The sequence below is a fragment of the Periophthalmus magnuspinnatus genome, chromosome 11, assembly GCF_009829125.3.
Source record: "Periophthalmus magnuspinnatus isolate fPerMag1 chromosome 11, fPerMag1.2.pri, whole genome shotgun sequence".
In the NCBI taxonomy this organism is placed as follows: Eukaryota; Metazoa; Chordata; class Actinopteri; order Gobiiformes; family Gobiidae; genus Periophthalmus; species Periophthalmus magnuspinnatus.
The window spans coordinates 4,336,570-4,408,658 of record NC_047136.2 but is presented as its reverse complement, the minus strand read 5'-3'; the positions used below and the strand labels follow the sequence as shown (position 1 = coordinate 4,408,658).

The 72,089-nt window shown below is 40.1% G+C and overlaps 4 protein-coding genes across 4 annotated transcripts; 3 read left to right on the top strand and 1 right to left on the bottom strand.

Moving 5' to 3' along the window:
- The first annotated feature begins 17,441 nt into the window (after positions 1-17,441).
- On the top strand, positions 17,442-30,322 carry gjb9b (gap junction protein beta 9b). Its single transcript, XM_033975160.2, has 3 exons — positions 17,442-17,540; positions 26,399-26,854; positions 29,457-30,322. Exons 2-3 carry the CDS (start codon positions 26,465-26,467, stop codon positions 29,880-29,882), a joined length of 816 nt encoding a protein of 271 aa, XP_033831051.1. The 5' UTR covers positions 17,442-17,540; positions 26,399-26,464; the 3' UTR covers positions 29,883-30,322.
- Positions 30,323-31,025: 703 nt separating this feature from the next.
- pef1 (penta-EF-hand domain containing 1) lies at positions 31,026-41,257 on the top strand. The gene is made up of 5 exons (XM_055225293.1): positions 31,026-31,149; positions 31,428-31,749; positions 32,672-32,827; positions 35,447-35,590; positions 39,142-41,257. The coding sequence occupies exons 1-5, from the start codon at positions 31,129-31,131 to the stop codon at positions 39,369-39,371; spliced, it is 873 nt and encodes a 290-aa protein (XP_055081268.1). The 5' UTR covers positions 31,026-31,128; the 3' UTR covers positions 39,372-41,257.
- A 4,180-nt stretch (positions 41,258-45,437) lies between these two features.
- Positions 45,438-48,116, top strand: smim12 (small integral membrane protein 12). Its single transcript, XM_033975162.2, has 2 exons — positions 45,438-45,486; positions 46,669-48,116. The coding sequence occupies exon 2, from the start codon at positions 46,725-46,727 to the stop codon at positions 46,995-46,997; it is 273 nt and encodes a 90-aa protein (XP_033831053.1). The 5' UTR covers positions 45,438-45,486; positions 46,669-46,724; the 3' UTR covers positions 46,998-48,116.
- Positions 48,117-57,772: 9,656 nt separating this feature from the next.
- On the bottom strand, positions 57,773-66,402 carry gja4 (gap junction protein alpha 4). The gene is made up of 2 exons (XM_033975758.2): positions 66,298-66,402; positions 57,773-61,989 (listed from the first exon to the last, which is right to left on the bottom strand). Exon 2 carries the CDS (start codon positions 61,978-61,980, stop codon positions 60,886-60,888), a length of 1,095 nt encoding a protein of 364 aa, XP_033831649.1. The 5' UTR covers positions 61,981-61,989; positions 66,298-66,402; the 3' UTR covers positions 57,773-60,885.
- Positions 66,403-72,089: the final 5,687 nt, after the last annotated feature.

Here is a 72,089-nt window from a genome sequence, read left to right as displayed (position 1 = left end):
CTGGGTGAAGGCTGCACCTGACACTGACACAGAACTGCAGAAACACAAATCTGCTGCAAAATAGATTTTAACTGATTCAGGCCTGATTCTTTTCATCTTTTCCTGTTAAAAAAACCACATCTTTAGCTTGATTTCCAGGTATATCATGGGCAAAACTAACAGAAAGTGGCATGGACAGAGTTCAATCCATACAGGAGTTTTAAAACATACAAAACGACTGAAATGGAGTGGGACGTAAGACTTATTTTAACCCACTCCAGTGCTGAGAAATTAAATAAACAACAGGTCTATTTATTTGCATAGCGTCTTATTCCAGACCAAGGTTTAGTTTGTTTTGATCTCTGACAGTTTGGACTGCTCACTAGCGCATGATGTTGCTGTGACGTGTCCGTTTAGCTGATTTAAACAGGTCTTCCGAGGGGTGGAGGCAGGACGACAGCGCCATCCGCAGTCCGACTTCTTCATGACAGTATCCCAGGCGTGTGAGAGTAAAAAAGCCCCCTTGTCCCGGTTTAAAGTCTTGTCTAAAATTATCGTAAGACCAGATAAACCTCATTGGACTGAACAATGGAAGCTTAATGTTGTGGTCAAAATGCACCTCCAGCCTCTAGGTGTCGCTGGCTCCATGTTCTGACTCACCTGTGCGTCCCCTGTGTCTATTAAAGGGGAGGGCATTAGTGCAGCAGGTGTTTTTGAACATGTTACCGGGATGCATGGAAATAAAGGGCGTTTTAAGTGCGTCTGTTTGAATATTGGGCTCATTTTTTTAGATTTTGAAACATCACCAAAAGCATCTGCAACCTAGTGACGTTTATACCGCTTTATTCGAGTTTTTAGTTCAGTTTTGAAGTATACAGATGCAACTTGAAGACTATAACTACTGAGTGAGAGGAGGGTAAAAGATTTTCTGCCTGGTCCAAGGACACACCAGCGTTAGGCATTAGGATTGATGCAGTCAGCTGACCAAGTAGTGCCAATCCCACTCAAGCAAAATTAAGGATTTTTTATGTATTTAATTAAATTTTTTATGGGAATGAAAGATAGAAAACTCCTACAAGCAAGATGACAGTGGTGGAATAAGTACTCAAATTTATTTCTTAAGTAAAAGTACAGATACAGCGCAAAAAAATACTCAGGTAAAAGTTAAAGTGTCACATGAAAAATCTACTCTAGTAAAAGTATTAAAACTGTACTAAATGAGTCAAAAGTAAAAGTATTCTGTGCAGATTTTCAGATGTGATTAAGCTTAAAATGCATTTGTGTGAATTTTGTTCAACAGAAACAATCAAATCAATATTTTTTTCATAGCTGTTTTTTTTTTTTTTTAGCTGTTTTTATTTGTATATTTTTGTCTTGCTCGAATTCACCTCAGACTTTTCAGGTCTGAGACAATAAAACAAAATGCGTTTACTTTTTAGACTTGTTCAAACATGTAGTGGAGTAGAAAGTACACATACTGCTCTCAAATGTAGTGAAGTAAAAGTTTAAAAAAATATCCACTTGAGATTTTACTTAACTACAGTACTTTAATACTTCGTTACACTCCACCACTGCAGGTTGGTGATGGCGTGGCAGATGGGCTAACCACTCTGCCACTGTATATTTCCATACAAACATCAGTCTTCCACATCATCTTGGTTTATAGCTTTATATTGCATTAGGTGTAATCTTGTCTAATTTATAGCACCGTGAAATAATTTCCGTTCAGCAGAAACCACATTAACAAGGTCAATGATTTTATTGTGAACATCCAATTATTAGTCTTCCAATAATTGCTATTCAGAGGACGCCATCGACCCGTTCTCCGTTTAATCACTAAAAAACACATTTTCTTTCCCCCCGGTCGACAGAAAACAACAATATAGAGTTTGATTTCACATGCGGCTCAGTAGTCCTCAAACACCGGCGTCATTGTCGGACACACAAACAAGAGAAGAATAACTGTGGAATAACAAATCCTGACCCTTCGAAACAAGCGAAAACGAGCGAATGTGCCCGAGTGCCAAAGACAGATCTTCACTGCGCTAAGACCGTGACCCTTGTTTCGAGAATCGCACTTTGGGCCGTCACAAAACGTAATGCAAAGATATTAGTTCCCGCATCAGACGCCTACAGCCGTCCAGCGGGTCCACGGGGTCATGTGGACAAGCCGAGGCAAAAAAAAAAACTGTAGCATAAACAACACGATATTGGGTACGAATTTGAAACGAAGTTAAAAAGTAAAGTTTGAAGTTTGTAGGAGAAGGGTTAGGGGAAAAGGTACAGCGATGGAAGCAAAAAATGTGACAGTGTTTGCGTTTTCTGCCAGCGCGGCTCTGATTGCGTGATTTTCCACCTTCAAGGGACTCTGTTTACATTCACATAACAGTTTACACAGACACGGGGGGCAAGCTGGGTTAAGTGCCTTGCTCAAGGACACAACGATTCATCATCATTCATCTGTGGGAGCTGGAATCGCACCACCAACCTTCAGATCAGTGGACGAACGCTCTACCATCTGAGCTGTACGATCTGTCAGGAGCTCCATCATCATCTATATTGCCCAAAGATTTGACCAGTAACTCAGGCTGATGGCTTTAATTGCTTGTCTCCATGGAAACAGATGGATATAATGCTATACTGTGGAACTTCTCCATCAAGAAAAGGCAAGGCAAGTTTATTTGTACAGCACAATTCGTACACAAAGTGATTCAAAGTGCTTTACAGAATAAGAAAGACATTAAAATCACAATACAATACAATATTTTTTACAATTATTCTCTGTTTTTGTCTGTAAAACCCCTCACCACACACTTTATACACTTTTCTCACACAGGCGTTGACATTTTCTCACATTTCTCTCTCGTTTAAACTCTCTCAAAGTTCAAACCTTCGTAGGCGTCTTTGTCGGTGCAGAACGTTTCATCGACATTGTGGGTTTTGTCGGGGAGAAAACAAATTGCAAACGTACAGCACTTCAGAGTCACACTGCGATCCAACGTTTATGTAAATTTGTCTGAACACATTCTGTACTGTACAGGAGACACGGCACGGAGGAGACTGATGGACAATGGTCTACAGTCCAACAGCCAATCAGGACGCAGAACACAATGCACGATCAATCACTGTAAAAAAAAAACAAACGTAAAATTGCACTGAAAATAATCCGCGAAACAGCGAGGACGCGAAAGGTGGAACCGCATCACAAAACATAATCCAAAGATATTAGCTCCTGAATCACCCGCCGAGCTTGTTCACCAGCAGAAAACAGCACAATATTGACTCTGAAATTTGAAACGAAGTTAAAAAGTTAAGTTTCAAGTTTGTAGGAGAAGGGTTAGGGGACGAGGTACAGCTACGGTAACAAAATGTGAAACAGTTTGCGTCACCTGCCAGCGCAGCACTGTTCCAGCACTGATTGCATGCATAAACCCTCCATATTTGGGTGACTCCAGCTCTGCAGTCGAGAAAGTCTGGCGACGCAAACACTGGACAAATCCGCTATAGATTGTTGTCATTTGCAGCGGAAAGAGAAGCAGATACATCGACAAATATGACAAAAAGCATGAAGGGTCGTCGATTGTTCAGTTGAAGGAAAAAACTGAGGGTTTAAGATAATTTTTTGGGGCCGGGTGAATGATGAGGGACGTGGCAGCCGTGAAGTCAGATTTTGCAGAGTGGATACAAAGAACGGCTCAGATCAGTGAATCCGACTGTCAAAATGTCAACGTGTTCGACTTGTGCCATCCAAAAGCAGACTGTAGAACCTTGAAGAGTTAAGCCTGGCCAGTCTTTAGCTACACTTTTTTTAGTTTTGGTGCAGATAAGTTGGTTTTGGTTTAATCTTCGTGAGTTATGTGTTACAATCCTCGATAGAGCAGTCATTTCAATTGGACATGTGATGGAGACAAATGAAATACAAAATACAGAGCAAACAGAAATGAATAACTGCATAAGTCGATTTAAAACATTAAAAACAGGAGCAGGTGTGAGTGTAAATGTTTATCCACATTATTAAAGTGCATCAGTGGTTCCAGTCTGTCCAGTTTTAGATGTCCTTGAAATGTGTGGCATTTTTGGGAAGTAAAATAACCAAAAGATTTTTTGCTCCATTTCAGTTCTAGTGCAGCCATGTTTTAGATTCAGACAACCACGAGATCTTGGATTCAAAGTTCTTCTTCTCTCCCTCTCTCCTCCTTTCCCTCTCTCTTCCCTCTCATCCCCTCCTCCATTCTCTCCTCCCTCTCCCTCTCATCCTCTCCCTCCCATCCTCTCCTCCCTCTCTTCTCCTCTCCTCCCTCTGGCTTCCTCTTTTCTCCTCTCCTCCCTCTCATCTTCTCCTCTCTTTCGCTCCTCTTCTCCTGTCCTCCCTCTCTTCTCCTTCACCCTCATCCTCTCTCCTCCTTCACCCTCATCCTCTCTCCTCCCTCTCTACTCCTCTCCTCCCTCTCTCCTCCTCTCTTCTCCCTTTCTCCTCTCCCTCTCGTCCTCTCCTCCACCCCCTCTCTCTCTTCTCTCCTCTCTCTCTCCTTCCTGTCTTCCTCTCCCTCTCTTTTCTCATCTCCCTCTCATCCCCTCCTCCACGTTCATCCTCTCTCTCTCCTCTTCCTCTCTTCTCCTCTCCTCCCTCTCATCCTCTCCTCCATCTGGCTTCCTCTTTTCGCCTCTCCTCCCTCTCTCCTCTCCCTCTCTTCTCTTCTCCTGTCCTTCCTCTCTACTCCTCTCCTCCCTCTCTTCTCCATTTCTTCTTCTCTCCCTCTCATCCTCTCCTCCCTCTCCCTCTCCTTCTCTTCTCCTCTCCTCCCTCTCTCATCCTCTCTTCTCCCTTTCTCCTTCTCTCCCTCTCGTCCTCTCCTCCACCCCCTCTCCCTCTTCTCTCTTCTCTCTCTGTCTCCTTCCTGTCTTCCTCTCCCTCTCTTCTTCTCTCCTCCCTCCTCTTCCTCTCTTCTCTCCCTCTCTTTTCTCATCTCCCTCATTCCCTCCTCCGCCTTCATCCTTCCTCTCTCTCCTCCCCCCCTTCCTCTCTTTTCTCCTCTCTGTCTCATCCCCTCCTCCACCCTCATCCTCTCCCCTCTCTCTCCTCCCTTTCTCCTCTTCCTCTCTTCTCCCCCCCCTCCTCCTCTCTCCTCCTCTCTATTGTTCACTTTTTATCCATAGACACTCATGATCTCTTGTATGTTCCTGTATCAGTTCTTCAAACAGGTGGTGTATTGACTCTTCTCTCATAAACACGTCTTATACAGTGTTATTCTCTTCGATGGTTAACCTACTTTTTCACAGAAGAGCCGAGTGAAAGAATCTGAAGGTTTCAAAGCAGAAGCTGAAGTCTGCGTGGACATTATATCTTCATAAACCAGTACAAAAAGAAACAGATCGAGCGAGGAAGGTCATATCGACACGGTTTCTATACAAATATAAATGAGCTTGAACTGCATCCTTCAATACACTCACTAGACCTTTGTACTTATACCAAATCATCTCAACTTCGCCTCTTTTATTTAGTAAAAGTACGATATTACGTGAAATTGACTCTTATGAGCTTTAAGTCTTGTTATAATGCTGTTATCTCATCAAAAACAGACCTGGAGTTGTGTTTTGTTTCATTCGCACATGTTTGTCTACATCTCCAAAGCTCGAAATGCTCTGTTCCACCTTGTGATGTCATGAAGTGGTAGTTTTCAAGTCAATTTTTACCTTTAGTTCAGTAGAAATTGGCAGTTCCAAGGCTGAAATGATCCAAATGATTCTCGCGAAGATGTACAGAGTCTGAAAACACAGTGGAGCACTTCCTGTACAGTGGTCCCTCGTTTATCGCGGGGGTTACATTCTAAAAATAACCCGTAATAAGCGAAATCCGCAAAGTATCGGCTTTATTTTTTACAATTATTCTATATGTTTTGCGTCTGTAAAACCCCTCACCACACACTTTATACACTTTTCTCACACAGGCGTTAACATTTTCTCACATTTCTCTCTCGTTTAAACTCTCTCAAAGTTCAAACCTTCGTAGATTTTTAAAAATAAGTGCAGTATTATAGAACAAAAACAAAGATCAAGACCTGTTTTCAGTCGGCTGCATTGGAAAGTCGTTTACGTCACTTCTGGCGCAACAAGGACTGTCCCATTTCACGCTCCCCACGAACACGGACGACAACTGTGCCCTGCGTTTCCATGGAGATCGGTCATGAACGAAGGGTACGTCCGAGCAGACTTTACGCTCTTCTACATCCCATCATGCAACGCTCGTCACTTCTTCTACGGGAGAAAATGGAGAACGCAGCTCTGGTTTATCGCGGGGGTTACGTTCTAAAAATAACCGCGAAGTATCAGCTTTATTTTTCACAATTATTCTCTCTGTTTTTGTCTGTAAAACCCCTCACCACACACTTTATACACTTTTCTCACACAGGCGTTAACATTTTCTCACATTTCTCTCTCGTTTAAACTCTCTCAAAGTTCAAACCTTCGTAGGCGTCTTTGTCGGTGCAGAACGTTTCATCGACATTGTGGGTTTTGTCGGAGGAGAAAACAAATTGCAAACGTACAGCACTTCAGAGTCACACCGCGATCCAACGTTTATGTAAATTTGTCTGAACACATTCTGTACGGGACAAAACACAACTCCAGGTCTGTTTGTGACGAGGAAACGACATTATAACATCAGAAAATAGCGCAATTCGTTCCCTTTTAATCTCCAAAAATCCTCCCGTTTCCATAGCGCTACCTTCCTCCATCCTCCATCTTGTTTCACGCTCTTAAAAGTCTTAAAACCGTCTCTTAGCTCACGCGCTAAAGACGTTGACCTCGGAGGATCGGGGTGACATGACGCACCCAGGCAGCACCCGTACACTTCTGTCACAACAGCAGACTCTGGGGGGGCTGGGAACATATCACCCTTACTTGTCACTACAGGACGTGACCCGTGCGAATACAAGCCCCCTGACAGTAATGGGACAGATCCGAGCGGGAGGGAGGGGCGGGCGCTCGAGGCACAGGGACCGGCTTAAATGCGTCACCGTGGATAAAAACAGCGCCATTTAGACAACGTGAGAGCTAAACGCAGGATTTCAGGGTGAGGAAAGATGAGCTTGTTTTGGCGTTGGGTTTATCCGGCGCTGAATTGCATTGTCGTGGAGTTTTGTTGAGCTCGTTTTGGACATAAGCAGATGTTTTTGAGGGAATGAAGAGAAGCGTCAAGTTTGTGAATACGTTTCTTTCATGTCACGTTCTGTAGTGTTAAAAGAAGGACTATGGACTATGTAAAAGGTCTATAATGAACCAGAATACACACACAGCTTAACGTATTTTCTGGAGTGTAAGTCGCACTTTTTCATAGTTTGGTCAGAGGTGCGACTTATATGTGAAATTATTTAAAATATATATATATTCCAGAGTGGTGCTTCATTTACCTCTGGAGTTGGTGGAGTTGTCCAGAAGCGACACCAAGGATGAAGAATAAAGTGGATTTAGTAATTTGTATTGAGACCCAGAGTAAACTTGTTGCTTGTTTTTTATACTTAATTTATCTGATGAACTGTTAATATCTTACGTTAACAAACCAGACACGTGTTTAGTTCTGTCTGTGCTTCATGTAGCTGAATATATGCGTTATGTAACGGTTGATTATACATGTTACAGTTCGCTTGTTTGACCAATAGATGGCGCTTTTGTGTTTGTAATACCTGTACGAACATTTACTTGACTTAATTTCCCCAAAAATGCGACTTATAATCCAGTGCAACTTATGTGTTTTTTTTTCTTTATTATTGCATTAGTGTGACTTATAGTCCAGAAAATACAGTATAATTAATCATAACACACACACGCACTTTACTTCTTTTTTGGTTAAAGCTGCACTGTGCAATCTTTTCTCGTGGAGGGTCCGCTACCTGCTCATCTCCATGGAGAGGTCATTGCTTTGCTTACAATGTTCCACAGAATGGCGTTAAACTTGTCCATCTTTGATTTATTTGGCAAACCACTCACACACACATTCATACACTGGTGCACACAGACCCTGGGGGTGAGGTGGGTGAAGTGTCTTGCCCAAGGACACAACGACGGCCTTCATCTGTGGACGCTCCACCACCTGAGCTAGTGTCCATCATTTCTACTCCACTAAAGTTTTGACCAGTAACTCTAGTCAGACTGGTGGTTTTCAGTTGATGAAAATGTTTATTTAACTTGTCTGTTAATTAATCTAAATTATTTTAGATCTGAGGCACAGTGACATTTTGATAGAAGCTGCGTGTCCTGGACAGAAACACGGACAAATTTAAAGTTTACAGCTAATAATTAAATTGGACATGTGCAATATTAGTGCAATACTTGTTTAAGAATGTTTTTAAGTGTTTGCGTGTTGTGTAATTTGTAGTGTTTTTAGTGAATAGTGTTAAGAATGTTTAACTTCCCTCCTGTGTCCTTGTGTCCAGGTGTCAAAGATGTCCCCGGGGAAACGAGCTCCTTAAAAAGGTTCCAGGGCAGGACCGAGGTGAGGCATGATGGGTATTTTAAAGGGTTTTAAGTATATTTGGTGTTTGTTTTTAGGGTTTACGTGTGTAATATATGTGTAAAGTTAATTTGATTTATGGGTTTATTTGGTTTTATGGAGGTTTAAGAGTTTTAAAGAGCAAATGTTATTTTTAAACACCCCTTTTAAGTAACAACAGTTTTATCCAGTTGGTGGGACAGTATAAAAGACGCCTGAAACAACACACCAGGTTCTGCTGCTGGACGAGACGCTGCTCCTCAAACCTCCATCACAAAATGCACTTGCACTTTGGTGATTGGTTGAAAAAGAAATAAAATTATGGACCACACCCGCGCTTCCGCCTTCTGTCCCACATCGTACCGCTAAAGTCCAGCCTACGTTACACCAGACACCTACAGAGCTCCATTACTTTGACTTGGCTTTGCGTCACATCTTCAACGCGGCGTTTTCATTCACATTTTCTCAGCTCGTTTTTACTTCCTATAACTGTTCCTCCTAAGCCGGTTGAGCCCTTGTTGTTCAGCGAGCGTTGTCCATCTGTCTGTGCTTAAAGTCCTTCCACGATGGAGGATTGATGTGTCGTTCTCTTTGGATGTTTGCTCACCTCTCCTTTTACACCTGTTCGGCCGTAACGATCACGCTGCTCGGGTCTTGAGAACTTTAATGACTCCAGATGTTATTAAAAAAATGTAGAAAAGCTCATAAACTTCTGACCCTCTCCTTGTTTTTCTGCGTTCGTCTCATGAATAATATGAATAGTTGATAGATTCTCACTGATATTGCTTTACCGAGGCCTTAAACCTTCACAGACAAATGAGCGTTTTCATCTTGCGTACTTTAGACTTCTCATTTCAACAACGTGCTGAAGTGTCTGTCCCATTATGATTTCCATTTTTGCCATTTGAGTATTTTATTTCAAACTGGAGTACTGTGGAACATCTCCATCAAGACACGGAGGTAGCAGAAAGTTCAATAGTGATACACGAGTTCAGCTTAAGAGCACATGTTAATAAAGTATAGATTATCCAAAAGCATGAGTGACGGGACGCCAACCAAGAGGCGCTAACGGCAAAACCATGGCTCCAAGTGTTGTTTATATCCGTGTGTAGCGCGTTCACTTCTCTCTGTCAGCTTTAAGGTATACCTCAGCGACTGCCGCAGCTTAAGGTCACGGACTAAACCCTCCCAATCTCTGCCAACCTCACATTCTCAGTCCCTTTAAAAGCTTGGTACTATTGAGTACAAAAGTGGGTAGTCGATATCAGTCACTTTAGCCCGTGGTGTTGTCAAAACGCTCTCGGTTTGGAGTTCATTCAGGGTTAGACACGACTCAGACAGACGCCAGTGCCACACAGAGGGGCCGGTTGAGGAGATCGTGTTGGATGTATGGTTCAGTGGGCGCGTGGTAACTGTGGAAATGTCAGCGCTTCTTATCCTCCGCAAAAACGAAAAAAGATGTCAAGTGTCTGTGAAGGTTAATCCAGGTGACGGCGTCCTTGTTTCTCGTGCCCCCGATAGACTTGTGTTGCAAAGGGCCACGTCCTGCTCCGCGTTCGTTGTAGAGGTTGGTAACCAGGTGTCTCCGTGGAGCTCCACAGTGGAATTTTAAGCGTCTGTGAAAGATCGGACGACCCATTTGACTAAAACACGTAGACGTTATATTCTTTAAAACAAATCTATTCTGCAAAATTGACTTTTCAGAGCTTCTAAATCTGTTATAATTGTTTTCTCTCACCATTTACTCACCCAAAGTTATTTTTTGGAGTTATTCGTGCATGTTTGAGCAAGCTTTAGTCACTTACTTTCAAGACACCATATTGCCAATCAATCCCTGTTTTCACCGCCTCCAGCGTACGCCAACTTCTCTGTACTTACTTCTTTGTACTTCTATAATTTTATATTTTTGATGATGTTTATGGTGACGTCAGCTCCCACTGGGCACCGCAGTTTTCACGGATGGAACACTGCAAAATTACAAAGAAGGATTTGTTTATTTTATGTCATTTTAAGTCGTTGAATGATCAATATTGCGATTTAAAATGGCCAAATTACAACATAATGATCCATGATTGTCATAGATTGTAACTATAGAGCACACACCAGCACAGTCGGTCTACTTTGTTATTTTTTTTAAGCAAAATCTTACATTTTTTTCCCAGTTTTGCCATTTTTTAGGTTGAAAATTTTACTTTCTGGTTGAAAATGATGACATCAGGTAATTCTACAACTGTTACCTAGCGACCGTGTTATACAGTGGACTAACTTCTCTAATGTTCACAAGTAAAAATATTAGAAAACACCTTTATGTTGTTTTAATAATGTTTAAAGAATAGGAAAAACGTGTTTCTTGGAAGTTGTGCCAAACATCACTATAGAACGCTGCATTTCCTATAATTCTCAACACATTTGCTAACTTTTCCTCACAAATTGATTCTTGACTGGTGTAAAACTATAATTTATACTTGCAACAGGTTTTATCTCACTAAATTAAATCGTAATTAGAAAATCATGAAAAACTGTCATACGCATTTTAACTTCATCTCAGTCTTACTTTTATTCAATTAGCTTTTTGTTGCTAAAAATATATTGAAAAACATCATTCTTACTGAGAGCGAGGTCGTCTTTTCGTAGATCTGTCCTTGGCCTGGTGGAGTCGCCTGCTTAATTCCAAACAAAAGCCGAGGTTTTGCTGTTACTTTTCCTCCTGTGAATACTTTATATTGTCAGTATTATTACATTTGAACTGTAGATTTTGTATTGTTTTCAAATATTTACCTTGTATTTGATTATAGAGGTTATGCAGTAATTACCGTACTTTCCAGATTATAAGTCGCACTTTTTTCATAGTTTATCCGGGGTGCGACTTATACTCAGACGCGACTTATATGTGAAATTATTAAAATATATGATTTGGAGTAAGATCCAGAGTAAACTTTTTGCTTGTTTTTTATGTTTTAGTTTTCTGATTAACTGTTAATATCTTACGTCGCTGTCTAAGATATTAACAGTTAATCAGATATGAAATGTCTGTTCTTGGTCTCAGATTTTGCAAAATAAATTTCCCAAAAAATGCGACTTATAGTCCAGTGCGACTTATATATGTTTTGTTTTTGTTGTTTTTTCATTATTATGCATTTTTTTGCTGGTGCGACTTATACTCCAGAGCGACTTACTTATAGTCCGGAAAATACGGTAATTTCATCGTTTTATTTTGAAAATGCCCCTCAAAATTCCGACTCTGAGCTCTGAGGCAGAACTACAGGCAAAATGTGTTTCTTTGGTTTTTGTAGGCTTCATTTTGTCCAACGGCAAAATGGAAACTGAAAGTAGTTTCCCTGTTGTTGCTGCGCAGAACTTAGCAAACTTTTTAACTAAAGACAGAGGGAGATAAAGACTCAGAAACATGTTTTTTAAGGAGAGAAACGTTCATTTGTCGTATCCGTGATTGTGCGAGTGTGTGCGGTGTCCCTGTGGTTTCACTCTCCACTGGTTTTCTGCTTTTGACCTGATTTTCTTGTTTTAGAGTCAGGTACAAACTAAATATTTAGCAGAGTTGTAGACTTTTATATTTGTTATTAGACTGTAGCAGCTCTGTCACATTTTAGACGTGTTTTGAGCTTTTACACAAGAAAATATCGTTGCTGTACTCGCCTTTCACAGTCTTCAATGTCACTCTTATCTTAAAATTAAAAATGTTGTGACGTCATCTACATAAACTCTGTGGAGCTCAACAGTGACGCCCACACAGCAGATCCGCAATACAATTTTATGTATATTTTTCTCATAGACTTTACAATAAATAAATAAATACATAAATAAATAAATAAAAGTTCAAAAGCTTACTAAGGGCTAGGTGTTAACGTCTTAACCACCTATAATTTTATTTAAAATCTGTTTCTGAAACTTTATAAACCACAAAATTATTAAAATATTTCACAGAATCTTGCCTTTTAAACAGCCTTTTTGGACTTAAAACAACCACTTTATGGATATTAGTTAGGACGTAGCTGGTTGGCTCGTAGCTAGTTAGCACGTAGCTGACTGGCACGTAGCTAGTTAGCACGTAGCTGACTGGCACGTAGCTGACTGGCACGTAGCTGACTGGCGCGTAGCTAGTTAGCACGTAGCTGGTTAGCGCGTAGTCGGTTAGCACGTAGCTCGTTTGCACATAGCCGGTTAGCATGTAGCAGGTTAGCCTTCACAATGCCTTTAAACTCTTAATATTTGAATTTTTTGAAAAGTCTATGATAAAATGAATGGACATTTTAGAGTCACATCTGGATTACAACATCTTTAAATCCTCAGATACAGTTACTCATTATTTTTTTTATTTTTTTTGTCTTTTGGCTTTTACTTTATGACTATCTCAGTAACTATTTGCACTTCTACTTGAGATGTTTCAGAATAAAATATACAGAATAGCTGCTCTGGTTAGAAGCTGATGTTTGCAGGTCAAATCTTCTATGTAAAATAAACAAAAACACTCGCACTGCAGTTGTTTTTATGCTGTACATGAATATCATTACTTCCACCACTTCAACACACAGAGCTGCCAATCTTTTTCTGAATAAACAGTTACAGTGTGAACCAAGGATGTGAAAAAAATGAGTCAGCGCACGTTTTCAGAGGAATATACTTTCTACACATTGAACTGCACTTTAAATTAACAGTTTTAAACCTGCAAAATTTGAACTTTAGCTGGAGTCTGATCATTAGACCAAACAGAATTACGAGTTTCTGAAGTTTGAATAGTCGCTGCCAAGGCTTTTTGAAGTTCGTCTTGAATACACCATTGTTGTGTCTTTTAAAATGTTTCGTAAATGCAGTTTGTCCTTGTCTTAATGCGAGCGACGAGATCCTTTTTTTTTTTTCAGTCTGTTTAATGTCCCCCCCTCTGTAATTCCACCTCTGCCCGACACCTCGACGCAACGATGGAGCATTAGCACCCCCTGGAGGCGACACGAGGCCACGTCGCCCTCTCTGTTCATGTGTTCTTTTATGTCTCGCTCCTTTGATTGTGGGCGCATGAATATTGATGTGGGTTGTGTATGTTTAATTGTCTGAAAGGAAACGAGCCAAAGGGTAAACCTGTCTGTCCTCCTTCCACGACACGCCCCAACTGACATATACTTCCAACACTCCTTCTTTCTGAAAGTGTTCAAATGTTAATAATATGTTGCGGACATTAAAGGCGCAGCAGCCATGTTGAAACTGGGACAGAAGTGTAAAAATGAAGTGGGATTTTTAGTCGTTCTGTTGCTCAAATGAGGCTGACAGCGACGGATGAAGTACTCAGTTTTGTTAAGTAAAAGTACAGATACAGATGTAAAAAGTTACTCAAGTAAAAGTAAAATTCTTGCATTTAAGTACCCGTTTAACAAATGAACAAAACTTGTGTGAAATACTTTTGCTTTTCACTCTTAAAGTTAATTTTTAAAGTGTAAATGTAGTGATTTGTATTAAAATGATGCATATTTTGGTCACAGTAACAATACGAATCAGTTTCATAGTTTTTCTGATGAATTTTGTGTCTTTATTTTTTATTTTTTTGCTCAAAGCCGAAGCTTGAACTCGAAAACTTTCGTCAAACGTGGTAAAAATAACCCCTCAAATCATATGAAAAGTACTTTTTACTTTTCCGTCCTGTTCAAAAATGTACTGTAGGAGTAAAAAGTAAAAGTATTTCACTCGAGTGTTGTTCGTTAAGCTGTAAAAGTAGTGATTTTGATTTAAAAATGATACATATTTTGGTCAGTAGTAACAATACGAATATATTTTTTTTGTTTTTCTGATGAATTTTGTGTCTTTATTTTTATTTTTTTTGCTCGAAGCCGAAGCTTGAACTCGAAAACTTGAGTCAAACGTGGTAAAAATAACCCCTCAATTCACATGAAAAGTACTTTTTGCTTTTCCATCCAGTTCAAAAATGTAGTGGAGTAGAAAGTACAGATACTGCTCTCCAATGTAGTGAAGTAAAAGTAAACAGTACCTAATGTTAAATCTACTTAAGTAATGTCAGACACTTAAAAATTGAACTTAAGTACAGCACGTTACTACTTGTACTTTATTACCTTCACTGCTCACGACTTTGGTTTTAATTAATTACATTTAGGTGCATTTTATTTCCTCGCCCAAACACTTTCCACGGTGGCTCTAAAAGTAGCATGGTATTTGAAGTCTATATATTGTTATCCACAGTAAAATGTACTTAATTCTACTTAAGCACAGTACTTTACTACTTTTACTTCGCTACCTTCCACCACTAGAGGCAGACTTGGACAAAAAGGCAGATGGAATTTAATGTAAAAAATGCAAAATAACCAAAGAAACCAACATAACCTGCTCTCACAACGAAACGGAAAATAAACAACACACAAGTACGCTAAACCTGAGTACTTTTACACCCTTCCCCAGCAGGACGGCCCTCCTCCAGGCGAACGTGAATCATTCCACAAGAGCCGATCAGGTTTTAACTTAAAACACTGAAATACTGAAACCAAAATACACAAAGACGCTGAAACAAAAACAAAATTTAAACCAGTTTTTCCTTTCACATGGTTTGACCCACGACCTCAGCCCCGAGGCTTTAAAAATGGCCGAATTTGGGCACGTCCCGTTTGTCTGGATGTCTGGACCATGTCGAGACTCAGATAAGTAGAGAATGTGGATTGTGTAACTGAAATGAATAGGTTTAACCCCAAAAAAAACATCTTTAAAGTGGCTTGTGTATGTGTTTATTTAACTTAAAGATGGATTATAACTAAACTAAACAAACCCGGGATAATCGTGTGTGGCGTTTTAGTCGGTTTTGCAAAATTATCGGTAATAAAATGAACAAACATGTGAAGAGTTACGAGTTTCTGACATGGGACTTTGAGCATGTGTGGCATTTTTGGCTTGTACCGCAGCGGCGAGGGTGTGTCCCCGTAGAGAGACATGGGAACCGCCCTCGAACAAACACTCAACACGATCTGACGGAATGACGTGATCGGTGGTTTCGTGTCCGGACAAGCGATTCATGAATGTCAAAAAGCGTGCAAACGGAATGCCGCGGACGTCCTTGTCACAACGTAACACGACTGGAGAGAAGTGTCTTGCCCTGGGACACAACAGTAGAATGTAAGTGGACAGTACTGCGCCGTTACTGCAATAATCAGTACGGCTACTTCTTAACTAGCATAACCACCGCGACAAGTGTTAATAAAACCATAAACACCTTACTTAATTACAGGCTTTTATGTCATTTTATAATTAATTTCCGTTAATACCGCAGGCGTTTTTGGCACAGATACATTCCAGCCATTGCTTCTTATCATGATGCTCGTTTCTTGTAAACACACGCAGGCCCGTCCACAGAAATTCGCGGGCCCCGGGGCAACAAAGCGCACATGGGACCCCCCTCGAATATAAATGAATAGGAAGAGGGTCCAACCTAAGACTCTACAGCCCCGGGGGACAACAGACCCCGCTGTGTCTCCCCCTGTCGACGACTCTGAGTAGATGTGAGATGCGTGAACAGTGGGGAAATGTCTGGGCTGAAACATGAGTCACAATTAAAATCGAAATTTGACTAAACGCAAATCACAAAGACTGTAACATGATTAGACTTCTGGACCTCCACAAACTTGACAAACTTGTTCTGAAATGCACGGGAGTCTATTAGTTTTGAAGTTCATATTTCAGGCTGTGCTCAAATTGTGATGCTCCTCGATAAAACACACCTCTCCTCCCTGGTATTTAACACCAGCTACACAGGATATACAGGTGTTTTATTGTTCTTTTTGTATGTATCATGTTATATGTGTACTTGTGTTTTGTTGACTTTTATGCAAACTTCTTTGGTCAGCTCAAGTTGTTTTAAATTTACTGTAGAAATAAACTTGAATTTGAGTTACACATTGTTGTCAGGACTAAACCAGGACTAAACCAGGACTAAACCAGGACTAAACCAGGACTAAACCAGGACTAAACCAGAACTAAACCAGGGCTAAACCAGGACTAAACATGAACTAAACGTAAACTAAACCAGGACTAACCAGGACTAAACCAGGGCTGAACATGGACTAAACATGGACTAAACCAGGACTAAACCAGGGCTAAACCAGGGTTAAACATGGACTAAACTTGGACTAAACCTGGACTAAACATGAACTAAACCGGGATTAAAACCGGGACTAAACTAGGGATAAACATGAACTAAACCAGGACTAGACCAGAACTAGACCAGGACTAAACTGAGATTAAAACCAAGACTAAACCAGGACTAATCCAGGACTAATCCAGGACTAATCCAGGACTAAACCAGGACTAAACCAGGACTAAACCAAGACTAAACCAAGACTAAACCAAGAGTAAACCAGGACTAAACCAGGACTAAACCAGGATTAAACCTGGACTAAACCTGGACTGAACCTGGACTGAACCTGGACTAAACCTGGACTAAACCAGGGCTAAACCAGAACTAATCCAAGACTAAACCAGGATTAAACCTGGACTAAACATGGACTAAACATGGACTAAACCAGGCTGTGCATGTGACTGAAAGGCTTTTATTCTGCACTGTTCTCTTTTAATGTTCATTTTATGTTTTGATTTGTCGTATTATGATTTTAATGTCTTTCTTATTCTGTAAAACACTTTGAATCACTTTCAGGACAAATTATCCTGTACAAATAAACTTTCCTTGCTTGCATTGTCCTCTATAATACATTTCACTATTACTCTTAGTTTTTTGAAGTATTTACAGCCACATAACCTAGTATAGTCTGCACCACTTTATATTTGCATGACTTGTGCTCATTTGCATTGCCTTTTGTCCTCCATGTTTTCATTTTTCATTTTATTAAATCAGTGACAGGTTTCGTTCTTACGCGGGGTTAAATATTTTGTGTCACTGTTTCTCTTTTCTTTCTATTTACAGGTAACATGTCGGAAAAGCCAGTGGCCCCACCCTCTTCTCCTTTTCTATGATTCTCTCCGCACCTCGAAGCCAAGAGCAGACAGGTGACGCACACTGCCTCAGTCTCCCACACGATGCCGACCAGGATAAACCCCTCCGCACTGCTCTGAGGTAAGAACATTTAACACTATTCTAACACAAATACAAACTTTTCCGCACTTTTCGTGATTGTGTGTCAAAGATGCAACAATAGAAACCACAGAAACAGCCTGTAATTGTAAAGAAAATACAAAAAAACCCACAAAAACTTGGGATTGTTTTGTCATTTTTGGGATTCAGATGACGTCACGACATCGTTTAGCTGATTTTAATATTGTTAAAATGCAGATTTGTGTTGTAATACGGTGCGTTTTTGAGTCTAGTTACTCACAAAAATGATCAAGTTGGACGTTTGTGAATTTACCTTTTGGATATTTCACAGCAGAGCGATTTAAAAAACGATAAAACGGGTTAATACCAATCCCGTTTACGCAAAGTATTCTGGCGTTTATAGTGATACATGTGTTTACACGTACAGTTTTGGCTAACGCTCTACATCTGTGTCTGTATGGAAGTTTCGCAGTGCTGCTTCAAACGTGGCGGGTTTCCATGGTAACGCTTGCTGTTGACGTCCAATGCTAAGGTTTGTTTGCTAAAAGGCACGAGAATGGGTTAAAGCCTAAACTGACGAGAACGACAAGCAGAACCTGTTGAGCGTATTGCGGTGGGACGGTTAACGCCGCAGCTGAGCACACACAGATGGAACGGCAGACAAGACGGAGATCGGGTTACGGGATTTGGAAAAACACGTGAAAATGAGAGCTTTAGCAAATGAAATGATAGCGTTGAGGTGCGTTTTTTCTCTTGACCCGTTCTTCAGGGTCATCGGGGCGACGTCTCAGAAGAAGGTTGCTGTTAAAGATCATTTCGATATTGTAGTTTTCCCCCAAAAATGAACATAAATGCTGACGTTTTCCTCGTCATTTAAGGCCAGCGCAGGGCATTCCCGATGTGTTGCACAGTGAAACCTGATGTGTCTCGTGTCGTGTTACAAACCACAGACCCGGCTGAGGTTTGGGTTGTACGTTCTTGTGACAGTGTTGTCTTTAGCGTGTCACTTAAGTCGTGTTGAGTCGACATAAAAGTAAAGTATTCGCGTTCGTTCCTAAAGCGTTCCCTCCTCCGCTCCCCGACTCATGACTGTGTATTTAGCCACAGGTGAGTTCTTTGTCCAGGTGATGGAGTCTCACGTGGCGCGTTGTGTTTAGGGTGAATGATGCGCTGTCTGTGTGTGAAAGAGTCAGTGTAGTGCCACTGGGGGGCGCTCCACAGAGTCACTGATGTGTGAAAAGCAGATTAAATGTCTGTGTTTATATGTGAGGAGAAATGTGGATAAAGTACTCAAAGTATGGCCCATGGCAAAAAGTATCTCAGCTACGGGTAATACTGCTGTCAGTAGTACTATTACCTCTACTACTGCTGCTACTGTTACTGTTACTACTACTACTACTGCTGTTACTGTTACTGCTACAACTACTAACTCTGCTGCTGCTACTACTACTACCTCTGCTACTACTACTGCTACTACTGCCTCCGCTACTAATACTGCTACTACTACTTCTACAACTACTACTACTGCTGCTACTACTACTGCTACTACTACACCTACTACCTCTTTACTACTTCTGCAACTACTGCTACCACTGCTACTACTACTGCCTCTGCAATTACTGCTGCTACTATTACAACTACTACTGCTGCTCCTACTTCTGCTACTACTGTTACTACTGCTGTTATTGCTACTACTACAACTACTACTGCTACTGCAACTGCTACTACTTCTACTACTACTACTGCTGCTACTGCTGGTTCTACTGCAACTACTACTGCTACTACTGCTGCTACTACTGATACTGTTACTGCTACTACTCCTACTACTACTAATATTGTATTTATTGTGTTCTGTTGTATTTTTGCATAATTAGTTTTATAAGATTGCACTTTATATTATACAGCAATTTAGGCATTGTTTTTTAAAAGAGCTTTAAAAATAAATTTGACTTGACTACTACTATTACTACTTTTTGACAACTACTACTTCTACTGCTACTACTACTCTCACTACCACTCCCGTCAGCATTGTACTTTTACTTCACCATAACAAAAATCAAAAACCACGTCATGTCCAAAGCTCACAAGTCTTACAAAAAACAAAAACAAAAAATATAGATTTGCAAAAAGTGACATCAATAAACGCCTAGTCCAGTGACACAAAGAGCATTTAGAAGTATTTTACTCTCAGGAGGGTTGAAAGTAAAAATATATAAATTATACCAATACATGTGACAGCTCAATATGTTTGGAGTCAAGCCGAAACGCTGAAGAAAATGTAAATATGGGGATTAGACGAGACAAGAGCGAAATGGAAGAGCGGACACGTGGCGGTTATAGTCTCCTGACGGCGGCGCGTGTTTCAGAGTGTATCGTAATAGTGTGAGACTGGGGAAATATTAACCCGCACAATGGAGGACCCTCCCTTTGCCTATATTACATCTGTCATTTGTCAGAGAGACGCCGCAGACCCTTATCGTAGCCCTGACAATCACTGTCTCTCAAGATCCCGAGCGCACGGAGGAGAAGCATGAAATCGAATCATATTTAAATACAGGGGAGGCTGCGGTAAAGGATTTATACAGTGGGGGAGGGAAAAGTAGAGAGACCGGAGTGAAAAAAACTGAAAATACTCAAGTAAAAGTAAAATTATCACTTGAAAAACCTACTTAAGTAAAAGGATGTCTGTGTAATCGCTCAGTCGTCCAGGTCTGATCCAGAATAAAAGCCAAAAATAAACTGTCAACTGGGCACAAAGTTGTAGGAGTGAAGACGTTTCGCTGCTTATCCATTCGTTTCTGGTCAGATAACTGCTGGACACTGACTTATATCTGTCTGAAAGGAGGAGCTAACTACTCTGAAACTGTAAACGGCTTTTGTTTAGTTTCTCTTTTTAGGATTGGTCTATTGAGCTACACTAAGTTTGCACTGTGCCTGAGTCATACTTGACATATTCATTCAGCGATATTGTTCTCTTTGTATCCTTTGTTTGCTTTGGGTTTGATGATGGAGTTACAGACGGGGGAAAGATGATAAGACCTGTTCCTGTTCAAAGAAGGTGTAGTTAGCTCCTCCCTTCAGACAGATATAAGTCAGTGTTCAGCAGTAATCTGACCAGAACTGAAGAAGCGGCTTAAACGAGCAGCGAAACGTCTTCACTCCTACAACGATTTGTCCAGTTGATAGATTTTACTTTTGTTTTTTATATTATTAAGTAAAAGTAGTAAAGTACCCGTTTAAAAATTTCCTTAAAGAGTAAAAAGTCAAAGTATTTCACGCATATTTTGAGTCTTATAAAGCTCCAAATGTAGTGATTTTGATACAGATTTGAGCTGAATTTTAAAGACAATTGAATCAATAGCTTTTTTCCAGCTGTTTTTATTTGAATATTTTTGTTTTGCTCAAATTATGAACGTGTTAAAAATAAACCCTCAGCCTTTTCAGCAGGTCTCAAATAATTATAAATAATACTTTTTCTTTTCAGTCCTGTTAAAAAATGTAGTGGAGTAGAAAGTACAGATACTGCTCTCAAATGTAGTGAAGTAAAAGTAAAACATATCCTCTGTAAAATGTACTTAAGGAAAGTACAGAAACCTGAAATTTGTACTTAAATACAGCACTTTTCTATTCTTCTTTCTTTTACTACATTGTATTCCATGATTGTACATACATTTCAAGAAACTGTATTCTGAACACGTCTGATGCAGTAGTTGTAAAAACAGGAAACCGTAGTATCAGTTTGAGGAAGTCGACTAAAGGGAGCGTGACAAAAGCTCTCAAAAAAATAATTGTAGTACTATTGTATCTCTGTGTATGTGACCCAAACTGCACTCACAAGAGAAAAAAAAAAACAAAACGATAAAAACGTACTAGGAGACAGTATATTTATTAAAGATTAAGCTTGTGAGTGATGCTTTTGTACATATACACCACCTGTCAAAAGTCTGGACACACCCTCTCATTCAGTATAACTCTATTAAATATGTTTCAACAAAGCAAAGGGCGGCTACTTTGAGGATTTGAATACACAATATATTTTTAAAAATTAGTAGTTTTTTTTTTTTTTTTCCATTACTACATAATTCCATATATCTTTTTTATTTTATTTCATTTCATTTTATTTTATTTTATTTTATTTCATTTCTTATGTTATTATATTTTATTTCATTTATTTTATTATATTTTATTTCATTTTTTATTTTATTTTATATTTTATTTTTTATTTTATTTTATATTTTATTTTATTTTTTTATTTTAATGTTTTACAAGTGAGAAAGGAACATTAAGTGGATATACAAAAGTGAGGGAAATGGGACACAAGACAGAGTTTTGTAGTTGGGAAAGACGGAACAATACAGGTCGTAATAATATAATAATGGAAATAAATACTCATAATAAACACACGCGCACAAGACTATACTATATACACATACATATATCCATAGAACATTGAATAATCTATAATTTTGCTCCACTGACTCGTGTGTTGCCGGGTAAAGTCAGTGCCAGCCGGAGCCTTCATATATTTGCTTCTTTCTGTATGTAACTGTAAATACCAAAAAATACCAAATCTTCAGCTACCACACGTATTCACCAACTGCTCCTTTCTGCTGTTGTCCCATATATAATCTTATAATCTAAATTAGTAGTCGCTTAATACACATTTTGGGCGATTAAGACTCCATCAACTGATAAATCGACAAAACAACTAAAGACCTACAGCCCTATAGCCTGGTAGAAGTGACAGCAGAGTTAGAAGTTATAGTAAAATTGTAAAAAATAGGAGTTAAGGAGTCAAATATGTACGTGCAACTTTGATTTTATTTCAGAACATCACTACAAAGTCACTGCCATAGACTGTTTATATAAATGGACAAACCTAACCTGTAATCGGCTCCAATTCACTTTCTATTAAACTGTCGCTCCTTCTCTCTGTAACTGCTGCTGTCAGACTCGTCATTTTGGTTTTAAATATTCGTATTAACCCGCTCTACGTGATCCTGATGTTGTTATTTCACTGTAGTGTCTGTAAATCAATATATGTCGTAATGTCCGGGGTAGAAGTTTGACAGAGTTTATTACAAACAAGGAAACGTGAATGTTGGTTGATGGAGCAGGTAGTAGGAGGCTGGGTCGGAGGCTGGGGTGTTCGTACCGGTCGTGGAGAGCTGGGGCGGAGGCGGAGGTGCAGGGTGGGTCCAAGAAACGGGATCTGGCAAAAAAACGACAAAAAACAGCTAAGTACTAAGACCATAATCACAAAAACTAGACTGAGACAAGCGGAACTGTACCACGGAGGATACACGGACGATCTGGCGGAGTGTGTAGGATCCTCAGTTTGTACTCCAGCGGTGGAGGTTGGAGGTGTGTAGTGGGTGGTGCCAGAGTCTCCGTCCAGCTCCAGACAAGGACACAGAAGGGAGGGGGGGAAAGACAGCACAGAAACACCGGGACAGACTGGGATCTTGATAAGATATGAGCATTAATAACAAACCAGTGACGTAGGCGAGAAGGGGTGTTACCTTAAACATCCTCGCTCCTGATTGGCTCTTTGGTTGCTATGATACTTCCGGTCGGAATTCCTAACATGGAACCCGGCTCCAAATTCACCGTTATAACTGCTGGCTTCGATGAGCTTCATTTAACTGAACGCTAAGGTTGACGTCACACTCACTTAGTCCACTTCTTTGTACAGTCTAAGGTCACAGCACATGTATTTTTCCTCCACATTGGCCTGAAACTAAAGAATGAAGTGGCAACGCAGTAATAAACAAGATAAATTTGAAGTACTTGCTTAATCAAGATGGGGACATTTTATTCCAGATCACCATGGAGACATCCTCACGCACTTCCATAGATCCATCGTTCTGCTGATGGTACTTGCGTCTGTGTGTGGTACATATCTCCAATAACGTAGAGAGTTTGAAAAGGAGGGTCAAGTAATGAGTCACTCGGATGAATCGCTCTTCAAAACGATATGGAAATGGGACGACCCGGTGGCAAATAGAAACAAAGGAAAATTATGGTGATTAATGTATGCTAAAAACGCATTTGCAATCTACATAAAATATGGTTAGAGATAGAGGACATTCAGACTGTAGAGAATGGACGAAGACAGACATTTAAAGTAAGGAATAGTAGTAGTAATAATAGTAAGCAAAGCTGCTGTAGTAAAATGTCCCTCCCAGCTGTACTACGTGCCTAAAGTACTGTGGAAAGTGTAGTATAGAAGTTCTTAGTTGAAGTAATAGTAAATGTAGACAAAGCAGAATACACAAAGGTTATCGTACTTGAAGGCAACTTAAGGTCCTATCCATCTGTTTTCTTTCGCTTATCTGGGGCAGCAGTCTAAGCAGGGACTCCCAGACTTCCCTCACCCCAGACACGTCCTCCAGCTCCTCCAATGGGACGTTTCCAGGCCAGCCAAAAGATATAGTCCCTCCAGCGTGTCCTTGGTCTTCCCTGGGGCCTCCTCCCGGTGGGACATGCCCAGAACACCTCCCTTTAAACCCATTTCGGTCGCTTGTATCTTGTCGATCTTGTCATTACCCAGACTCATGACCGTAGGTGAGGGTAGGAACGTAGATTGACCGGTGAATCGAGAGCTTTGCCTTTCAACTCAGCTCCTTCTTTAGTCCAAGACCACGAGATACTTGAACTCCATCACTTGAGGCAGAGACTCTCCACCCACCCGGAGAAAAATTAACTCTTGTGAGCTTTAATCCATGTTATAATGTTGTTTCCTCCTCAAAAACAGACCTGGAGTTATGTTTTGTTTCATTCACACATGTTTGAGTAACTTTATTATTAGTCTGTAACATCTCCAAAGCTCAAAATGTGACGTTCCACCTTGTGATGTCATGAAGTGGTAGTTTTCAAGTTGACAGTTTAAGAGTTTGGCAATTCCAGAGCTGAAATCATCCAAATGATTCCAGTGGAGGTGTGTGGAGTTTTCCGTTTGAGAGAAGAACTCGGCCTAAATATGCACGGTTTGTGTGTTAAACATGTGAAGTAAACAAAACACAACTCCAGGTCTGTTTGTGACGAGGAAACATTAGAACATAGATCTGAAAACAGTGTCATACATGCCCTTTTAATAGTGAAAAACCCATCGTCTTCATCCACGTGGGTCAATGCTGATGATGCTCTGTCAGTGATACAAGTAGAAAAACTTCGACCCCTGCAGATCCGCGCAATGAACACCATTTTCAAACATTTGGAATCTATTTACTTCTCACCTTGAAGAAACAACATTTGAATAGAACTGAACCCAAACCGCAGTGACTTTTCTGCCTCTGTATTTTTCTTTTCATTCCAGAAATCTAACTGGCAAATACAGACGTTCACATACATTATATAAAAAGACACATTTACGCTTTTTTTTTTCTCACTGACTGAAATGAAATCAGACTAAACTTTTCCTGCTTTAGGTCAATTAGGATTAACAAAATTATTTCTATTTGTTAAATGCCAGAATAATGAGAGAAGGATATGTTTAGACAATTTTTCGGTCCGAAGTTTACATACAATAAGATGACTATGAATTTAAACAATTTGGGAAAACCCAGATGATGATGCCATGATTCTGGAAGCCACCGGTTTATTGATTATTTTAATTAATTATAGACACACCTGTGGATGTATTTTAAGGCACACCTGAAACACACTGCTGCTTTGTGTAACATCACGGGAAAGTCAAAAGAAATCAGGCGACATATCAGGAAGAGAACTGAGGAATTGCACAAGTCTGGTTCATCTTTGGTGCAGTTTCCAGACGCCTGAAGGTGCCACGTTCATCTGTTCAAACTATTATACACAAGGATAAACATTATGAGAATGTCCAGCCATCACACTCAGTTCAGGAAGGAGACGGGTTCTGTGTCCCACGTGCTTTGGTCTGAAATATAAATGTGCAGATCAACCCAAGAACGAAAGCAAAATACTTTGGGGAAAATGCTGCTGAAGCTGGTACAGTTTGCAAATACACACAGGGACAAAGACCTTAATTTTGGAGACATGTCCTGGCGTGTGATGGCACTAAAATTGAACTGTTTGGCCATTATGAGTATCATTAGGTTTGGAAGAAAAAGGGGGAATATTACAAGTTTGAGAAGACCATGTATGACAATTATGTAGAAATACTGAAGCAACATCTCAAGACATTAGTCCCAAGAGTTACTTCCTGTGTAATCTAAAGTGTCTTCCAGATGGACAATGACCCAAAGCAAACTGCCAAACTGGTTACAAAGTGGCTTAAGGTTTAACAAAGTCAGTGTTTTGGAGTCACAAAGCCCTGATCTCAATCCTATTGAAAATTCATGTGCAGACTTGAAAAGGCATGTGTGAGCACGGCGGCCCACAGACTTGGCTCAGTTACACCAGTTCTGTCAGGATGAATGGGCCAAAATTCCTGCCAACAATTGTGAGAAGCTTGTGGAAGGAAATCCAAAATGACCCAAGTCACACAGTTTAAAGGCAGTGGTACCAAATACTAATGAAATGACTTTAAATCCTTCTTTCTACGATGGTGACACAATGCACACATCAGCAAACACAGCCAAAGAAGTTTTAAGTTAGTAAGAAAAAATACAAAATGGATTTAAACAGCACATTTTCAGGAGCCTGTGATCAATTCGAGCGTTGGTCCTGTCAACAAAAAGGTGAGAGTGAAAAACTGTTAATGCTAGCTAGTTTATGACTGTAATGTTATTTGAGAGGGACTTGTTTAACCGCACAAATCAGCTCACCTGTTGTAGTTCCAGCTAAGTCAGTTCTTTATGGTCACATTGTGTTAAAACAAAGCCAAGATTAAAGTCTAATAGTGCTTCAGACAGGACAGTTGATGACACTGGCCTAAACCATTTTTTCTGCTTCTATAGGGACATCATCACTCCACTCACACGTGACGTCCTCCTTATCTTCTGCCTGTATAAACCTGAACCGTAATGAACTGGTCGGCCTTGGAAGCCCTCATCAGCGGGGTCAACAAGTACTCCACCGTCTTTGGGCGCGTATGGCTGTCCATGGTCTTCGTCTTCAGGGTGATGGTGTTCGTCGTAGCGGCTCAGAGGGTTTGGGGAGATGAAAACAAAGACTTTGTGTGCAATACAGCGCAGCCCGGGTGTAGCAACGTGTGCTACGACCACATCTTCCCCATCTCTCACATCCGCCTGTGGGCTCTGCAGCTCATCTTTGTCACCTGCCCGTCCCTCCTGGTGGTGGGACACGTGAAGTACAGGGAGAAGAAAGACACGCAGTACGCAGCATCGCACAAAGGAGGACATCTATATGCAAACCCTGGGAAGAAGCGAGGAGGGCTGTGGTGGACCTATCTGGTAAGGATGAAAATATTACTGTTCTGAAAATAATAATTGCTTGTTTTTATTTTATTTTATTATTTTTATTTCTTTTTATTTATTTTTTTTGTTTTAATTTTAATTTATTTTTTATTATTTATTTATTTAACTTTTTTTTTATTTCAATAGATTATTTTTCTAGATCAAGGATTAGTTTGTTTTCATACCTGACCGTTTGGACTGCTCACTAGCGCCTCAGAGTGGTCACGTAATGTTGCTGTGACGTGTCCGGTCAGCTGATTTAAACAGGTTTTGGCGCTGTCTTTCAACCGTTGGACGCACGACGACAGCGCCATCTGCAGTCCCACTTCTTCAGAACAGTATCCCAGGTGTGTGAGAGTAAAATCGAGAGAAAGAAACAGCAAAGACGTGAACACGACCAACAAGAGAACCACGTTATGGACTGGGACGGACGAAGTATCACTGGGACAGAGGACAGAAAACATCGTCGCTGGGTTAAGGAGCCAGTCGAAGTACGGAAACGTGCCCACGGGACTTTAAACTGGGACGAGGGGGCCTTTTCACTCTCACACACCTGGGATACTGTCATGAACAAGTCGGGACTGCAGATGGTGCTGTTCTCCTGCCTCCACCGGTAGAAAGACAGAACCAAAACCTGTTTAAATCAGTTGACCAGAAATGTGACAGTAACATCACGTGACCACTCTGAGGCGCTAGTGAGCAGTCGAAACTGTCAAGTATGAAAACAAACTAAACATTGGTCTGAAAAAACTTAAAACCAGATGAACCTCACTGGACTGTTGCTTTCCCTGTGACGACGCATGAAACTTAACTCTATGAACCGGTTGAATGCCAGTTAATATATTTGTTTCATCAGATTTAAAATTTAAATGCCGTTGAATTTCTTACTTTTTTCTCTTAATCTTAATTTCTTAATTTTTGAACTCTGAAAAACATAGTAAAGATGGTTCACTCTTATAACGATTTGTTCTGTTGACAGATTCAAACTTCGTCTTTTGCTATGTCTAAAACACGTTTGTTATTTTCATTCTGAATTTCAATAGCTGAATTTTAAGAATACATTTTCCTGGGTTAAAAAAAAAAAAAAAACACCTTTTAAATTTTCAGTTAATATATTTTCAAGTCCTCAAATTCAACCGACAAATTTCAGAGTGTAAAATTCACAGTGAAAAAATTTGCGGTAAAGATCCAAGATGCCAAGGCAAAAGCAATCGATCATGTGAGACTGAGGAGGACGGAGTTTCCTGTTTCCTATTGGTCTTTCTCGTATGTGGGCGGAGCTTATAGTTAAGTAATCATATAAAGAGATAAGGATAAGATAAAGAGATTGATTAGGCTAATTTTGACCTAATTTTGGTTTCCCTACAGCATTTTCCTGGTTGTTACTAAGTTAGATCGACTTATCATACTTAGAATTTTAAAATATATGTGCTGAAAATTTAAAAGCCGAATGAAAATTATTTTTAAAAATTCAAAGCGTGAAAATAAACGGCATTGAAAATTCAGACTGATTAAACTAATGATCTTCCATATATGTAGCGTACAGTTTACTTCATGTTTAAAGGGAGACAAAAGTATAGAATTTTCAGAAATCCCTCCATCGGCTGTAAAGACAAACCATGTGAACGTTTGCAAACTCATTTACATTGTTTCGTGTAAGAGGAACTTGTTCTTACAGCCCTTTTTCATGTGTCCAGTTTATGACCAGCACCAAATTACACTCAACCAGCAAAGTCAAAACACCAAGACAAAACAGATAAAACACCAAATGAAGCTCAACAGTGACCTCCTCCCCGCGGTTTTCTCATAAATTTTACTCAGACTTTCTGAAAAAAATGTTTATTAAAGGCTTACTCAGGGATAATCAGCCCTGCGCTAACTAATGACCAAGAGACGTATAGTTTTATTTAAAATCTGTTTACGAAATTTTATAAATCGCTGAGTTATTAAAACATTTCACATTTCACACACAATCTTGTATTTTAAACAGCCTTTTTGGACTTAAAACAGCCACATTATGGATTTTAGTTAGCATGTAGCTGGTTAGCACGTAGCTGGATGGCATGTAGCTGGTTAGCACGTAGCTTGTTGGCATTTAGCTGGTTAGCACGTAGCTGGATGGCACATAGCTGGTTAGCACGTAGCTTGTTGGCATTTAGCTGGTTAGCATGTAGCTGGATGGCACGTAGCTGGTTAGCACGTAGCTTGTTGGCATTTAGCTGGTTAGCACGTAGCTGGTTAGCACATAGCTGGTTGGCATTTAACTGGTTAGCATGTAGCTGGTTGCATTTAGTTTGTTGGTATTTAGCTGGTTAGCACAGAGCTTGTTGGCATTTAGCTGGTTAGCACGTAGCTTGTTGGCATTTAACTGGTTAGCATGTAGCTGATTGCACTTAGTTTGTTGGTATTTAGCTGGTTAGCACAGAGTTTGTTGGTATTTAGCTGGTTAGCACAGAGTTTGTTGGTATTTAGCTGGTTAGCACGTAGCTGGTTAGCCTCCGCGATGCTTTTGAACTCTTAGTTGGTTGGGTATTTGTCCGGATAAAAGTAACAGTTGAACTCACCTGGTGTTCTCTCTTGTGTCTTTCTGTCCCTGCAGGTGTCTCTGGTGTTCAAAGCGGGCTTTGACGCTGGCTTCCTTTACATCCTCTACATGATCTATGAGGGCTACGACCTGCCACGCCTGTCCAAGTGCTCGCTGGAGCCGTGTCCCAACACCGTGGACTGCTACATCTCCCGTCCCACTGAAAAGAAGATCTTCACTCTGTTTATGGTGGTGTCCTCTGCTGTCTGTATATTAATGTGCATTTGTGAGATGATTTACCTGGTCTTCAAACGCATCGTCAAGCTCATCAAGAGGAAGAATGAAGCAGAGAAGAAGCTGTTTGCTGAAACTCACGAGCTTCAACCACTGGCACCTCCAAAGTCTGAGTTTATGTCCAAAACTTCAATCAGAGTGGATCCAACGGTCTCCATTCAAAACCTCAATAACATTGAGGAGGAGACGTCAAAACTGAAAGACTAAAGCACATGACTTATGCTGAAGGCATCTACACAAGCACACGCTCACGTCTGCAGCACGAATTAATGTTTCGGATCCTTTTGAAATAAATTAATAATTATATATTTCTATTTATATGAATGTAGACTCTGCACACCTGACTGGGCAACAGGTGCTTGGGAGAAGAGGCACTTAAGACTCCCACACTGTCTCACTCTTGGTTCACTTTTATGAGCACAACGTTTCCTCTGACCTTCCTCAGGTTTCTTTGTATGCACGAATTAGCTAGCTAGTGTAGCCCACATCTGAAGAATTTTGTTTATAGCATTTGTAAAAAAAAAATGTTGCACTTTGCTTTTCTTCGTACTTAGCAGAGAGCAGGGCACATATTTCATTGTTGTGTAAACTGTCTGTCTCTTAATGGGGGGCTACATTTATGTGATATCAATATAGATGTGGAAAATGTTTGTTATACAAAATAAAACAAATCAAGAGGATTGTGACGTGTGTGTGTATCTGTATGTGTAAATGTGTGTGTGTGTCAACATGTGTTGGGGTGTACATGTATGTGTGTGTGTACATATGTATGTGTATATATATCTGTGTATATGTGTATTTATGTGTGTATATATGTGTATGTATGTATATAGTATTTGTGTGTGCGTGTGTATATATATATATATATATATATATTTTGTATATGTGTGTGTGTATGTGTCAACATGTGTTTGTGTGTACATATATGTGTGTGTACGTATGTATGTGTGTATATGTGTATTTACATATATATATGTGTGTGTATGTATATATATGTGTGTGGGGGTGTGTGTGTGTGTATGTATATATCTATATTTTGTGTATGTGTGTGTGTGTACGTATGTATGTGTGTATATGTGTATTTACATATATATGTGTGTGTATATATGTGTATGTATATATATATATGTGTGTGTGTGTGTGTGTGTATGTATATATCTATATTTTGTGTATGTGTGTGTGTGTGTGCTGTTTTCTTCTCTGTCGTGCTGAATCTGACAGCAAGAACGAAACTTGAATGGTTTAAGTGCAGTATGTTTTGTGTGACACATATTTACCTTTCCATGTGCGTGACACGCAGCCTCTGCGTATGACGTCAGGGCGTTTCCACTAGTCTGTCCAATCAGGAGCGAGCGCGCAGGGTGCGGCTTTTGACGGACCCGGAAATGCACCAATAAGTTTGATCAACGGCTCTGAGCTTTACTGCGTTTATTTTAACTTTCTATCAGCTGATATGAGTTTTCACTACGGACAGGTACTGTTCACTTCTCACCGTTTTGTCCCTGATTTTAAAGGTCGATGTTTTTACGGATGTTACTGTAGAGAGTCTTGTGCTAATGATGCTAATGTTTATATAGATCATGATGGTAATGCAGTGTCATCTGTGAGCTAAAACACTGTGCTCAATGAAAATGTCTGTTTAAATATTTAAATCCGTTTTATTGGATCAATTTGAACAAAGATCCTGTGGTTAACCTTAGTTACTTGTTGATTGTACAGTTTTGGGTGTTTCTCATCCTTTTCTCGTCTCAGGGTTATCACGGAGCAAACAACCCCCCCGGAGCCCCGTACGGCAGACCCACGGGCCCCTATGCGCCCCCGCCTCATGCGCCTTATGGAGGAGGCGCACAGCCGCCCGGGGCGCCCTACGGAGGAGGCTACGGAGCCCCGGGACACGGAGCTCCCTACGGACAGGGACCTCACGCTGCCCCCGGGGGACCCTACAGCGGGTATGGAGGACAGCCTCACGGGGGACAGCCTCACGGGGGACAGCCTCACGGGGGACAGCCTCACGGGGGACAGCCTCACGGGGGACAGCCTCACGGGGGACATTATGGACACCATGGACCACAAGGTAACTGCACAGACTCTCTGGGGACATTCACTTTGATGCTTCTCTCACACACACTTTTGGTTTTCCTTTCAGTTCTGATTATTAGTCAAGGCTGTTATTAAAGTGATTGGCGTCATATATTATGTAATTAGCCTGTTAAAATCATGATGCTGGTGTCTTGTAATTATTATGAAGCAAAACGAAAGTTACGTATGTAACTATGGTTCTATGAATCCCGGATGACCGCCAGAGGCAGCGCTTCAGGCTCTGAATGATCTCATGCAAAAGTGATCATTCAGTGCCTGAAGCTCTGCCTCTGGCGTCAGAAGGATGAAATAGAAGTATATATGGATCCATAGACATTATGCACAAATAACAAATAGGCCTGTGTGTCCTGTATTTTCAGAATCATAATGTGAGTCATTTGTCAAGAGCTGCAGCTTAGTCACCAGACTGTAGTATTCCTCCATCACTCACTCTCTCGCCATTTGCTGCTTTGTGTGAAAAGTAGAATAGTTTCTGTCATTTTCTTGTTGATGTTTTCACTGTTGACGTATTTCAGGCCTATGTCCACGATGTCAAAGGTTTTGGACATTTTATAATTAGAGTGTCGTGGGTTTGATTTGTTTTCTATGCTTTCTGTCAGCAGATTTTGTTGACTCAGCACTTTCTAAGCCCCAGAGGCAAAATTTGACTCAAAGATGTATTATTTTGTGAATTTTCTGGTTTGGCAGCATTTGAACAGCTCCGGCCGTCAGAGCTTTTAGTCATGTTATTGTATTATTATTATTTTTTACATTCTAGGTATTTCCCTCTGACATTTTTAGGCTGTATTCTATCAGGACTTTAACATTTAGAGGTTTATAACACTAAGCTTGAAATCAATTGAAACATTAAATGAAATATATGTCATGTCTTTGTACTAATATACTCCCTCCCCCAGGTAATGTCCCCCCTGGCATAAACCCTGAGGCGTACCAATGGTTTCAGAGTGTAGACGCCGACCGCAGCGGCTACATCAACATGAACGAACTGAAACAGGCTCTGGTCAACTCCAACTGGTCTGCCTTCAATGACGAGACCTGCCTCATGATGATCAGTGAGTGATAAACTACTGTAGTGCAGCATTCTTTTATTTATATATAGACTTTCAAACACATTTTTTTTTTTTATTTAACCTTTATTTAACCAGGAAAGTCCCATTGAGATTACTAGTCCTGGGAGTCCTGGCCAAGAGAGCAGCACAGTTACAGTTACATTACACGCAGATATTTCAACACATCATAAAATGGATTCTTAAAAGCAATTACAAATCATAGACTTGATTTCCAAACCTTTCAACATAGATTTAAACTGAACTACTGAAGTCAGTTCTTGTCATTTCAAGACTTTTTGTAAATTATTCCATGTTGAAGGCGCAAAATATTGAAATGCCCCTTTACCGGTCTCTGTGCGGACACTTGGGACAGAAAGAAGCTGCAGTTTTGCGATCGCAGAGCATAATGTCCATCTGTTTTATGTTGAATAAACGTGCATAGATATGGAGGGAGCAGACCCATAATCCCTTTGTAAATGAACATGTACCAGTGACATAGTCTGAGTGTCCAGTGCTGCCCAACAACACGTGTGTACAGTTCACAGTGGCGTGTCCGAGACTTACAGTTTGTGATAAATCGCAGAGAGGAATGATGGTAATCGGAGTCCAGTTATTTTAGTGCTTGGGTTGTTCATATAAATAACATCTCCATAATCTAGAATGGGTAAAAACGTTGCTGCAACAAGTCTCTTCTTTGCATTAAAAGAGAAACATAACTTGTTCCTAAAATAAAATCCAATTTTCAGTCTTGGCTTTTTAATCAATTGTTCAATGTGTGCTTTAAAAGATAATACATAATAACATGATGATGAACGGAAGTATGTAAGCTTTCAAAATGTAGTATGTCATTGGTACTTTAAAGCTGATATCAGGTGATGCTAGCTGTAGGCTCTGCTTTGTCTGAGGTGTGTTCGATCTTAATCTGACCTTTATTGTAACACAGTCTGACCGGAAAGAACTGAGTTAATTGGAACTTTAAGAGGTGAGCTGATTTGTGCTGTTAAACAAGTCTCTCAAATAACATTACAGTCACACTCTAGCATTAGCCAACAGTTTTTCAGTGAGTCACTCTCATCTTTTTGTGTAAAATCAAACTCCTAAAATGTGACCACGAACGCTCGGATTGATCGCAGGCTCCTGAAAATGTGCTGTTTAAATCCACTTTGACTTTTCAGACTTTCTTAAAAATGTTTTGTCTGTGTTTGCTAATGTGTGCGTTGTGTCTCCATGGTAACCGTTGAACATTCTGCCAATCCGCATGCATGTAGAACGGGGGTGTTCTACATGCATGCGGGGGTTTGATGTCACTGTGAAGTATCAATAGAAGAAATACATGTATAAAAAAAAAAAAGAATATATGTATGTATGTATAATAAAGCCTTGAGATTGCTGGTGTAGCGAAAATGAAAGATTTCTGTTATGCAACCCCGTCGTTTTCCTCAGGAGAACTGGTTTCCAAATTGCCGCAGGTGAAGTGTACGCGTCTTTCTGCACAATTGACAGATCTTATTCAGTGTTCTCCACCTCGGGCCCTTTTGCTGCGACATCATGTATTATTGATAGTTTGCAGTGACATCAGATACATATTCTACACATTCTGTAGAATATTGCGAATGTTCTGAAGTTACCTTTAGAGACGCATTAGCAAACACGGACAAAAAAGTATGAAGATGGACTGAGCCTGTGATCAGTGCTGGCGTTCGTGAACTGAAACACTGTTGGCTAATGCTAGGTGTCATGTGACTGTAATGTTGTTTGAGATTGACTTGTTTTACGGCACAAATCACCTCCCCTGTTGTTGTTCTCGTTAAGTCAGCACTGTGTTAAAACAAAGCTCGGATTAAAGTCTAGCTTGAGTAACAGAGCTTTAGACGGAGCAGTGCCCTCTGTTAGCATCACGCCTCCAGGGAACATTGATGACATCAGTTGCAAAGTATGAAGACTATGAACACTATTCTTATGACATTCGATTCTTTACGTATCTGTTGCTTCATATCCATTACAGTGACCGTCTTTAATACAGTTTTTGTTTCCTGTTGAGAGGGAGTTGTGCCAGTTTGACTCACGCATGTTGATCTGTGGGTTTGTTGTGTAATTACCGGACGTGCCAACCCATCAGAGAGTGACTAATGTTTCAGTCATGACAACTGCAACTGACGTGAACCATAAGATTAAACTAGAGACATACATCACGACACAAACAAGGCGTCGTTATCAACAAACATATGTCTGTTCACGTTATTCTGCCCCGCCCATGTTGTCTGTAAATGCAACTAAACCGCTCTTTCTTTGCGGCAGCGCTTCCGGTTAAAGAGGAAATCCCGTTCTTTTCAATCGAGACTAAAATATTATATAAAGTAGATTGGTTTGTGTCAGATGTTTAATGTTTATGTGCAACAAGTCAAACTGCACCGATTCTACGTATTTGCTGTCAAGATCAGCAGCTCCGTAAACAATAATAATACAACCCAAATGACGATGGCGGCGCCCACAGAAACTTCCGGAGTAAGGTGAATAAGGAAGGAGACTAAATACAAAGAAGCACAAAACACATCTATATGATTTCAAGGGGATGTTAGCACAAGCATCTGTTGAATGTGTTTGTATTAATGTATTTTTCAGATATGTTTGACAAGACCAAAACAGGACGTATCGACATGTACGGCTTCTCGGCTCTGTGGGAGTTCATGCAGCGATGGAGGGCGCTGTTTCAGCAGTACGACAGGGACCGGTCCGGGTGTATCAGTGGAACAGAGCTACATCAAGGTATTTGAGCTGTTGATTTGTTATATATTCTCTCTCAGCTCAACTCGACTGCATCACTAAAGCACTTTTAAAAACAACACAAATTATACACGTATCAAACTCTGACAAATGGTAAATAGTCATCCCTCAAATGTTTGGGTCTTTTTGAGGGACTTAAAAACAGGAAGTGAGTCGGACGGCCAGCAGAGGGAGCCGTTTCCGCAGCCTTCTGTAAATGCAACGTCACCTCTGTGTTTTCTCCTGGTTTTTGCGACATGTTTAGACCTAAATGCACGACAGAAGGTGTGCGGTACGACAGGAGGTGTGCGGTACCGTAGCAAATGAAAGAATTTAAAAATCAATGCGACGCTGCACAGGGAGAATCCAAACGGTGGGGGAAATGTGGTGAAATTTACATGATTCAGTTTGGAGAGTGAGGTTTTGCGGAGTCCAGTGTAAAGTGAATTGCAATAATCTAAAAGAGAGTTAATAAAACGGTGGATTAAAAGGTCAAAGTTGTGCCGAGATGTATATATTATTTACTTACGCTTAAAGGTAACTGTTAGAGATGGAACAAGATCTCGTGAGATGAAATTTCCAAAAGATTTTTACACATGAGGAAAATTATCTTGTGAGGTTTTTTTTTTCTATTTGTATTTGTAGTTTATATCTAGATTGCACCAAAAGAGTTCAGGGCTGATAAGTTGCATCTCTCGAGGAGCTGTGGTTCCAAAAAGTATATCTGCTACTACTTCTACAATAAAAATATTTAATTAAAAAAAATACAAACGAGGCCGCACAATTATGTTATTATAAAGTTATTTCAAAATCTCACCTTGTCTCGTCTCGTCTTGTAGAAATGTCTCGTCCCTCTAGTAAATTCTCTGGTGGGGAATCTGCTACCTGTCCATAGAGATGTTATTGCTCTGCCTGGAATGTTCCACAGGATGGCATTAAAACGCTCTATCTTGCATAGTTTAAATTATAGTTTAGAGTTTTTATTCCCCCTCAAAAAACCCTTGAAAAGCATGTATTCTTAAGGCTCATTTCTGCTCTATGTTCTAAAAGTATACGGATACACAGACTTCTGTCCCTTTCTGGTCCGTCTCTACAGAACATGTGGAATCTCAGGACTGGAGCGGTACATGAGCTGACCGCTGGGGACAGTAGTGAACGCAGCTCAAAAGTGAAGGCAAAATCTTTGAAAAGTGACCAGAACAAACTGCAAAACCTATAAATCCTGCCCTCACTTAATTTCTTAACTCTTTTCCAACAGATCTGATTCAAAAAACTGCTACAGGCACCTCCGTGTTTATTTATTGTTCTGTTTCATCCATTTTGACCAACTCTCAAACTGACTTTTAGTGCCCTCTAGTGATTATTTAACAGAACACACCCTTGACATTAGAAAAGTGTGGACGTATAAATGCAGTGACGGTTATTACGCTTGGAACATGGCTCTTTATGCACAAAAGTGGAGCATTTACTGTGAAGGGGCTCACCTCTTCAGACATCTGACCTGTAAATTGGTCTGGCAATGACATCTCAATGGTTACGAGGAGCTGGCAGACCGTCAAAGTTACGCAGTGCATCTTTAAAGAAACATAATCCCAGTTCTTTCACATTTAGGCAACGGGAGTACAGACAAAATACAAGATAATAATGAAACGATTAACAAAATGTGTTCAGTTTCACCGATATTAAACTGTTTCTCATGCACTTTCATTACACGGTATTCTTTTTTTTAATTTCTCTAAGATACAGCTGGATTACAATAAGAGTAGTGCATTGCCGTACGTTCTTTAGTTTTAACACATGGCTCCTTGTTGTTTAATGCTCTGTTACCATGGCTACAAACTCAAATGTCTCACCTGTGAATGTGAAAAGCCTGTTCACTGTCTGTAAATGTCTCAAATAATTAGTTACTTCAATGTTTTGCGCTTCCTGTTCCTGTCGCGCAGTTTATTTACTCGTGTTTGGCGTGCGCTTCTAAAGAATATTATCTGGATCAGTTGAGTTAAGTTATTGCCAATATGCCACTAAAAATAAGCCCAACACCAGAGGAGTTTGAGGATATAAAAGCTTTTCTCGTTTACCTGACTGGGCAGATGGGGTGGGATTTAATAAGTTTTGTTCTTCCCACTCCTTTTTGAGCTTAAATAAGAAAAAAATGGTGAAATATGCATCAAGTGTACTGCATACATGTGCTTGAAATAAATACATAATTGAATAAAAATAATAATAAATAAATAAATAAAACATAAAAAATAAAATATAATAAATAAAAATAAATAAATAAATAAATAATAAAATATAATAAATAAATACACAATTTTTAAAAATGTTTTAAATGAATCTAGTCCCTATATTCTACTCAGAGCTTTGAGCATTTTTTGCCCGTTGCTATGGCGACGTCATGGCCGCAGAGCAGTGATATAGAACGTGATTTAACCTTTTGCCGGAACTACTTGTGCAGTTGGCCATTGGAATTATCAGGCTGTGTCTGAACGTCCCCCCCCCGACCCCTAAACCCCCATTACATCGGCCTGTACTCTTTTGTGGCGTATATAGAGCTCTCATTCAGAGATATTCAGAGATGCAGCTCAAAAACATTTGAGTCACGGCACTTTGGTGTCAGGTAAACGCCAATAAAAGTAGATTTTTCTGTCAGAAATAATGATCAGATTAAACTGGCACAGAGTATTTATGGACTAAAAATAATAATAATAATAATAATGCAAGTTTTTGTCAAGATGCATTTCACACAAACAGACTGGATTATTCATTTTATTTGTCATTTTTTTATTGGAAATGTGTAAATTATCCCTCTATTAACAGCTCAGGCTACGGTAAACGGCTAACACTAGCAACTTTACACAGCAATGTTATGTTTTACTCATAATCAGGATCAACAGTGTCATAAACCAGCGCTTCTATCTGCTTCATTCATTTGTGTTGTGTCCAGTTAAAAACCTGTCACCGCGCTGTTGTTTTTTCTAACTTTAGCAATGCATTGTGGTCGATATTGTCCAGTCTTACGACCACTGATGCCCACTACTTTTCAAGGTGCATTGTGCGAAATTTTGAGCGCACTGTTTTCTCCGCTGCTGGTCCTTCTGTCACTCCAAAATAGTGTCTGTTATGGCATTCTTTAGCATAAATCTTTATTTGTATTACTATGGATCATTTTGACCTAACCTTCATAATACTATCTGTTATGTTGTTATGTCTTTTGTGTCTGGCGTCAAAGCCACTTCGATTAGACCAAACTGGCAAGATTGTTTTGGTGGTATAAATACTCTGTATTATTTACATTTGTCAGCTGAGGGCGAGACGACACCGTTAGGGACACAGCTCTTTGACAATTGTGCACAATTGATTCAATAAACCAGACCTTTGATTCAAGACAACTTCTCTGTTTATTTTTATATCTTTAAGACTTTTTGACCATTAGAAATTCCACAACATGTCCTAACGAGACAAAAGTGTGGACATTCAGACACAGCCTCACTGACCCTGTTGCAAGTGTTTTTTATCCCATTTTTTTCTTCTTTTTTTTTTTCTCTTCTCAGCTCTCGCACAGATGGGCTACAACCTGAGCTCCCAGTTTGCAGAGACACTGGTCCGGAGGTTCACCGTTCGTGGAGCGAGGCCCGGGATTCAGCTGGACCGCTTCATCCAAGTGTGCACCCAGCTCCAGAGCATGACCGACGTCTTCAGGGAGAGAGACACCGCCCGGTCCGGCAACATCCGCATGAACTATGAGGACTTCTTAAGCAGTGCCATTACCAGACTCATGTGATCATTCCTCAGGCCCAAAGTTTACGAGCGGCAGTTACAGCGTCGTTTGCTGTGAGTGAGTTTGCTTGGTGCTTTAGGTAAAACCATAGACTGTATATAGAAATGGACATAGCTAACCTGCTAGCCGCCGCGTTACAAACAGGAAGTGAGCATGGACGCGCTTCCTGCTGCAATTTTGAAAAACTGGGGCCCCTTTCTCTGTAACTGCTGTTGGTCTTAAAAACAAAACAAAAAACAGTAGAGCGGCTTAATACGAACATTTTATTTCATTATTGTGTCTGTAAATCAAGATTTGAACATTAAAAAGAAACAAATCAGGCGCTGTCTTTCCCCAAGGTTGTCCCCGCTAGCGTTAGCAACAGGTTCAATTGACAGCGTTGCTAAGTGCCAGCTCCGTGCTAAACCAGTGATGCAGACAGGAAGAGGCGTTACCTTCAACAACCTCGCTCCAGATCGGCTCTTTGGTTGCTGTGATACTCGCGATCGGAATTTCAAATATGGAAATAAGCTCCAAATTCGCCGCTATAACTGCTAGCCTGGATTAGCTTCATTTGACTGGAGTCCACTTCTTTATACAGTCTATGGGTAAAACACACCATTGCCAATAATACATTTCAGAATTTGCACATTGTACTATTCCAGGATGCCAAATAAGGTCAAGAGGTCGTTCTGTTTTACATTCACGAGTTCTGTGGTTCTGAATAGTTTTTGTTTCAGTTACCTCTTGGCTCGTACCCCTCAACTTATGCACTAGGCCCAGGCAAATAAATCTGTGTATTATAATCACATGTTGCCAGTTAATATTATGAATTATTATCTTTTTTTTTTTAACTGATACTTTGCAGCAGATGTCATCAACATTCCCTGGGGAGGAGTGAAGCTAACTGAAGCTCTGTTACTCAAGTTAGACTTAATCTGAGCTTTGTTTAAACACAATATGACCAGAAACAGCTGATTTGTGCACTTAAACAAGTCTCTCACACATAAAATTGCGCTCACAAGCTAGCTAGCGTTAGCCAGCAGTCCTTCAGTTAGTCTTTCTCACCTTTTTATTGAAAATTAAACTCTTAAACTGGACCACAAACGCTCGGATTGATCACAAGCTCCTGAAAATGTGTTTGTTTAAATCCATTTTGTTTTTGTTTTTTCTGGCGTTTATCTCAAATCTGTTTTCTGCGTCACCGTGGTAACTGCTCAACGTGAACATTCCGCAAATAAAGCTGCACGTAGAACACCCCCAGAGCGACGTCACTGCAAAGTATCAACGAAATGGATGTCCAAAATTCTGCAAAAACATCGTCAAGGATGTAAAAATGGTTTATATTCAAATACAATTCAATTTCGCTGCTTTTAAAATCTGAAATCCTCCCAAGTGCCCCCTTTTTTCCCAGTCCGGGCTGCCGTTCCTCTGGTTGGGAAACACTGCTCTCGTTTGCAAAATCAGACACAAAGGAATGTCCTGTCACTTTTGTTATTATTCCTTTTCATCGCCAGTTTGATTTTTTTTAAGTTCATACGTCACTTCGTCAATGGTTTGTTTAGCTGTAAAAGTTCTATGCAATACGTTTTCCTTTTGAAATACGTGCGTTCGGTTCCTCTCTTTCATACTTGAATTTTGTATATTTGTTTGTTACGTCTTCATGACACAAAGCTATGCACACGGACAGTATCTTAATCGATTCTACCAGCAGCCAGCCCCAAGAACTTCTGCTCTGAATGTACGAAAACGACATCGTATCGTCTTAAAACACACGGAGCTTTTCTGCCAAATACACAACACGCCGTGCTTTTCTAACCTTTGCTTTGTGCCGACATTAAACTAACGCTTTTTGTAATTATTTGGCAACATTATTTTTGTAATATATAATAAACATATCTAAGCTCCGAGTTCTGTCTAAGTGTTTTACTAATGTGGGTTTCAGAGATGCAGCGTAACGAAGTAAAAGATGACAAACGTTTGTGCTTAAGTCAGTTTAAAGTGGGTTCGTTTTACTTATACTTTACTACATTTGAGCGCAGTGTGTACGTTCTACTCCACTATGTTTTTGAACTGGACTGAGAGGTAAAAGTGTTTTTTTTTGATAGTTTGAGACCTGCTGGTAACGTTGACGGGTTTATTTTTTAGAATGTTTGTAATTTGAGCAAAGAAAACCCCAAAATACTCAAATAAAATGCTGAATTTTGTTGAAACAATTGAAACGACAGCTTTTCTCAGCCACAAATCACTGTATCAAAATCACTACATCTGAAGATTTATTAGACCTCAAAATCTGTGGGAAATACAAAAAAAAAAATAGTCGCCACCTGGATTTAACTCAGCAAACATGTACGAGCCTTCGATTGGATAATTACTCCATGGATGATTACACTGGTTTATGAAACTTGTGACTTGATTCCTGTTGGGAACATTGGTGTATTCACCGCAGATGTAGCAGAATATGTCAGGCTTATTTTTGCAAGATCTTCTAGTCGAAGCCATTTCATTCACTTAATATTAAAAAAAACAACAATTAGTCATAAATTGGCACATGCATAATCTTCAGAATTTGTTTATAGCGAGAAATATAACAGAATTTTGCATCATATGACGTGAAAATACTCATACATGTAAACAAAATCGTCCAAAAACAAATATGTAGCTTAGTTCAGAACATTGACCTGATTGAGCAAAACCAATGTGATTTTTGGATTCAGCACATCAAAATGATCCTAAATCAGCTAAAAAATCTTAGACAATAAATTAAGTGTTGACCAGTGTTATCTTTCAGCTGCAAAAAGTGATTTAACTCCAACTGGTGCAATGAGTTTCTTCTCATTTCTGAAACTCGTGGAAAGACACATCCCGTCTGTATGAGAAGAGTGAAATCACTGGCATCAAGAAGAGAAAACATCTAAGGAGAAGCAGAAACTACTAAAACTTGGTTAACTGTCCAACGTGTAATTAAAAACTGGAAGGATTGTGTGAACCCATCATCGACGAAGAAATATGGGCAGAAAAAAATCCTGAATGATCGCGATCATTCAAGAAAAACAACACTAGAACTCAGGGCTGTGTTTAACAGTGAAAGTCAGAGCATTTTTTAAAGGTGGTGCAACAAAATATAGTATCTATAGTATAAATAATATGGTCTGACTTTTTTTTTTTTTTTTTTTGGTGGTGGTGGTGACTTTTTTTTGGCCAGGCTGTGTGTTTTAAATTTTTACTCTTTAAGTTAATTTCAAAATAAGTACTTTTAACAATTTTACTTAAGTTGATATTTCGCATGATGAGTGTTTTGCTCCAGTATCTTTACTTTTACGTAACCTCCCAGGACCTGACGGCAGCACATTTTGGGTCGTCTCGGCCACAAGAACAAGAACAGCAACAATGTAAATATATTCAATTTAGAAAAATGTTAAGAGTTTAGAATGTTTAGAATATTTTTAAAAAATAAATAAATTGTGAAGGCGCATGTCTCCTGCTCCTGTCTCTTCACATGAGCCACATTGTTCCAAGAGGCACAATTGTTGTTTCTCATTTTGTTTTTTCTCAGGACAAATGTTGTTGTGTTCAGAGTCTTAATAAATAGTTTTGTAAATCATTATTCAAATGTTTTATCAAAACGATTAAAATCTCCACATATGAGAACATTCGTTTTACATCACTTTTTCTCATAAACTACATAAAGTAAAAAGATAATTGTTTTTACACTCATCAGGTCCAATCAGCCCAAATAACAGAAATGAATAAAGCATCTCATGCACGAGCTCGGGTCTCAGGAGGTTAAGTAACAAAAAAACTGAGCAGTACTTCCACCACTGCAACATTTACAAATATGATAGAACATAAAATGATCATGTTTTTCACTTTTCAAAGCTCGTTTAATATCTCACTAGACTGGGCTCAAGAGCAGATACTTCACGACTGAAACATCTGCACATGTCGGGTAAATGTGTAAACAAAAATCCAATGTTCATGTTTTGTCCAACAGATAAAGGTTTTATATTGAACAAAATGGAGCTTTATGTCATGTTATAATGTTGTTACCTCCTCAAAAACAGACCTGGAGTTGTGTTTTGTTTCATTCACACACGTCTGTCAACATCTCCAAAGCTCAAAATGCTCTGTTCCACCTTGTGATGTCATGAAGTGGTAGTTTTTGAGTTAACTCCTCCTCCGTTTAACTTTAGTTCAGTAGTAAATCTGTAATTCCAGGGCTGAAATCTTATAAGTGATTCTAGAGTGAAGGTGTGTGGAGTTTAAAAACACAGCGGAGCACTTCCTGTATCACCACACGATGACATCACAAGGTGGAACAGAGCGTTTTCTGTTTGAGAGAAAAAGAACGCAGGCTAAATCTGCAGGGTTTGTGCGTTGAACGTGTGTGAATGAAACAAAAAAAACACAACTCCAGGTCCGTTTTTGACGAGGAAACAACTTTATAATTGGACTGGACTGTATTTTTTTAATTCAAAATGAGTTGTGTTGCTTTAAACGTATTTCACCAATAAAAAGGATGCGAGGAAATGAATCTGGCAGCGTTAAGTCGTCTTGTAAAGAGGTAGCGGCACTAATGTGTTTCCCCTCAGGCCTGAGCGCACATTTCACTGTTTCATCGGCTTTGGCAGATTGAACCCTCACATGACAAACTCAGACACAAACTGATGCATGAGAGACTCTTTGAAAACATCTCCTGCCCTGTTCTGTCTTTCTTTCATTCTTTTTCGTGTTTTTGCCACATTAGTTTGCTCGTTTTTTCATCATTTTCTTGATCGTGCATAAAAACATGTCCAGTGATATGATGTAGGTCTGTTTAATGTGCGAGGATAATGTGCAGAGTTAGATTTTTACTCAATTTTGTTAAATAAAAGTGCAAATACCAGAGCAAATCATACTCAGGTAAAAGTGTCACATGAAAAATCTACTTAAGTAAAACTATAAAATGTACTTAAAGAGTAAAAATTCAAAGTATTTTGTGTAGATTTTTAGATCTAACAAAGCTTCAAATGTGTCGATTTTGTGCAATTTTGTTCAGTAGAAACAATTTAATCCATCATTTTTCCAACTGTTTAGTTTAGTCCTGATTTAGTCCCGGTGCAGTCCTGGTTTAGTCCTGGTTTAGTCCTGGTTCAGTCCTGGTTTAGTCCTGGTTTAGTTCTGGTTTAGTTCTGGTTTAGTCCTGGTTTAGTCCTGGTTTAGTCCTGGTTCAGTCCTGGTTTAGTCCTGGTTCAGTCCTTGTTTAATCCTGGTTCAGTCCTTGTTTAATCCTGGTTTAGTCCTGGTTTAGTCCTGGTTTAGTCCTGGTTTAGTCCTTGTTTAATCCTGGTTTAGTCCTGATTTAGTCCTGGTTTAGTCCTGGTTCAGTCCTTGTTTAATCCTGGTTTGGTCCTGGTTTAGTCCTGGTTCAGTCCTGGTTTAATCCTGGTTTAGTCCTGATTTAGTCCTGGTTTAGTCCTGGTTCAGTCCTTGTTTAATCCTGGTTTGGTCCTGGTTTAGTCCTGGTTCAGTCCTGGTTTAATCCTGGTTTAGTCCTGGTTTAGTCCTGGTTTAGTCCTGGTTCAGTCCTGGTTTAATCCTGGTTTAGTCCTGGTTCAGTCCTGGTTTAGTCTTGGTTTAGTCCTGGTTCAGTCCTGGTTTAGTCCTGGTTCAGTCCTGTTTCAGTCCTGTTTCAGTCCTGCTTTAGTCCTGGTTTAGTCCTGGTTTAATCCTGGTTTAGTCCTGGTTCAGTCCTGATTTAGTCCTGGTTTAGTCCTGGTTTAGTCCTGGTTTAGTCCTGGTTCAGTCCTGGTTTAGTCCTGGTTTAGTCCTGGTTTAGTCCTGGTTTAATCCTGGTTTAGTCCTGGTTTAGTCCTGGTTTAATCCTGGTTTAGTCCTGGTTTAGTCCTGGTTCAGTCCTGGTTCAGTCCTGGTTTAGTCCTGGTTTAGTCCTGGTTTAGTCCTGGTTCAGTCCTGGTTCAGTCCTGGTTTAGTCCTCAGAGTGGGAGCACAGACATTACCTCATTTGTCCAGCAGATGGTGACATAAACACAACGGTGGTCGCGTGACAGTAGAAGGAGTCGCTTTAACCAATCACAGGAGAGACTACCCGGAAGTGACGTCGTGCCGCAGCCTGCTAACAGCGTGCTAACGGTGAAAGGTGAGGAGATTTATGAAATATCAGGATTAAAAGTCAGAATAAAAATGAATGTCAAAGTGTTGATTATAACATTGATAAGTCTCGTTTAGGGCGGGATCCTGCGGTGAGACATGTCTTTGTCTCTTTATATTTACGTCTGTCTCCAGGACTGAAATGACTTTGAAACGCTCTGAACATAAAGACTGTGACATTAACTCTTTAATAAATACTTAATGTTGAATGTTTAGATGCTGTGGTGAAGTGATAACAGCCCCAGCTCCTGTATAACTTAAAATTTGTCAGATTTAATCATTAATTTGTAAGATTTAATCATTAATCTGTCATGTTACAACATTCTCTCTAGTTATCAGTGACACATCTAAGCATGGGATGATATTGAAATTTAGTGTCACGATTATCATGGCCAAAATAACTGTGATTAACGATTATATCATGATAATTATTAAAGTTACTGGCAGTTTCAAATGTTATGGATATGAATAAGTTCCAAATATGTTTAAATAAGTGTTATAGTCTTGTACTTTGTCATCAGTGAAAAGAAGTAAGATCTAGTGGAGAATATTCTGGATGAGCAGGGCCGTCAATGGAAATTTGGGGGCCCGGGGCGAGAAGTCTCACATGGGCCCCCCTTTAATACAAATTATTGTCGACTCCCCTGTGGATTAGTAGTTTTTTTTCTGCACTTTCTGGTGATACAGGGGCGATTATCACGATTATATAAAATGTCCCACGAATGAAATTTTGGGGCCCAGGGCAAGAAGTCTCACATGGGCCCCCGTCTAATACAAATTAATAGAAGGAGAGTCCAATTCTGGGCCCCTAAACTCCCGGGACAACAGACGCTTTTGTCCTTCCCCCTGTCGACTCCCCTGTGTATAAGTAGTTCTTTTTCTGCACTTTCTGGTGACACAATGGCGATTATCTCTGTTGGCGATTATCACGATTATATAAAATGTCCCACGAACGATTATTGTCGACCCTTTTTATCACAATAAACTGGATTGTTTATTGTTCCATCTCTACACACAACTAGTAAATCTCTACTAGTGTTCACTGATCTAAAATGGAAGCCTCCAAGCAGCAGTTTATAGTTTTAATTGGTTAAATAATACTGTAATAAAATAGTAAAATACAGCAGTTTTCATAGTTACCATAATAATGTGTAATCCCATATTTCTCCAGGTGGCAGATCTTTCCTCAAAGCTGCGTTGGCCCCGGCAGGATCTGAGTTCGCAGACATGTGGCCGGTGTTGTGGACAGCGATGCGGACTTACGCCCCTTACGTCACTTTCCCAGTAGCCTTAGTGGTTGGAGCGGTGGGCTACCATCTAGAGTGGTTTCTCACGGGACCCTCCAAACCTCGAGAGGAGAGGGGCATTTTAGAACTGAGAGAAGAGAGGAAGCTGCAAGAGCAACTGGGGAAAGACGGCACCCAAGTACTGAGCCTGAAGGAGAAACTAGAGTTCACCCCAAAAGCGGCTTTGAACAGAAACCGACCAGAGGAGAGCTAACCTGCGCACTGGGATACTGGGATGGTCCTCTGACGGTGGACAAGACTGAATGGACCGTGTCTCCATCTTGACTGTATGAGCTGTAGGCCAGTACATTAACGTCAGAACTATTGCTCCTTAGTTTGGTGTTTGTGGCTTTCATACATTAAATGTCGTATGCTTCAAATCAACTTATACACTTGATATTTACAGTTTCTTCAAAATGAGTTTCCAGGATCAGAAAATAGGAAATCATTGTAAAAACATGACTTTGACAAACTTTTATTGGATCATTATTGACAGATAGAATGTCTTTGTTCTCGCTATTTCAGGGGTGTCCAAACTTTTTTCACAAGGGGCCGCATGTTGAAACACATTTGAAGCGGAGGACCACAGACCAGTGTCGATACAGCGAGTCAAACGGTGCATTTAACACAGGTTTGACAGAGACATTGTACCTTTAATACGACTTGGAAGATTATTTTTAGGTCTGTGTCACAATGCAGTGTGATGTTATTCAGGTTATGGAGGTAGAATCTCTTAAATTTGTAGTAAAAACACTTCCTGATCAATTGAACCAGTTTAGAAGGAGGCATGAGGGCCAACAAAAATTGGTCTGAGAGCCGCATTTGGCCCCGGGGCCGTAGTTTGGACAGCCTTGAGATATATATTAATACACGTGCCAAAGATCAGAAATTGCATTGAAAGGAATCGCACCATTTCTACAATTCGTCCTGGCTTTGTAAACATAAAGTGTCTTGCCCTGTGGTACAATGGAACAGATTTAAGTCCATTTTAACTATAAATATTCAACTTTAAGGCCTTTTGGTTTGACATGACTGTGGCATGTGAGGATTTCCATGTTTCATCCCAGTCACATGTTTCCTCTTGTGTTGTTCGTACATGATCGTGAACATGAAAGTTCTGACACGGCTTTGTTCTCGTTCTTTTATCTCAATGTAACTCCTGCTCCTGGAATGTGAGTCATATGGCAGCGGTGCGGGAGGTCTCAGGAACTTTAAGCTCCTTAATGCCATTGTCTTCGATTGACAGACTACTTTTATTGTACCGAGTATTGCACAATCTAGTATTTAAGAAATGTGAAGAGAATAAAACTTCATTTACCGGATCATGACTTAATTTCTGTGTTTGATTTGGCTCCAAACTGGGCTGGAACTTTAGGAAGGAAGGAGTGACTTTTCAGGAAGCCTTTAATAATGAGACATAAAGTGCACTTATTAGTTTGTCATTGCACTTGAACTCTTCGACCGCAGAGACTTGTGTTTTGGCAGCGAGATGTGCACTTTGGTCTAAAGTCTGTAGTGCTTCTCTGAAAAAGGGGATTCATTAAATTGACTGATCATCTGTATAATTGTATTTCCTTTGCATTTATCCATGTTTTTTGAGCTACGGCAACACTCCTCTGTCTCTAGACCTGTCACGTTAATCACTTTATCCACTTATCGTTCAGTATTTTAAATCTGAAACAATACTTTTTGAGGGTCAGTATTTATCTTGCGAACATTTTCTTTGCACTACCGGGAATTTTTTGGTTATTTTTAAGCTGTAGAAGGTTGAATAAATCACTTGTTTGACTCAACTAACAGCTAAAGTGTTTAATTCTGCTGTTTATTTATTGCAACTCGTGATTTTTAACAATATTGGACATTTATAATAGTTTTTGTGGTTTAAATCTGCTCTCGGGTTTTTGTGTCAGTGGCGTTTGTTTTATCGTCTATTTACTCCATAGCAATTAAGCAATTAAAATCAAAATGTTATTTATTTTTAATGGAAAATGTCTCTATGAAGGAATAATTTGTCTGAAACGCATGAAAACTGTCTGATGTTAAAACGCAGTGCAGTTAGTTCTTATTCTTGTCCACCACTGCGACATTTGAGACGTTTATGATTGAAATTCTCTTGTTTCGGGGCAAGTACGTCTGTAGTAGTACTAACTATATACAAATACTAGTACTGCCATTGTCAGAATATAAATTATAACAACAGTTTTCAACACTGGCCCCTGAGAATGCAGCAGGTTTATGTGTGTGTCCCTCCAGCTCAAACAGGACAGGTCAGATCTGGACAGCAGCGTGGGAACAGCCACAGAGGCTCCTGGGAAAGGAACAGGGATGTTGTGAGGTGAGCTATTGTCTCGGTAGATGATGTTCAAATATCGGGTGTGGCTGATGCTCGGAGCTTTAAAGAGTCCACATCAACATCCTGAGGGGCCTGAGAGAGGACGCTTCAGTCACACTGGGGGTCATGTAATGTTAGAATTAAAAGGCAAAAGTGTTAAGTAACGCCGGTGTGTTTTAGGCATGTCGTCACATAATGAAGTGTGTTCTTTATAATGTTTATTTCAACAACCTTTGCACAGCTCTGTTAAAGCCTTTTGCCTCTCAATGATTTTAAATGGGTTAAATAGAAGTACTTATTAAAGACTTTTGATTTTATATTGAGTGACATCTGATTTCTGCAGTAAACTCCACGTCCTTGTACAGCTAAATGGATCCTCGCGGTGCTCCTGCTGTAAAGATCATCGGACCAGCGGATCAATCACGGAGCAGCCCTGACGTTTGTGCAGAAGCTAAAGCCCCAAATGAAACAAAACAAACTGCGACGCCGACAGAAGAACTTCATCCTGTTTCAGCGTCAGTACGACAAGGTGCTTTTCTCTTGATGTAACAAAAGTTTGATTCTTCGCCTTGTTCCTCTGTGAAAAGTCAGATTCAAATAATCGTCATGACGTTCTGTGTTTTCTGATCACTTTCAGCGAGCGCCGTCTCAGATTGATCATGTGTAGAACTCTATGCTGCACACATCAGTCTGGTGTGAGGCAGGTTATAAATTCTAGTGTCGTCACATAATAAAAAGTGTTTATTTATTATGTTATAACCTTTCCACAGGCTTTAAAGTGGCACAGCATTAATACAGAGATTCCCCTCACTTCAAATGGTTTAATTACTATTATAGTCAACTACTTACTAAAACTTTCTGTACTTTTAACTATATATTGACTCAAGTGAAAGTAAAAAGTTATGACTAATCTAATCTCTAATACCTGAGTAAATGTTTGGTAATAACTAGATGCTGTAATCTGAGTGAGATAACACTGTCCTTTTATCTCAGACATAAAATAAACAACAGAATGAACAAAACATTTGACCATTTTGCGAAATACATTTCTGATCAAACACTAAAACTGCTCCATTTTAGTCAAATTAAAGAAACAGAAACAGACGTTACTTTATCTTCACACAATGAGGCTCAGTCGGTTCAGGACGTTTCTATAAATGAGGCTTTAAAGTGAGTTCAGTTTTGTTGACTCGACTTTACTTTATGTCCTTTTTCCTGCTCTGATCCTGATGTTTTCCTTTGTCCATTTGTTTTCTCAGATCGCCTCAAGTGATGACATCCTCTTCCGTCACAAATCCCTGGACTTCAATTATTTCAAAAGGCTCTTCCTGCATCGTCTCAGAATATATGAGGTAGGCCCACAGATTAAAGGTGCACTGTGTAACTTTTCCACCTGTTTGGCTCCATAAGGATTTCATCACTGGGTCTAGTTTGTTCCACAATATGGCGTTAAAACTAATCTTTCTCCACGGCAACAAGCAGGTGACAGCTGTATATCCAGTTACAGGTCAGGTGTGTGGAAAGGCGACGCCGTTTACAATAATAATATTTACTTTTCAGGTGTTTTTGAGCAATACAACCAGTAACTGTATAAACACAAGATCGTTTGGTTTAAATCCTAGACTGTTTATATAAATGGGCGTAGCTAACCTGCTAGCCGCCGCGTTCTAAACAGGAAGTGATCATGGGCGCACTTCCTGCTCCATCGACTCTGGCTCCAATTCACTTTCTATTGAAAAACTGTGGCTCCTCTGTCTGTAACTGCTGCTGTCACTCGTCATTTTGGTCTTAAAATGTTCGTAATTTCACAATTTTGTCCGTAAATCAAGATATGAACATTAATAACAGACAAATCAGGCGCCTTCTTTCCCCGAGGCCTCTCCCGCTAGCGTTAACAACAGGTTTGATTGACAGCGTTGCTAAGCGCCTGCTCCCTGCTAAACCGGCGGTGTGGGCTGGAACTGGCGTAAACCTTCCACAACCTCGCTCTGGATTGGCTCTTTGGTTGCTATGATACTACCGGTCGAAAACTCGGCTCCAAATTCGTCGCTATAACTGCTAGCCTCGATGAGCTTCATTTGAGTGTTGAACGATGTGGGCGACGTCACACTCACTGAATCCACTTCTTTACACAGTTTTTTGGTTTAAACATCTCCATGGAAACAAGCAGGTCGTGCACCATCCACCAGAAAAGTAACATCGTAATTTAATGAAACCGTTTTACAGCTTTTGTGGCTACACCGTTTAGCGTTTCTTTTGATTTCAGGATTAAACTAGTGCAGTTAGAGCTCGACGGATATGTTTTTTTCCCCCATATTTTCGCTGACGTTATTTAAATTTACTACAAACCCACCCACAGCCCTTTCTCTTACCGACAATAGAGCTGTGTAGTCAAGTTTTCTGCATCTGTCTCTTCGTGTTAAAGTGCTAAATGTAAAGTTTCGTGTCTATTTTTTTAGGCAGCAGATCGACCAAAACAAACTATCGTCCAACGTGCGAAAAACTCCAAATATGGATCTATCTGTCTATGTGCAACACCAGCGCTCCACTGCCTCTAGCCGCCCCGTTAACGTCCTTTATCTCGGTAAATACGCTCCGTCCTCAGCCCTTATATGTCCAACCGACCCTTGAGCATCACCTCTTCACTTCTCCTTAACGATCTATCTTCGTCTATTCCCTCACCCTTCGTTAATCTGATACCAGGCCCCACAAAGCCCACCGCAGCCTCATTGTCAGCGAACAATCCCAAGTGACCGTTCCCCCGAGAGCGCAGCACTGAACGAGGAAGCAGATACAGACCCACTTCCTGTCCAGAGATTATATTTAGCGGCCGGTCAAAGCATTGTGTTATTCACCAGCACAAAGACGTCTAATCAAACACTGGGTGCCCGTTATGACACTGTTATGGTTTCAGAGTGAGTCGTGTGGCCGTATTGTGCGAATGACAATAATAGTGGAAATATAAGCTGGGAGAGACAGTTCCCGTGTAAAAATACTGCAGGTTTGTGACTTTATAGTAGTGTAAATGTTTTCTAAGTGCACACATCGAGGTGATTTCACATCTGATAAATGAGTTTCGATGTCGTTGGCGCTTGGTTTTGGCGTTATTTCCATATGTGGTCGATGCACGTTACATGTAAAAGCAGCCAAAACAAGAAAGAGTAGGATCTGTGTGCTGCTGCTGCGCTTTTCTAAACATTAAAGCGAACATATTACGCTGTTATCTGATCTATGTTTTAATGCCGTTTCCTCATCACAAACAGACCTGGAGTTGTGTTTTTTTGCTTCATTCACACATGTTTAACACACAAACCCTGCAGATTTCGGCTGAGTTCTTCTCTCAAAAAAAAAACAAAAAACGCTCTGTTCCACCTTGTGATGTCATCATGTGGTGATACAGGAAGTGCTCCGCTGTGTTTGTAAACTCCGCACACCTTCACTTGAATCATTTGGATCATTTCAGCTCTGGAATTGTCAATCTACTACTGAACTAAAGGAAGAAAAGGTAGATGTTAACTTGAAAACTGCCACGTCGTGACATCACAAGGTGGAACGGAGCATTTTGAGCTTTGGAGATGTAACAGACTAATAATAAAGTGTGAGTCAAACATGTGTGAATGAAACAAAACACAACTTTAGGTCTGTTTTTGAGGAGGTAACAGCATTATAACATGATTTAAAGCTCACAATAATAATTTTAGCTCGATATAGGACCTTTAACCTCCTAGAACCCAAACTCTTTCATGACTTTATTCATTTCTCTTTGTTATTCGGGCTGATTGGGACCTGATCAGTGTAAAAATAAAGACTAAAAACTACATAAGTAACGTAGTTTTTGAGAAAATAAAATGATGTCCACATATGAGGACATTAGTTCTACGTTTTAATCATTTTGATAAAACATTTGAATAATGATTTACAAAAACTATTTATCAAGACCCTGAACGCAGCAACATTTGTCCTGAGTAAAAACAAAAAAACAACAATTGTGCCTCTTGGAACAACGTGTCTCATGTGAAGAGCTGCTGACAGGGACGGGAAGACAAAAAAAATTAAACAAAAAAATATTCTGAACATTCAAAACTTTTAAAAATATTCTAAACTGAACATTTTTACATTGTTGCTGTTCTTCTTCTTCTTCTAAAAATTTGCACTGTAGCCTAGACAACCCAAAATGTGTCGTCCAAATATGTAAACGCCGGGTCTCAGGAGGTTAAAATTCAAAAGAACGTTAAACCCGACGCTCTTTCATGGTGGATTTTGATCTACTATGTGCTGCAGTGATATTAGATAAACATAGCATTACCAGTGGGATCTTTTACATATTCAAATGACTATATTTATAACACTATGGCCTGTTGCTGTGTGTAATCAGCCACATGTTGCTTTTGTATATAACTCGTCACCAACGTAATTAGGAAATGCATCAGCAGTGACCTCAACAATGCCAGGAAAATGGCTCAGGGTTGTTTCAAGTTGTAAATTACATGGTTCCTACGTCCATAGTAAAGCCTGAGCATTTACTCATAAAAGTGTAGTATTTACTTTTGATAAGAAAACTAAATATAAATTGAAGTTGTACACACAAACTTAGCACAATGAACGTTCGTATTAACCCGCTCTACATGATCCTGGTGTTTATTTCCCTACTGCAGGAATGTCCAAACTACGGCCCCGGGGCCAAATGCGGCCCTCAGACCAATTTTTGTTGGCCCTCATGCCTCCTCCTAAACTGGCCCAATTGATCAGGAAGTATTTTTTACTACAAACTGAAGAGATTCTACTTCTATAACCTGAATAACGTCATACTGCATTGTGACACAGACCTAAAAATAATAATTCAAGTCTTATAACGGTAAAATGTTTCTTTCAAAATTGTGTTAAATGCACCGTTTTACTCTGGTCTGTGGCCCTCGGTGAAAAAAGTTTGGACATCCCTGCCCTACTGTGTCTGTAAATCAAGATATGAACATTAATAACAGACAAACCAGGCGCCTTCTTTCCCGAACGTCGCTCCCACTAGCCTTAGCAACAGGTTTGATTGACAGCGTTGCTAAGGGCCCGCTCCCTGCTAAACCTGAAGTGCAAGCGGGAAGAAGCGTTACCTTTGTTATGACCGTCTTTACCCTAAATCTTTACTTGTATCGTCATGGATCGTCGCAATACCGTCTGTAGAGGAGTCGCACAGGCCGATAGACGCGAGATGCTCAGATTCGGTCAATATTTTAGGCGGCGCCGGGTGGAGGTGGATGTCTCCCGATAAAAGTAGGCAGATGGCGATTAAAAGCGTGTGTGTCTTTGCAGTATTTTTTTATTTTTTGCAAAGTCCTGGTGCTGCTTTTACTGCTTTTGCTGGAGCAGTAAAAAAGAGATGGAAAAACAAAAAAGTAGCACCTGCAGCGTGTCTTCAAAATCCAAAATGTCTGACAGCGTTGATTATGATTGGAGCTTGTTTGTAACATGTTCCGTTGTTATTTTTAGCTCTGTTGTAGCTGTTGCAGTGTCGTGACAGGAGACCGGTGTCGTTTAGACTGTACTTTAAAGTGTCCAGAAGTAAAACGTAGACGAGGAGTGCCGCGACAACTCCCGTCTTACCTGTCGCCGCCATCTTGATGCTGCCTACTTTTTGATTCAAGACGATTTCTCTGTTGATTTTATATTTTTAAGGTTTTTACTAGTAGAAATTCCAAACACTGTCAACAGCCTCGCTCCCGTTTGGCTCTTTGGTTGCTATGATACTCGCGGTCAGTATTCCAAATATGAAACTCGTCTCCAAATTAGCCGCTATAAATGCTAGCCTCGATTAGCTTCATTTGACTGGAGCAACGTCACACTCACTTAGTCCACTTCTTTATACATTCTGTGGTTTAAATGTTCTATTGTTGAGTTTGCCACCTGTTCGGATCCACAGGGATTTCATCACGGGCCGAGTATGTTCTGCAGTGCGGCATTAAACTTATCTTTCTCCATGGCAACAAGCAGGTGACACCCGTATGTCAAAACCTTTTTTTTAACAATTTGGCACGACGACAGCAGCTTCAACACCGCACAAACCCTTCGCATCAAAACTGGGCTTTTCTTTTTTTGTGTGGTTCTTCTGGTGCCACCGTCGCGTTGCCGTTCGAAAACATGAAAGAAACTTGTGTCTGAAACGGACGGAAACGGGTCACGTCGGCGTCAGACTTGGAACACCAAAGGGCACTGGCCTTGCGTCGCACGTTGGAGTTTTTGGAGTGAGACTGTGAGTTTTCCGTGCCCCCGCTGCCTGAGAAAACACACACTCGCTATCATAGGGGCCAGCTCTGGGACCCCACCCCATTGAACTGTCAGCACACATCTACAATACACAAACAGACAAGTGTGTGTGTGTTTTACGAAGTCCAGCTCCAGCCAAATTATTCTTTCATCACTGTTGGCCAATATCTCCCGGACATTTAACTACTATACAAATATGTAACTGTTGCCCAATTGTGATAATTCAAAACAGTTTTATTAAATCAGACGTGTTGCATTATTGTATTATTTTAATCTATAGTTATAATCTATGACACCCGGGGATTGTTATGTTATAATTTGTACGTTTTAAATCACAATATTCATCTAAAACGACTCAATAGAAGAAACAAATCCGCTGAGTTCTACGTTGGAAAACTGCGGTGCCCAATGGGAGTTGGCGTCGCCGTAAACTTCATCACAACAAAGAGACGCGTAGCTGTCGGCGCCCCCTGTGGATCGCTGCACGTCACGCAAGCGAGCCACAGATTTGTTTTCATTTGACTACACAACGCTGCCGAATCCTGCAAGTTTCATCGATTAAAAAAATAAAATTGAACAACGAAGCGCGTACGTCACAGTGGGCGTGTACCGGTGATTGATCGGCAAAATGGCGACTTTAAAATTTGAGATTAAAGGTTCACGGGAGGAGCTCGGAGTAGAGTCGCTGCTCCTACGCGTCGAGAGGAGTCAGCTGAGGTGGCTCGGGCGTGGACGGCTCCCTGGAGAGGTGTTCCGGGCATGTCCCACCGGAGAGGACTGAGGACACGCTGAAGGGACCACGTCTCTCGGCTGGACTGGGAACGCCTTGGGGTTTCACCTTGAGGAGCTGGAGGACGTGTCTGGGGTGAGGGAAGTCTGGGAGTCCCTGATTAGATTGCTGACCTGCGACCCGGTTCCGGATAAGAGGAAGAAAATGGATTGAAGATCACTCAAGCACGAATCACAACAAACTATTTACTAAGGTTATTCCATAAAATGTGCAACTGCTTTTGTTTTTATTCTGTATTCTGAATGTTTCCTTTTCAAAATATTTCCAGTTTGTAAATATTTTCTTGAATCTTAATCATGAATGCTTTAAATTTAGCGTATTTTTCAGAGGGTAAATGAGAATGAAACAACTATAACTATGTTTAAAAGCTCTGAAAAGTCCATTTTTTTGGCAGAATACGTCTGAGTTAAACCAACGTTCTTCCTATGAACCACCTTGTAACCATGGAAACAATTGGCAACTATAGCTTGTTTGGCAAACCTTCAACAGTATTGTAGTTTTGCGGGGTTTTTTTTTTGTCTCAGTTGATGGTACTATGCTCTGGCTTCTATCAAGGGCGTTCCACAAAAAGCTCATTCACAGATTAGATGTTTACTACAGCGGCAACTTGTGCGTAAATGTCGGCCTAACTCACCTCGATTGAACTCGTACTAGATCATTCTGAACTTTACAGTCAAAACACAAGTGTAAACAGCCCTCGTGTTGTCCTGGGGTAATTTATGACCCCACAAAATAACTCACTCACAGCAGAACTCGGTCATTTCTTCATCAAATAGGTTGAAACTTGGGCGACTTGTTCATTTGGATGATTTCTATCAAAAAATAAAGTTTAAAAAAAAAAAGTTGATTGTATAATAAGAACTGTCTGGAAAACAAGTTACGTTAAAGTTCAATTTGACGCCAGTTTGCTTCCCTTATAACTCAGATCAACCTCATTTCCACCTCTGCACTTGACAAACACAGGACAGTGATGGAAATTAAGAGATGCAGGAGATTTTGACGTCCAAAAATGCACAATCTTTACTACAATCCGGCCTACTAAAAAATAAATAAATAAATACAATTGGTATCAGAACGTTAGTCTGAAGTTAGACTGAAAATAAGCCTCCAAATTATGTATATATTTAAAAAAAAGTATGTTATTTTATGGCTGAGTTATAAGAGAAAGAAACTGGGGTCAAATTGAGCCCAGAGGAACTTCAACGTAACTCAACTGGGAGGAACACACAAGGGTTAAATGGAAGTTCCACTCATTTTTAAGGGTTGTCCACACGAGGCGATCCTCAAACCCGGTAGATTCTTGAGTGATTCAGTGACAATGGGACAGAACAATGTAAAATGGGCTCCGACCTCACATTGTGTTTCCTCATCAAACCAAAAACGATGAAATACTGCGCGCAACAACGGGATTTTGCTTCAGTATCTCAAATCTTCCAACACTTCCTGTCGTCAGTGACACAACAGTTTGCCTCACGCCTCCTAATAAGAAATAAGAACCTTTGTCCTTTTCCACTACCTCATTCGTTTTGATTTAATTTGAATTTCTCTGCGAGTGCGAGAAAGCGTTTCATTAGATGCTTATCAGACATGGACACAAGCTCACACAAGAATGACTCATTTATTTTTAATGACAAGATAATAAATATAGATTATGTACAAAAATAATAATCTTAAATACAAATCACATAGGCATTGTTTGCTTTTGTACCTTATCGAGTCCATCTCACGCCGTACGCTCCGTTTCCACTGCCTTTACAAGAAAATTATGCAATGACTCTTTTCACGTTCTGCTCTGGGTGAAAGGGGACGCATGATTGTGAGCGAGCACGAATGCACGCGGTCATTAAACAGGACGACGGGGTCCAGGGCCCACTGGGACATTCCTCTGTGGACACGAGAACCATGGGAAAAAGTGGGGGTTCAAAGTGTGCAAATCTCACAGGGCTGACGGCTCCGTTTGGAAAAATAAAACAGCAATAACGAGCGTGCCGTCTCATGTGGTCATCTGTTCAAGAGAAATCCAAGTGAATGTCCAGTCTGAGCTCGTTTGCCGCTGGTAACACCGAGGCCACGTTAGAAGTTAGTTAATCAACTTTTAATCGAGTTTGAGGTTAAACTGGGTAAAAAATATGTGATGTGTTTTAATGGAGAGGTTTACACTCCGTCTGTGAGGCACGTTTTTGGAGGTAGGTTCAAAATTTGGAGGATAAATTTGTAGAGATCCACGGATATGTTTTAGTTTTAGTTTTGTTTTTAAACCAATGGCTGATATTTTTGGACCAATATGTGGGGTCAATATTTTAGGGTCGATATGCAGGGTTGATATTTTTTGGCTTGTTGTGGGGTCGATATATTTGGGCCGATATGTGGGGTCGATATTTTTGGGTCAATATTTTTATCCACCTTCTGTTTGTCTCCATTGAAAATCGAAATATTCCACATATACCGGTACATATTTGGTATTTTTTCAGTTACAGGCGTTTTTATTGCTAAAAAATACTTTTGTGGGACATGGGGTCGATATATTTGGGCCGATATGTGGAGTTGATATTTTTGGGCGGATATGCAGCGTCAGTATTTTTTGAGCCGATACATGGGGTCAATATATTTAAGCCTATGTGTGGGGTCGATATATTTGGGTCAATATTTTTGGGATGATGCGTGGGGTCGATATATATTTGGACCGATATACCCGGTTAATATTTTTGGGTCAATATGTGGGGTCGATATGCGGGGTCGCTGTATTTGGGGCGATATTTTGGGGTCAATATGTGGGGTCAGTATATCTGGGTCAATATGTGGGTTCGATATATTTAGGCCGATATGCGGGGTCGATATTTTGAGGCCAATATGTGGGTTCAGTATATTTGGACCAATATGTGGGGTCGATATTTTTGGGCTGGTACGTTGGGCCAATTGTGATCATTTTCTCCAACTTGTGTCGTTTAAATGTTCTACAAACTCACCCACAGCCTCTTTTTTCCACCACAAAGCTGTAGCCACATTTTCTGTAGTTATCAATTTGCACTGAAGTGTTAAAATAAAACTTGTGTACTATGTGTATTCTTTAGGAAGCAGATGGACCAAAACAAAATATAGGACTGCGGTGGTGATTCAAGGCCGAAAAAGTCTGAAAAAGTCTAAAAAAGTCTATATATCCAGACCAAATTGGGCATTTCTTTTGTGTTAAATTAATCTAATCAAAAGTTATTCTTGTTTTCTGTTCAGGAAATTACTTTTAATTAGTCCAAATCAAATCTGTCCCATAGTTAATACCAAATAGATGGTTCATAGTTTGTATTGGTCCAATTAGAAGTTAATCAGAATTTTGTGATTTTACCAACTGGAAAAAAAGCATCATTGATTTGTATTGTTGCCCACAGCGATTTTAAGGTGAATCGCCTCAAAAATAACACAACAACAAACTCTATCTCAGTATTTCATGATGGAATATCCTTTCCACCGTCACATTCAGCTCTAAAGCCATTAAACGTGACATGAAAACGTCTTATGACTCCAATCTCTGATCCTTTTCTTTGCCTTGGGGGGAGACTTCTCAAAATGTTAGCTCTGAATAGGTCCATTTATCTACTAAAGGCATCGCTGAATGTCTGTTGGGCATCTGGCTTTCTCTTCATTTCTCGTCCTTCTCCAGTGTCACGTGCACCGTTTATAAGTGAGTGTAAAAGTGAGGAACGCTCCGAAGAAAAGTCAAAACATCCAAACGGAGCCGTGTGTAAAATGTGCACAAAAACGAGAGCGTGAGGTGACGTTTTTCTCAATTAAAAAAGCCTATTTACCCTTAAAAAACTCTGAAAACAAAACAGCTTTTACTTTCTCTTAAGGTAATAATCAGGCTAAACAATAAAGGTGCACTAAGTAACTTTTCTGTCCAGGAATCCACCTTCTGTTTGTCTCCATTGAAAATCAAAATATTCCACATATACCGGTACATATTTGGGGTTTTTTTTTCAGTTACAGGCATTTTTATTGCTAAAAATACTTTGGAAAAACATTGTTACTGTGAGTTGGGTCCCCGCTTCACTAGATCTGATCTGTAACTTGGCTGGGCTTGGAAATACTGGATAAATCGATGTTATAAGACTTTATTTTTTTGTATTTACTGGCTGTAGTTGGGCCAGAAAGTCTTATAATGTTTGAGTTTTTAATACAAAGTTGTTCCGTGGTTACTTAAGAGCGTTTGTGTAATCCCTCAGTCATCCAGGTCTGATCCAGAGTAAAAGCCAAAAGTCAAATCTGGACAAAAAAGTTGTAGAAGTGAAGACGTTTGGCTGTTTTCGTCCAAGCAGCTTCTTCAGTTCTGGTCAAATTACTGCTGGACACTGCCTTGTATATGTCTGAAGGGAGAAATGACAGCTACATCGCACATTTTGTCTCGTAATATTCTTGTTTTTAGAAAAATTAAGTCTATTTTAAGTCCCTGTACTGGTGGCGGTTGATATCTTCGATCGGCACATACTTAAGGCCACAGTATCACAATAAATATCAGAATCAGAACTAAAAAAAACCCGGGATCGTTGCGTGTTTAGCCATAAAAATTCATGAAGACAAGCAAATGCCGGACCCTCCAACAGAAAAGTTCCATAGTGCACCTTCAACTTAGTCCAGCAGTTTGTTCGTCTATAGATTTGTGAGATTTATTTACATTTTACACATTGACCCAACTTTCCCCGTACTGGATTTTGAGCGACAAAACCATGTGCATCATACGTAATGTTTGTTGTTTGAATGTCCTTTATGGGCACCCTTACTCTGCTTTCCTGAGTGTTCCGATTTTTTCTTGTAGTTGACTCTCGGCGAACGATCAGTCCTCATCGCTTCCATGCAGTTGACGTAACTAGGAAGCAAATCTCCGGCGCCTTCCTCGGGACTCCAGTTCACCTCGATACCGAAGTCCGTGTAGCTCTCACAAGAGTTCTGGTAAACGGTAGCGCCCCCTTGTGAAGACAGCACCTCACTGCTGTTCTCTGCTTTGTACGAGCGAGTAGGAGTCGTTTGAAGTTCTAGCTCCTCCGGCGGGTTTGTAAGGCGCTTGGACTGAGAACGGCGCTCGATTCGCTCGGCGCGGTATCGTTTTTCGAGATTACGCGTCAAAGCGAGCTGGAGAAGGTGAAAAAGCTCCACCACGTTGAGGATTAAAGAAATGGCTGCGATTACCTGAGTGTAGATGGTGAAAATCGATTTCTCGGTGGGGCGTGAGACAAAGCAGTCCACCGTGTGAGGGCATGGCGGTCTCTTGCATACAAAGTTCGCCGCTATTAGGAAACCACCGTAGAGGAACCAAAGTCCGACGATGAATCCGGCTTCGAGAACGACTTTGAAAAGGATGCTAAACGTGTACGCGCACAACAACCTTCCCTTGAGCGTAGGAGCCTCTGAAGGTCCCTTTTCGCATTTCTTCCCTCTTTTCTCCTTTTCCTCATTGTCTTTTCTTTTGTGTTCAATCACAATCTCTCCGCCATCTTGTTCCTCGTCTTTGGACTTGTCGTTTCTGGCCCATATCGCCACGTATCCAAAGTAGAAGATGGTCGGCGTGGAGACGAAGATCACCTGGAGGACGAAGTAGCGAAAGTGCGAAATGGGGAAGGCCTTATCGTAGCAGACCGCGGTGCAGCCGGGTTGGCGGGTGTTGCAAACGAAGTCGGCTTGTTCGTCATCCCAGGCGGACTCTGCGGCGGTCGCCAGGACTAGCATACGGAAGAGGAACAGAACGGTTAGCCACACGCGCCCGACGCCCGTTGAGTACTCCTGACCCTCCTCCAGCAAGTGCTCCAGGAAGGACCAGTCAGCTCTGGACATCCTCCGCTCCTAAAACACCGGAGAGAAAAGCGTCAACGAAAGTGATGCAAATCAGACAAAGCAGAATCACAATAGTTTAGTCAAAAATAGAAAGATCTGATCAAAACGGTAACCAGCGTAAATGACGAAACTATTTTAACTGAATATAACGTACGCTACCAGTCAAAAGATTGGACACATTCACTAATTTTGTGTTTTCTTTTCTTTATTTTTACTCCTTTCTACATTTTATATACACACGGAAGACGTCAAATATATGAAGTAAGATGCTGTATATGGAGTTATGTAGTCAAGAAACAAAGGTAAATAACTCTACTAAATATTTTTTTTAATATTTAATTGTATATATCTTCAAAGTAGCAAAACTTTGCTTTGTCGAAAAAAATATTTAGTAGTTATTAAACTTTTTTTCTTTCCATATATCTTGGAGTATTAAAAATAAAGGCAAAAAACACACACGGTCAAATATATGAAGTAAGATATATGGAATTATGGAGTAAAGAAACAAAGGTAAATAACTCTACTAAATATTTTTTTATATATATATTTTAAGTAAATTTATAGCTTCATAGAAACCAAACTTTGCTTTGTCGAAAAAATATTTAGTAGTTATTTAACTTTTTTTCTTTCCATATATCTTGTGTCATATAAGTAGTAAAAATAAAGCAAAAACAAACAAAAAAACATGTCCTCTCAAATATATGAAGTAAGATATATGGAATTATGGAGTAAAGAAACAAAGGTAAATAACTCTACTAAATATTTTTTCATATATATTTTTTATAAATTTATAGCTTCAAATTTTGCTTTGTTGAAAAATATGTAGTAGACTTTTTTACCTTTGTTTCTTTCCATATATCCTGTTTCATATAAGTAGTAAAAATATACGGAAAAAAACACACACAGTCATGGATAACTGGAATTACGTAGCAACAAAAAAAGTTGAATTGCTATAATAAATATTTTTTGACAAACCAAAGGGTGTTACTAACCTTTTTTTTTTTTCTTTACTACACAATTCCATATATGTTGCTTCATATATTTAATGTCTTCTGTGTGTATAAAATGTAGAAAGTAGCAAAAATAAGTAAAAAAACAACGCACCTTCTCAAATATATGAAGCAAGATAAATGGAATTATGTAGTAAAGAAAAAACGCTTAAAAAATCTTCTAAACATTCATCGACAAAGCAAAGGGAGAATTCTTTGAGGAGTTACTTATCTTATCTCTTTTTTTTTCTTTACTACATATTTCCATACATCTTGGTTCATATATTTGATGTCTTCCGTGTGTTTATAAAATGTAGAAATTAGAAAAAATAAATGACAGTGAATGAGAGGGTGTGTCCAAACTTCTGACTGTACGTAACCATTTAGATCCATGTGAGGAGCTTATTTATTTCCTGATATCGTGGCATAAGACTCTAATCTTATCTTTGGTCAGTTCGCCACAGTTTCCACTAAAATTCCTGATCATGACTTTATGAATGTGAGTTGTGTTTGCATTACCTTTTCATGCTAACACAGCCGACATCACAAATCACAAATCTAAGCATTGTACTGTATCGGTCAATAGTACTTTGCATATTTCGTTGGTTTGGTTTTCGTCTACAGTACTTCTTGGAGTAAAATTGGGTACGCTGGTTTATGAGACTACGGTGAGGTCTAAGTGAGGTCTTTGGGGTCATAGCGGGACCTCTGGAGTTTGAGAACCAATGCGATTAGCTAATGGTAAATGCTTTTTATACAGTGGTCTCTCGTTTATCGCGGGGGTTACGTTCTAAAAATGACCCACAATAAGCGAAATCTGTTATTTTTTACAGTTATTCTCTATGTTTTTGTCTGTAAAACCCCTCACCACACACTTTATACACTTTTCTCACACAGGCGTTAACATTTTCTCACATTTCTCTCTCGTTTAAACTCTCTCAAAGTTCAAACCTTCGTCGGCGTCTTTGTCGGTGCAGAACGTTTCATCGACATTGTGGGTTTTGTCGGGGAGAAAACAAATTGCAAACGTACAGCACTTCAGAGTCACACTGCGATCGAAGTGGATTTGATGGCTCAATCGATGATGTTTACGTCTAGAGCGGGTTTCGAACCTCCAACCTTCAGATCAGAGGACGAACACTCTGCCAACTGTCGCGCAACTGGTCCAAATTTGATCCAAAAAAAAGCATATCATTTCTAATTTTCCAAGTCCAAATGATCAAATTGTGTGTTTTTTCAGTCGTATTTAGCCTCAAAGTTTGTTCTTGTTCTGTTCTGGGTTCAGGTGAGTACAAATACATTAGATTAGTGTTCTCGTACTACCTATTCTGCCAGATTTCCAGCCGATCTCACACAAAAAGACACGCTTTTCTCACCTTTCACCGTGTTCTAGGGCACTTCACGCACTGCCCCAGCTGCCACCTAAAACGCAATCACTTCACGTTATGGCCAATTCAGAATTTCATTAGCGACTTGGAGTGTTTAACAGCTTTCTATAGCCCACTTTTGATGTGCGTCCTGTGCCGGAGCGGAGCCGTCTCTGTTGTGTAACTCCTTATTAGTTCTTCCATTAGCTCAAACTCAGAGCCTCGTCCAACTTCTCATCAAAAGACAAAGACTCTATACAAACAGCCACTGTAAAACATGTCAGTTGGGCCCTTGTCAAAGAGTTACTTGTAGTAGATTCATGTAGAAAGTACCACTACTGCTCGTATATAGTAACACTGTTCTTGGCAGTTCGATTAATACTGTTACTATGCAGTACTGAGACACTGTGCTGTTGTTGTAGCTACATTTTCATCTCTTTATAGTCAAATTAATGTTATTATTACTTCAGTTACATCAGCGGCCAACGGTACTACTACTAATGCTTCAAATACTGTCGGTACTATGGCTACAACAAGTCTACTTCTACTGCAACTACTACTATTACTACCAGTAGACAAAGGATCGTGTTTTTGTACTCAGTTTTGTTAAGTAAAAGTACAGATACAGAGGTAAAAAGTTACTCAAGTGAAAGTATTTAAGTACCCAGTTAAAAATGTACTTTTAAGAGTAAAAACTAGTATTTCATAAGTGTTGTTAAAGTGTAAATGTAGTAATATTGATTCAAAATTATGCATATTTTTGGTCAAAAGTGACAATATGAATAAATTTTTTAGTTTTTCTCATGAATTTTGTGTGTTTATTTTTGTTTTTTGCTCAAAGCCGAAGCTTGAACTCAAAAACTTTAGGCAAACATGGTAAAAAAAATAACCTGTCAAATCATATGAAAAGTACTTTTTACTTTTCAGTCGAAAGCACACGTACTGCTCTCCAATGTAGTGAAGTGAAAGTAAAAAGTATTCACTGTAAAACGCACTTAAGTAAAGTCCAGACTCCTAAAAATCTCCTTAAGCACATTCTACTTTACTAGTTGTACTTCGTTACTTTGCTTCCCTGGTTTTAGTCATAACAAACTCTAATAGGAAGTTGTATTTTTATCTCTTTTACACGATTACTGTGTAAAAGGGACTGTCAGGACGCTGTAAGGTCAAAGGTCGCTGGGTTGGAGCCAAATATAAACTTCTTCATACAGTCGATGGTTGGAGCACTTCATAAACGACAGAGTGGCCTGTTGGGACGCGCTGGATCTGCATAAACATCCTGCGCCACTCGTCAACATTTTTGGATTATTTCTAGGGTTTTTTTGTGTTATTTTTCCTCTAAGATAAAAAAAAATGACTCGGCAAAACTGAATCTTCTGACAGGATGAGACCAGACAATGGACCGGTGCTGACGGAGAGCACAGAAGTCAGACAAAGAAGAGAGATTTGTGTCTTATCTGGAGCTTTTTCGAACATTACACTGCCTCATCTTTGTTGTGCTTGAGAGATGACTGTGTAAAAGCATTTTAATTGGGAAATAGTGGCATTTTTAAATACTGTCACTATAGAACTAGTTACACTTTTTTAAAAAACACACACACAAATGAAACGATAATGATGCTAGAAGGTCATATTTTGTTTCTTGAGCTAATGTAAAATAACTTTAACTAATAGTTTATAAAGAAATCTTGGCTAGTTGAACCAAAAATGTTACTATATTATTATTATTTTTTCTATTTACATTTAAATTTTACTTAAAAAACACAAAATAAATACAAAATTTCTTCAGTAATTTATCCATTATCAACAATATTTCCCTCAGCTTCATTTTGATCAAATAAACATCAGGTTTAGGTTAATTCCATAAACTGTAACTTCAATTCTCAGCTGTTATGGAGTCAAACGAGGCTCAAACTTCAGTACAACGCTTTTAAAAAAAATCTAATTCAACAAACACTGACCTTTCTCTCTCTGAAGTTCTAGTTCTTCTCCTCCTGGCTGGTCCCTGGGTCTGTGCGCGCTCTGCTCTCGCGTCCCCTCCTCCCCAGAAGCTCTCTCCTCTACAGCTCCACTCACTCGGTGCTTTCTTTAAAAAGAATCGCGGTAATCGGAAAAAGTGGGGGAGAACTTTCCCAGGGATGTTTGACTGGCCCTCCCTCAGAACGTGCGCGCGCCAGGAAATGGGACGGATGAACGTGGAGCGGCGCTGGTTCACTTTACGCACGGTTTACGCACGGTTTACGCACGGTTTACGCACGGAGGTGAGCGCCCCACATCGCCTCGTGCACATCCCCTTGTGGAGGCCGCTTCATTAAGGACATACCCCCCTCTGCTTTGTCCCGTGTGGGGCTGTGCTTAAAGCGAATCAAAGCAGGAGCAGAGTTTAAACCAGTTCGACCTTTGTTTAAGTAGAAATGTAGGACGACAGTGAGATGTTTATGTGTTTATGACACGTTTATGAGCCGTTTTGTTTGTTTGTTTGTTTGTTTGTTTGTTTTTCATTAAACTGTTCCCTATGTGTTTCCCTCCTTCCTCTGTACTTTGCTCTGGGGTTAAACAAAGATATTTAAAGTCAGAGAAACATGATGATTGAATGTAGCTGAGCTTGGTCAATGGTGAAACATAAAGTAACTGTAGTAAAGTACTCTACTTATTTAAATACATTTTAAAGTGGATACTTTTTACTTTTACAATACATCACTACATTTGAGAGCAAGTAGCCAATGTGTACTTTTACTCTTCAGTTCAGTTAAAAAAATGTGGTAAAGTATAAAGTGTTTTTTGTTTTTTTTTTAAGTTATGTTCTGAGACCTGCTGAAAAGAGGGTTTATTTTTAACACTTTCATAATTCAATCAAACAGAAATATAAATTAAAAAACTTTCATTTTTTTGTTTCTGTTGAACAAAACTCACCCAAAACCTTCATTAAAATCACTACAGTGAAGTTTATTAGTTATATTTTTATTTTTTATTGCATAAGTACACTTTTAAACAGATACTTTCATACTTTTACTCAAGTAGATTTTTTTAATGTAATTCTTCTACTTGAGTTTTTATTTATTTATTTTTATTTATTATATATATATATATATGTATATATATATGTATATATATATATATATATATATATATATATATATATATATTTTTTTTTTTTTTTTTTTTTAATTTTATTTTATTTTTTTTTTATTATTTATTTATTTTTAGCTCCAGTGTCTGTACTATTACTTGCATACCAAACTTGACTACTTCTTCCACCCCTGAGCTTGTTTATTCATTTGCTGTTTATAGTAAATAAAACATGTTCAATAAAATCCCTCCTGACACTTTTAGTAAAAGAACAGGAGTCTGTGTAATTCCACTGTCTGCCACAGCATGGCGCCAGTGTCCTGTCAGCTCCTGCTCTGTGTGTGTTTTTAAATCAGTTTCACTCAGGACTGTGGGAGAAGCCAGAGTGAAGCTCCCAACAACACAGAGAACAAGTCTGCATTAAAATGACGACACTGACAAGCCCCGCCCACTCGGTTAAAGACATTTTGCTGTTACGAAACTCTTAAAAACATAACAGACACAATAACGTCTAACCAGGATTATCCAAAAAGTGATTCTAAATGTTCAGGTCCTTTAAATCCAGGGCTGTGGTTCCTGGTCGGAGGAGAAAAAGGTGTCTTTTCATTTCCGGGTGGGTGGAAGAGTTCAAGTATCTCCACGAGTGACGGGAGGATGGAGCGTGAGGTCGATCTGCTGTGGTAAATGATAAAAGTGTCAATACGTCACATTTTGTTTCTTTAGATAATGTAAAATGACTCCTAATAGTTTATAAAGAGAATTTGTCTAGTTGAACATAGGTGTTACTGTTTTTTTCCATTTTCCATTTAAATTTTACTTTTTAAAAACATTTTTTCTTCAATAGTTTATCAATTATCAACAATATTTTGCTCAGCTTCAGTTTAGTCAAATAAACAGCAGGTTTAGGCCGATCCAGAGACTCTAACTTCAATTCTGAGCTTTACAGAGTTAAAGAAGATTCACACTTCAGTAGAAGACTCTCTACGCTCACCTATGGTCCTGGTTTAGTCCTGGTTTAGTCCTGGTTTAGTCCCGATTTATTCCCGGTTAGTGCTGGTTTAGTCCTGGTTTAATGCTGGTTTAGTCCTGGTTTAGTCCTGGTTTAGTCCTGGTTTAGTGCTGGTTTAGTCCTGGTTTAGTCCTGGTTTAGTCCTGCTTTAGTCCTGGTTTATTCCCGGTTTAGTCCTGGTTTAGTCCTGGTTTAGTCCTGGTTTAGTCTTGGTGAGGACCTCATAGTTCTGGACACCTCCCTTTCAGCTGACGGAGGCCCCAGGTAAGACCCAGGACACGGTGGAGGGTCTATGTCTTGTCTGGCCTGGGAGCACCTTGGAGTCCCACTGGAGGATCAGGAGGAAGTGTCTGGGGTGAGGGAGGTCTGTGAGTACCTGTTTTTAGAACCAGCCCCAGATAAATGGAAGAAAATGGATGAATGTGCAATAAACGATAATGTGAAATGAGCCAGAAGAAATAGTTTTAGTTTGTTTATTCATTCAAACTGTTTCCCACTAATACAAAAAGTACACGTGATAAATACTGAATATGTGTGTGTGTGTGTCTATGTGTGTGTGTCTATGTGTGTGTGTCTATGTGTGTGTACGTGTCTATTTCTCCTCCTTGTGTGTTTCTGTACATTTTCCTGCTCCTCGTCGCTGCTGTTAGGACCCCACCTCCTCCAGCTCCTCCAGCTCCTCCAGCTCCTCCAGCTCCTCCAGCTCCTCCAGCTCCTCCAGCTCCTCCAGCTCCTCCTACAGGCCGATGTGTTATCTCCACCTCCCCATGGGCCTCTTCAGGTGGTGCTCCTCCAGCTGGCTGCTGATTGTCAAAGGCCTGACCAATCCTGGGCCTTCACCTGGGGCAGCCACGCCTTAAAAGGACCCGCCCCCCTCACTCCTCCCACTTTGTTCTGTCTTTGTGATACTTGTTTTTCGGACAAATTGAAACGTTTCTAAACTTTTGTTTAGCTCAGAGACGGTTTGTTTTGTGTTATGGTAACTTTTGTTTTTTTGTTGTTTTGTTACCTAATGTTTAGAGCCTCTTTTTTTAGTTTTACCTTAACATTCCTTTTAAATAAATGATAACTTAAGTTTACAATTTTCCATCTTGTTTTGTTACTTCCTCTTTCTCTCGCTGAGCTGCATCTGGACTCGTCCTAAATCTGATCAAACTGACGTGAATCATCCAGACACAAGAGGCATGTTCTTTTCTTTAGTCATTAGAGCTCAGAGGAAGAGAGGAGGAGAGGAGGGAGAGGAGAGAGAGGAGGAGAGGAAGAGAGGAGGGAGGAGAGGAAGAGGAGAGGAAGGAGAGGAGGGAGGAGAGGAAGAGGAGAGGAGGAGAGGAGAGAGAGGAGGGGGGAGGGGGGAGAGGAGAGGAAGAGAGGAAGAGGAAGAGAGGAGGAGAGAGAGAGAGAGGAGAGAGGAAGAGGAGAGGAAGGAGAGAAGGGAGGAGAGGAAGAGGAGATGAGAGGAAGGAGAGAAGGGAGGAGAGGAAGAGGAGAGGGGGGAGGAGAGGAAGAGAGGAGGGAGGAGAGGAAGAGGAGAGGAAGGAGAGGAGGGAGGAGAGGAAGAGGAGAGGAGGAGAGGAGAGAGAGGAGGGGGGAGGGGGGAGAGGAGAGGAAGAGAGGAAGAGAGGAGGAGAGAGAGAGAGAGGAGAGAGGAAGAGGAGAGGAAGGAGAGAAGGGAGGAGAGGAAGAGGAGAGGGGGGAGGAAGAGGAGAGAAGGGAGGAGAGGAAGAGAGGAAGGAGGGAGGAGAGGAAGAGTGGAGGGAGGAGAGGAAGAGAACAGGAGGGAGGATAATAAGAGGAGAGGGAGAGGAGGAGGGGAGAGGAGGAGGGGAGAGGAGAAGAGAGTTGAGAGGAGAGTAAGAAGAGGGAGGGAGGAGAATATTAGGAAAGGGGAAGAGGGAGGGATGGAGGAAAGGAGGGAGGAGAGTAAGAAGAAAGGAAGGTGGGAGGAGGAAAATAAGGAGAGGAGGAGTATTATTCACCCTCATGTCTGTGTCCTTTATGTCACATTTATCAGATCGACTAATTGCCTTTTTCTTCTTGAATCTGTTCATCATGATGGACAGAGTCTTTGACAAACGACTTTTAAACAGGAGGAAGCAGCAGCTCAAACCAGACTGGACTGAGACGACCTGAAGGACCTGAGTCTCATCTAAAAACACGGCTCCTCTTTGCTCTCCTCTCACAGCTCCTTTACGCTTCTCACGCCTCCTCTCATCGCTCCTCTCTCCTCACAGCTCCTTGCTGCTCCTCTCACGGCTCTTCTCTGCTCCCTTCTCACAACTACTCTCTTCTCTCCTCTCATCGCTTTTCTCACGGCTCCTGCTGCTCCTCTCCTCGTTGCTCTCCTCTCACGGCTCCTCTCTGTTCCTCTCTGTTCCTCTCTGTTCCTCTCTGCTCCTCTCTGCTCCTCTCATCGCTCCTTTCTGTTCCTCTCTGCTCCTCTCATCGCTCCTCTCTACTCCTCTCTGCTCCTCTCTGCTCCCCTCTACTCCCCTCTGCTCCTCTCTCCTTCTCTTCCTGACCTTGTTTTGTGCGTCTGGAGTCTTTATAAACGCCGCCCGTGGCCTGTAACCATAGAGAAAAGCACGTGTCATACCCTCCACTTGCAAAGTTACATAATCCACCTTTAAAATAACGATTTGAACAAACACGTCACATGTCCACGTACCATGAGGAGTCGCATTGTCTTACCCAAGGACACGTCAACAGCACGTACCTGAATTTGATCAAGAAAAATCATCTGGCATCTTTTCCTCCCACTTCCTGCTGAGCTGATGTAAAGTTTCTTTTATACGAGCACATGAGGCTCCACATCAGGCCGCTGTTTGTGCTTTTTACATGAATAAGTAAAAGGAGCCGTGTTAAATCGGGCTAAAGGATGTTCTGAGGCTCTCATCAGAGGGAAACAGGCTTCTGCACTTTCACTCTGACTCCTGCAGTTCCACTTCCCACCCATAGAGGCGCTGTTACATGTGATTACACTGTTTTCTCTGCACTGTTGGGCTGATTTGCTGTAAAACTAACAGACTGACAGAGCAGAGGTAAAGATTATTTTAAAATGAAGACTTACAGAATCACCACACTCTCTGTAATTCATTCGAAACAGTCCTTCTACCCCCAGTGTTAAGAAAAACAACCAGGAGAGTGTGAGTTTATCATGGAGCTGGACACACTTCTCACACTGTAAAGACACATGCTATTTCCTTTTACTGCCCCCTTGTGGTTGTCAGAATATTTGTCTATTTTAAGTTATGATTTAGCACCATTAAAATGTGCTTTGTTTTCATCTCAGTGAAACTACAAAGATAATAATGACCTTTTTTGGCCAGATGTAGCAAAAATCTATTGCGCAAAATAGTCAGGATATTTATTTATTTGAATAGTTTGGATTATTTGAAATATATTTAGTTTAGGTCTAGATTTATGGACTTATTTTGATCATTTTTGGTGAATTTTTTGAAATAAATTAATCACACTTTTGATTTTGAATTGCATAAACATGACGTAGTTTTCCTCTGATAATGATACGTTGCAGCTAGAGGCACTGCTCTGTCTGCAGCTCTGTGACTCAATTAGACTTTAATCTGAGCTTTAATTTAACACAATCTGACCGGAAAGAGCTGACGGAGCTGGAACTAGAACAGGAGAGATGATTTGTGCTGTCAAATAAGTCTCTAT

Excerpts from the sequence above, each read along its gene's own strand:
- gjb9b (XM_033975160.2), top strand. The coding sequence starts at position 26,465 with ATGAACTGGTCGGCCTTGGAAGCCCTCATCAGCGGGGTCAACAAGTAC. Across the intron at positions 26,855-29,456 it reads GGCTGTGGTGGACCTATCTG|GTGTCTCTGGTGTTCAAAGC; the intron begins GTAAGGATGAAA and ends CTGTCCCTGCAG.
- pef1 (XM_055225293.1), top strand. The coding sequence starts at position 31,129 with ATGAGTTTTCACTACGGACAG. Across the intron at positions 31,750-32,671 it reads TGGACACCATGGACCACAAG|GTAATGTCCCCCCTGGCATA; the intron begins GTAACTGCACAG and ends TCCCTCCCCCAG. Across the intron at positions 32,828-35,446 it reads GACCTGCCTCATGATGATCA|ATATGTTTGACAAGACCAAA; the intron begins GTGAGTGATAAA and ends TGTATTTTTCAG.
- gja4 (XM_033975758.2), bottom strand. The coding sequence starts at position 61,980 with ATGTCCAGAGCTGACTGGTCCTTCCTGGAGCACTTGCTGGAGGAGGGT.
- smim12 (XM_033975162.2), top strand. The coding sequence starts at position 46,725 with ATGTGGCCGGTGTTGTGGACAGCGATGCGGACTTACGCCCCTTACGTC.